The 72,089-nt window shown below is 40.2% G+C and overlaps 1 protein-coding gene across 1 annotated transcript; it reads left to right on the top strand.

The window, feature by feature from the left end:
* Positions 1–50,661: 50,661 nt before the first annotated feature.
* Positions 50,662–71,610, top strand: SERTAD2 (SERTA domain containing 2). Its single transcript, XM_012764926.3, has 2 exons — positions 50,662–50,979; positions 66,350–71,610. Exon 2 carries the CDS (start codon positions 66,354–66,356, stop codon positions 67,296–67,298), a length of 945 nt encoding a protein of 314 aa, XP_012620380.1. The 5' UTR covers positions 50,662–50,979; positions 66,350–66,353; the 3' UTR covers positions 67,299–71,610.
* Positions 71,611–72,089: the final 479 nt, after the last annotated feature.

Here is a 72,089-nt window from a genome sequence, read left to right as displayed (position 1 = left end):
CCCTCTCAGCCTGAACTGAATGAAGCACATGGGGTGGAGTGGGCAGACCTGGGTGCTTGCTGGCATGTGGTGGGGTTGGAAAGAGGAGGAGATGAGGATGCGGCCCTGCTTCAGACTTGGGAAACTGGTTGGATGGTGATGGGGTGATGGTGCCTTCCACTGGGAGAGAGGATGTGGACCAGGTTTGAGGACAGGCGTGGAGAAGAGGATGAGTTCCATTTTAGACATGTTGAATTTGAAACACTCGTAAGAGTTCTCAGAGGAGGGGTAGAGTTCGGCATTTGAGGTTACAAATCTGATAATCTCGTTAAGGATCTGGGTGGAGATATACTCATGAGGCATCAGCATATAGCCCACAGTCGACATCACAGGAGTGGATGAGAGTACAGGGAGAGCATATGACCAGGTGGGGACAGTATCCCGAGGAATCCCCGCGTGAGAGAAGCCTCCACAAGAGACCGAGAAGGGGAAAAAGTGAATGTAGACCACTCATTAAGACTTTTGGCTGCAAAAAAAGGAGAAATGGTGGTAAGAGAATATGCAGAGTTGAACAGTTTTCTAAGTTTCTTTTTTGAAGATGAGAAAGGCCTAAACATGCTTAGATATCGATGAGAAGGATCCGAAAGAGGGAAAGGAAATACTTGATAGGCCCTGGTCCTCAGGAAGGCTGAAAACAAGAGCCCCAGAGGGGTTGGGGTACAGAGAAAGTGCATGTGTAGGGGGTTTGTCAGGTTGGGATCTAGTTGAGAGTCTGATGGCTTCTATTTTCTCTGTGAAGTAAGAGCAAGGTTTTCTGCTGCAAACGAAGAGATGTGGTAGAATGAGGGGTTTGAGGAAAATACAGAAAGTTTGAAGTAGCTTCTGTGGAAAATGGAGAGCAGGGCAACTAGCACAGTATGATGATTTTGGGACAGATGGAATTTGTATTCCAGAGAGATGACATCCATGTGAGGTGAAGATCTGAAGCTGAGACTTGAGTTCAAGATTAGATATGAAGATTTGGATTGTTAAAAACCTTAAATTAATGGTTGAGTGGAAAATAAACAATAGACAGAGCAAAGGAATCAGGGAAAGAGACTCCAGACAAGGATGTTGAAGATGAGCAATAGGAGAAACAAAAATATCCAGCAAGTATGATATCATGGCAGCCCAGAATTCCAAATAGAAGGAGTGAGCTAATGAGCAGAGTCAAGGTTGTAGAGTAGCGTTCTGGACCTTGCTGCACGTCAGAATCACTCGGGGAGCTTTAGGCAAGTACCCATGCCTCTGCAAACCCAAGGCCAGTTAAATTAGAATCTGTGGATGGGGTCCTGGCATCAATGTTTTTCTTTGTTACAAAATTCTAATTTGTAGCCAAGGTTGAGAATCACTGTGTGTGTGTGTGTGTGTGTGTGTGTGTGTGTGTGTGTGTGTGTGTGTGTGTGTGTGAGAGAGAGAGACAGAGACAGAGACAGAGACAGACAGAGAGGGACAGAGAAAAAGAATGAAGTGATTGGATCTGGCATGCAGGACCTCAGTGGCTTTTGAGAGAGCAGTTTCAGTAAAGTGGTGACTGGATTCCGATTTATATCAAGAGGAGCTGAATGAAGATACAGGGTTTTGTGGTGAGAGTGAAGTAAATGGAGAGAATTCATACTGCATGCCCCCCATCTTCCTGTAAAGTTAAGTGTTATGTTCAATTGCTAACTATGAGTGGGGTGTTCGTCTATTTGAGACTTTGTGGAGAGTGGGGAAAAAATGAGGAGATGCTGTGAGGAACACGAGAGACTGCAAGGCCACAGTCATGGCCTGGAAGAGCGTCAGTTGCATTCTGTAATTATCTGGCCTCTATTATTCAGTTATTGAAGGAACACGTGTAGTGCTGATGTACGCAGTGGAGTTCCTTCTGAGGACTGAGGTAGGTTCTGAACTTAGCATGTAAGGCAAAAACTGCATTTGGTCAAAATTGCTCTTATAAATCTCTTAGGAACGTGCACAGTGGGGACTGACATTCCATCTCCAAAGAGAGCCAGTTTTCCCCAGCAGCAGTGCAATAATCTTCTTCAGTTGAGCACCAGATGAAATAGTTGACTTGTATACAACTAATGTTATATGAAAAATGTGGCTCTTAACACTAAAGCCACACTCAGCTTAATTAAATACTCTCATTAAGGAGAAGTACTCGGGTCATTAAAGAGGGGTACTTAAGTACTGAAATCGACTGAGGGTGCAAAAGAATTACTTTTCCATCTCTGTCCTTGTAGGCATACAATGAGTAAAACGAAGAATGGCGTATACTACCTAAATTGTTATCTTCCAGTATTCCTTTTTTAAAATTGAGCACATATAATTGAGTTTGAGTAAATTAAAGGCATGATGATCCAGCTCACACCACTGTATTTTTATTTCTTCTTGCCCAAAATTATCTTTGAGAGAGTATAATGCAGTTGTTAACAGTGTGGACTCTGGCTCAGACCACCCGGGTTTAGATCACATCAGCATCGCTCATGGTATGTGTGAGTCTGGTCATGTTACTTAAACTCTCTCTTTTCCTCCGCTCCCCATCTATAAAGTGAGCATGAAAATAGTATCTACCTCAGAGTTTTGTTGTAAGGATGAAGTAAGTTAATACGTGTGAAGCACTCCATACTGTTAGAAGTTATTGTTCGTTATAGTAATGGTGTGTGCTGAATCATAAGTGTGATAGGATGTAAGACTGCAGCCTGTAACACAAGATCAGACTTTTACTAGAGCTCAGGCTGTGGCCCAGTAGATGATCCTGACTTTCAAATCGTGGACCAGATGAAAGAGCTGCTGACAAAGTTTAGACATTTTACTGCAAAAAAAAGGAGGGGGAGGCTCATTTATGATTTTTTAAAAATTGAGCCTGCCTAATTTGAGCCTGCTCAAAGCTCAGATCAAAACAAATTCACCTATCAAGACACAAAATCATAGTCTTTGGACTAAGATAAATGGTAAATACATTGGATGTAGTAGATTCCTAGCAAATGTAAGTTATATGAATTGTCTCTACCAAAGTCAGTGGTGCTGGATGTGTTAAATCTTATGAAGTGATATGATGTGTTTGTCAGATTTTAGGCCTCATGATTTTTTGTAAAAAGAGACAGAGACATTTGTTTTAAAAGAGCATCCGTATTGAAAAGGGGCAATGAAATAAAGTCTGATGGTGTGCTGATGAAATTAAAGGATGGCTAAAAATGGAGTGATAAAATGGTGAAAAGAAAGAACCTTCATTTAGATGGGAGGGGGGAAACCCAATACATCTGAGAAGAGGTTAGTTTTTAGTACTAGGCTTTTTGTATTTGGATTTTGCAATGGTCCCTTTCAAATTTGTAGTAATTACTGGCATAAACTTCTCATTACCACTTCTTTGAAGTATATCTGTCATGTTTGCAAAGATTTTTTTTTTCAGAACAAAATCTGCAGCTGATAACATGTCCACATTTAGAAATTGTCTATTTGAGAAAAAAAAAAAAAACTTCACACTTTGGCTCAGAAAATAAATAATAGATTAAACCTCTGAGTTCTTTGAAACAATTGTACCATATAACCTTATGGATAATATTTAGCTAGCACTTAGTTTAATAGCACCTCAAAGAATTAAAATTCGTTATTTGCTATTTTTTAAAAAAAGTTAGAACAATAATGAGTGGAATAATAAATGCCTTAAAATTTAAGTTTAGTTTGGTCAGTTCCATGGCTATCACACAGCATTAGAGTACTAGAATCATCTATGCCCCATAGCCATAGCTAATATTTATTGAGCATTCTTTGTGCCAGGATCGAAGTGCTTTATGTATATTAGCTTATTTAATCATTATAACTCTGTGAAGTAGGTCTTATTGTTACCCCTGTTTTGTTGATGAAGAAACCGAGGCATGGCCTTGCCTAAGACTGCATAGCTGGTATGTGGCAGAGCCAAGATTTGTATTCATACCATCTGCCTCCCGGGCCTTAACCATTAGGCTAGACTGCTTATACTTGAATATGTAAATTCTGATTTGGAACTTAACGTGCTTGGATTCCCATATATCTTAATTGTTAAAGCAGTGGGGAGAATTTAACTTGGACTTATTGTACTAATTATGATACCCTGTAGAGAAGTTTCTGTTTCAAAGGAAGAATTCTTGAAAATTTAAATACCTCAGAATACTATGGGCCATTGAAACAAGACTTTTAGATGCACTGGTTGTATTGCTTACTGTACTAGACTGACAGCTTGTATTACATTACCTCTTCCTTGTATCAGTCATGCCTCTTCATAGCACATGCCAAGCATTTTGCTACTACTTTTAAAATTGATTATATGTCTGAGGATTTTGGGATAAGTAGTGAGTGAATATGTTTGAGTTTGTAACAAAATAAGAAATATTATAGTGGTTTTAGAAAAAGAATTTCATTGCATTTGGATGTTTTTCTTTTTTTTTTTTTTTTTTTTTTTTTTTTTTCTTTTTTGGTTCCTCGATCTTGGAATTTGGATGTTTTTCAAGTGTAGCTTTTCTGACTGTTCAGAATTGATGCAATAGCCATCTGAACAACTCTCGATGGCCTTGCTTCATTCCCTCATAGTTCCTCTTATACCTTTGCTTTTTGTGTCAAATTCTGAGGAGCATCTTTTGCAAGACAAAACAATTTATTTTCTCTGCATGTTTCATGTGGGTTGCTGATCTAGCTTAGGCCTTTCCCTTGGGTCTTACATCTCTGGAATAAAAAAGGGGGATTTTATTCCCTCTTAGGTCAATTTTGTATATTTTTAGGCTTACATTGACATAATGAAAAGATTAAAATTCTCTTATGTCTTAACTGACTCCACATTAAATTTAATTCCTTTGGAAATTGCACTAATTCTGTGTATATGCACATGTGTGTGGTTTTCATTATGATTTTGTCTGATTATAAAGATAATATATGTGTGCAAGAGATTTAGCCCTCCTCTCACAATCCACTGGCATCATTTTAATGAATAAGCTTCTAGACCTCACCCTCCCCTAGAGGATATATAGAAATAAATAACTTTACATAAACAAAATCATACTATAGATGCTGTTTTGCTTTCTGTTATTTTCAGTCGTGGAGATCTTTCCGTGTCAAAATAGACTGTCTTTGTAAACAGTAGATAGTATTCCAGTGTGAATGGGCGTATAATAATTTATTCAACAAACCATTATTTGTCTTGTTTTTTATTTGTACTCTTTTTAGCAGAGTGCTGCTGGGAATGTCATGTAAACTTACATATTTGCACATTTTCCCATTTTTCTCCATAGGATAAATTCATAGATATGGGCTTACTGAGTCTAGCAGAAGGTAACTTGATTACTTCTGTAAAGTTGAGCAAGAGGATAGCCATATCTGTAGGAGGTTAAGTACATTAAAATATTTTCTAATATTGCCACTTTGCTCCCCAATGTCTGTACCAGTGTGTGCTTCTATTAACAGTTCATGAGAAAGTCTGTTTTATTATACCCAATTTCTTTTTCCTAATCTGATTCACGCGTTTATTTAATAACTGAGTGCCTACTATATGCCAGGTAGTAGGGTTTTAATGATAAAGAATGATTTTTGCCTTCCCATGTTTTGGAAGGCTGTATCTTTCTATTTTGTTTTGTTTTTAATCTTATTTTTTATCTTATTAATTTCAATATTTTTATCTATATATTGACTATTATCTTCATTTGTAAATTATATTTTCATGTACTCATTCTTCTATAATTTATTTTTTCTTGTTACTATTTTTTAGATTGTTACTTAGTCAGATGTAGCTTTCTAGGCAGGCCTTCTTCACTCTAAGATCATAAAATTGTTTGCCCTTTGGACTAGCCAGGGTTCTTGGTTGCAAAATCAGGAAGCTGACTGTGGTCTACTTAAACCAAAAAATGGTATCAGATGCTCCCAGCATTGTCAGGAAGGCTGGAAACAAGGAGTCAAGAGAGCTGGGTAGCTTGCATCAAAGTAAGCCCGCATGACAGGGATAAGCTGGTGAGACCTTCCCTGTCTCTGAACCTGCTGCTGCTCAAATAATAGTATCAGGAATATATAGTTTCCCCACTTTTTCTTCATTGTTTTCCCCTGTGGTTTCTTTATTCTTAGATGCATTGTTCCCATGTGGTTGCAAAGACAGCTAGAATCTGACAGTTTCGCAGTTTTAGCATCCCCAGGCAGAAAAGGGGCACTTTCTCCCCCATAGTTTGTGCAAAATCTTGGCCTTGAATCCCATTGGCCTGTCCTGGGACATGTATGTATCTATGAACCAATCACTGTGGCAAGAAGGATGGATTGCTTTGATTGGCCAGGCCTAGGTCATGTGCCCATCCCTGGTGCTGAGAATGAAATCATTTGGACTGAGAAAAAAGGGAGGGGTGGTCCTCAAAGAAAAGTAGGATGCTATTATGGAAGAAGGGGAAATAGATGTAACAAAAGAAGTAAATAGGCTCTGTGATCATGGTATGTGACATTTTAAATATTAGACTGGATTCCACATTCTTTCAGTAAAGCAGAATGCCGCTTTGCAATTTATTATTTCAGAAAATTAAAATGCCTTTTTATAATCTGTTCCTATTTTATATCAGTTACTAGGTAGAAGAAACATTAAAATCCCAATAAGGAAAGTAAGTTTCATTTTTCATTTTTGAATCAATTATCCTGAATTCAAGCTGTATACAGAAATAAAGAGTTGCTTCTTTTTTATTATATACATGGAACATGGATTCTTTTCTTTTTTTTTAATTTTTAAATTTGTTTGCGTTGTTTTTGTTGGGACGGAGTCTCCCTCTGTTGCCCGGGGTAGAGTACAGTGGCATCATTGTAGCTCACTGCAACCTCCAACTCCATGGCTCAAGAGATCCTCCTGCCTCAGCCCCCTGGGTAGCTGGGACTACAGGCTCACGGTACCACACCCAGCTGTTTGTTTGGTTTTTTTTTTTCCTTTTTGGTAGAGATGTGTCTTAATCTTGCTCTGGCTGGTCTCAAACTCCTGAGCTCAAGCAATCCTTCCTTCTGCCTTGGCCTCCCAGAGTACTAGGATTATAGGTGTGAGTCACAGCACCCAGCCCATGGATTCTTAAATATGCAAAATTCATGCCTGGTGAAGATGTATATTTTACTAAAGGACTATATATTAGTGAATATGATATAGTGTTATAGACATGTTTAGAGGTCTAGATAGTAGCATACACTAGGAAAGCCAAAAATATAAAACTAAAAAAAGAACCACCAACCCCTCAGTCACATGAGATAAAAAGTCACTGCTATGTGTTACAAGACAGTCCTGTAGTCATTCAAAACTGTTTCCCCATTTGAGTCACTACTTGCTCAATATATTTTCTCCCACGAATGTTGGTAATATGTCCCTTAGACAACAGAAGAATATCAAAAAACAAGGTAGTGTAGTGAAACAAACGTGGGTTTTGAAGTTAGACAGACTTGAATTTCAATCTGATCTTAAAAAATGTGACCTTAGGGCTGGGTGGTGTGGTGGCTCACACCTGTAATCCTAGCACTCTGGGAGGTGGGAGGTTTGCTTGAGGGCAGGAGTTGAAATCAGCTTGAGCAAGAAGACCTCATCTCTACAAAAAAAAAGAAAAATTAGCCAAGCATAGTAGTGTTCTCCTGTAGTCTTAGCTATTGGGGAGCCTGAAGGGGGAGGATTGCTTGAGCCCAGGAGTTTGAACTTACAGTAAGCTATAATGGTGTCACTGTACTCTAGCCAGGATGACAGCGTGAGACCTTATCTCAAAAAAAAAAAAACAAAAAAGAATATGACCTTACATGTGTCTCCCCATCTGCCCATCTGAAACTTATCTCATGAGTTTAAGGATTAAATGATATTATTGATGTAACTACAGTGTAACTATTACCATTATTATATAATTTGGAATTACTATTTAGAGGAAAAGTAATATTCTTTTGGAAGATCAGTTGTGCCCGTTAGCATATTCTGAGACAGTTGCGTGTATAAGAGAAGTATGACACACTTCCAAATGGGTACTGAGAATTTTTTTCCGGTCCACAGTTTTGGTGTAGCTGTGATAAGTTATGGGGTGAAAAGGTTGATTTACCAAAGGTAGGCTGTGATGTGCCAGCTGGGACTGTTCCACAGCCTTCAAGGATCTGTGAGAAATGGTCCCTGCACAGCCATCTTACCCCTACGAATTGAATCAGTCTGTGGAGTGAGCCCAACCCAGTCAGCAGCGTTTGAACTCTGGGCCACACTTTAATTTGATTAACACTTTCACTTATTGATGGTCTTGTTTTGGCACTTTGCAACTGAACGACTTAAACAAAGGCTTTATCCATTGGGCAAAGCAGATATTTGTTGTCTAACTGCAGAGTTTAACATTGAATAATTTTATGACAGACCACATTTGGCATGCCTAGTTATTCAGGGAATTTTCAAAGAACCGTAGAGGGACTTTTTAGTCACACATCCTCTCTGTTCTTAGTCATCTACTCCTTTTATGGTAGTCATTAGCAAATATCTCTCAACCTCTTCTATAATGTTTAACAGGCAGCGTAAGCTCTCTGTGCTGTTGGTTGTATTGAGCTCTGTGTATTTAATTATGAGACAGTCAGATTTTACTTGTGAAAACATAAACTAAATGTTGGTATATTCTCCACATGGTTTCTTTTTACAAAACCACAGTTGTTAATACACACATTAAACTATTTCAAAATCACTAATTAAAAGATTTTTCTCATATATACTTTTTGGATATTATCTTTTCTTTCCTCCAATTGTACCACTCACTTAAAGTGTCATTGATTACATTCAGAATTAAGGAACAAGAGAAATGAAAGTCAGTGTGATTAGAAGTTTTGCTTTAATGCACAGGAAAACAGACATTTTTACATTCTAGGTAGGCATAAGCACCTTCTACGTTTATCTACTTGACCGAAATGGCCTGGTCAAATTCCAGTGTTGCACAACTGCATTCTACCTTCCCTCATACCTAGTAAATCCAATTGTTTGGTTACTACCTATTCCCCTTAACTTTTTTTTTTGAGACAGAGTCTTGCTCTGTTGCCCAGGCTAGAGTGCCGTGGCATCAGCCTAGCTCACAGTAGCCTCAAACTCTGGGGCTCAAGCGATCCCCCTGCCTCCAGCCCTCCTGAGTAGCTGGGACTATAGGCATGTGCCACCATGCCCCGCTAATTTTTTCTCTATATATTTTTAGTTGTCCGGCTAATTTCTTTCCATTTTTAGTGGAGACTGGGTCTCGCTCTTGCTCAGCCTGGTCTCGAACTCCTGACCTAGAGTGATCCTCCTGCCTCAGCCTCCCAGAGTGCTAGGATTATAGGCGTGAGCCACCACACCCAGCCTGTTCCCCTTAACTTTTAAAAACTGCTTGTAGGTTGTGCTCTTATAAAGGTAGACCAGAAGCACCACTTGTCACCTTTTCTAAAAATTTGGTAATTTTCACTCCACCTCTTTCTAATCCTTCTACTTTCTCCCCATATTCACAGACACATTTCCCCAAACATGTTCAGTAGTGTTTCTTTTTCATATATCCAAAAGACCTTGGGCACATGGCTCGAAAGCAACACCAGGTGTACTAATCAATTAAGGTAAGAAAAAAAGGATTTTGGAAAGTGTGGGTTGATGACTCAGGTCACGGGTAGGCCCTTCTTCCTTATCTCCAGTAAGGTATTACGAAGTGCTCTTCTAAATGTCTTGCAGGCCCCTGACTCAGCATATCCGGTGTTCAACTTGTTCTCTCTCCCCAGCCCCTAGCTTAAATTCTCTATCTCCTGTCACGGCATCTCTCTCCATCCTTCAGTCATCTAAACTAGAACCCCAGCTCTCTTCAGCACACGCCACAGCCAGTCCCCACAGCCCTTGAGGGAGGGGGCAGTAGATCCTCGGCTGCCTCTGTCCCTAGTGGGCTCCCCAGTCCCCAGTGGGCTCCAGCAACAAGCAGGTGCATCTGTTCATAGTAGTATGCTGTAGAAATATTTTCTTTGTGTGCTGTAATGTGAAAAAGTTTGGAAAGTATTGCTCTGCAGTATAAAATGCACACTCCCGTGAAGGCTGTGTGCATTAACCCTAACCCTAACCCTAACCCTAACCCTAACCCTTTTGCTCCAAACTAGACTGTGGACGGCCACTGACTTCTGGTTTTATTCCCCCTCAACCCCCCAGTGGATTTTTTGTTATAACCTCATCAAAAAATTCTCAGTACCCTAAACACACTTTGCCATTTCATTCCCCTGTCTTAATTAGGTCATTTTGTGGTTGCTTTTCCCTGTTTCTGCATGGTGAAATTTTATTCATCCTTTAAGTGCAACCCAAATGTTATCTCTTTCTTGGCCTCAGTAGGCAGAATTAATGGTGTTTCCTTTTGTGATTCCAGAGTTTATGCTTTTAACCACTATGCTATGTGAGCCAGTAAATCTCTATTGCTCTGGAATTATATTGCCTGGGTTTAGATCTCAGCTGTGTAACAGTTGAATGACTTTGGGTAATTGTATAAACCTTGAAGTACTCAGTTTCCTTATTTGTAAAATGGACATAATAACAGTCTCTAATTTGTGGGGTTGCTACAAGGATTAAGTAACAGATAAAGGTATTTAGTGTTCAGTAAATGTTATCTTACCATGATTATTTGAACTCCTGAATATTTGGAAAATAAACTTCTTGTGTGCCTTTTAGTGGGTTGTAAACTCCTTGGGAAAGGGAACTGTCTTACTCATTTTTGTCCGACATCTCTGATAGTGTTTGGCACTGTTTTTAGTCTCAGTATTAGTAGTAAGCACTCTATAGATCTTCCTATGCTCCAGGCACTGTTTTAGAACTTTATTAATAGTATCTCTCACAGATAGCCTCACAACAACCCTATGAGGGGGATACTGTTTTGTCTGTTTAACTGATGGGAAAACTGAAGCATAGAAAGGTTAAGTACTGGCCGGGCACGGTGGCTTACACTTGTAATCCTAGCATTCTGGGAGGCCAAGGCGGGAGGATAGTTTGAGCTCAGGAGTTTGAGACCAGCCTAAACAAGAGCAAGACTCGTCTCTATCAAAAATAGAAAGAAATTAATGAAACAACTAAAAATAGAAAAAATTAGCCAGGCATGGTGGCACATGCCTGTAGTCTTAGGGAAGGCTGAGGCAGGAAGATCACTTGAGCCCAGGAGTTTGAGGTTGCTGTGAGCTAGGCTGACACCACAGCACTCTAGCCCGGGTAGCAGAGCAAGACTCTGCCTCCAAAAAAAAAAAAAAAGAAACGTTAAGTACCTTGTCTAAGCCCTCAAAGCTAGTTAAAAAGAGGAACCAGAACTTGAACCCAAGAAGCCTAACAACAGATTCCATGCTATGAACTATGAACCACCACATTAAGCTATCTCATGCATAGTAGGTGCTTAATAAATATCTGTTGGAACAAATAAATGAATGAGATTCAGATAAACAGGCATGCGGGACAGAGTGCTGGGAGATGGTCTTAGTGAAAGAGATGTGGGTAAGAAGTAAAGAAATTATCAAGAGATAGACTAAATGAGTAAGAGAAAAGATTGATAGTAGTAGTAATACCAGGGGGTAATAGTGACCCTGGGTGGCTGGTCATTGGCAGAAGTATAAAAACCTATTTTCTGAGTTTGGAATGCTTCCAGATTGCAAAAAGTAGTTTTATACTTCTGATTAGCTCAGTTTATACCCAAATTGAAATATATTTTGATGAGGATTTCTTTTTCTATCACAATAGATTAACTGGTACTGGTCCTGTGCCCTCCTGCCTCAAATAACTAGAAAACTGGACAAAATATGTGAAAGAACTATTTCAAACACTGGACAACCGGCAGTGTGCACTGGGATCTCTGAGAGAGGGAATGGGCCAAGTCCTGGTATCACCATAGGCTTCTGCCCAGAGGCACTGCTCGTCCACCATGTAGTTGAGCTGAGGAAAGAGAGACTAGAGGCCAGTGCGGCTGAAGAGACTGGGATTTGTGAGGCTAAGTGCAAGAGAGGAGGGAGCTATGCAGAAAAAGAGCTTTAGACATCTGTGTGGGGGTCCCGTGAGTCAGTTCCTGAATACTAAGCTATGCATGCCCTCAGTTAAACTCCACATGGCTGGATATGTTGGTGGTCCCCAGATCACCCTCAGTTTGATGACCTACTAGGAGGACTCAGAGAACTCAGCATATAGTCATATCTCTGGCTAAGATTTATTACAGTGAAAGGTTACAAAGCAAAAAAAGCAGCAAAGGGAAAAGGTGCATGAAATGAAGTCTAGAGGAAACTAGGCACAAGCTTCCAAGAGTCCCCTCCTGGTAGAGCCATATAGGATGTGCTTAATTTCCTTAGCTATGGGTTGTGATAACACATGTGAAATGTTGCCCACCAGAGAAGCTCATTAAAGACTCAGTGCCAGGATTTTTATTAGAAGCCTGTCACATAGGCACATTCTGCCCGGCACACACCAAAATTCCATATTTTCACAAAGAAAGCAAATGTTTAGCATAAACCGTATTGTTTATAGGAACAGTTTAGGCACAGTGAGCCACTCTTATCAGTTAGGGTGTTGAGAACTCTCCTGAAATCCAAGTTCCCAGATGTCAGCCAGGAGCCAACCTTGTAAGCATGCCTTTCAAAAGATAACAATTGGGCCTGCTATGTTAACTCTTTTCTGAGCACTGGGCAAAGAATTTGGAGAGACCCCATAGGACATTTGGTAATTTATGGAGACATTTTAAATTGTCACAACTGAGAAGTGCTACTGATGTACTGAGCAGAATCCAGGAATGCTGCTATACTCTGCAATCCATAGAGTAGCCCCCCACTTTCAACCAAGGAGTGTATGGCCCCAAATGTCAGTAGTGTCAAGGTAGAGAAACTCTTGTGTAGACCCACCCTAACAGAAATTTAAAAAGAAGCCTGGAAAGGATCAAGTTGATTTGCAAGTTACTTAAATGCTAATTAAAACAAAATCAGCACTTTATACAGGAAGACAATAAAATCAAGACACTTAACAATGCAATATTTATAATGTCCAACATCTAATAAAAAATTATTAGACATGAAGAAGAAGGGATTGTGATCTATAGCCAGGAAAAAAAAATAGTCACTATAAGAAGGACTACAAACTACTAAGATGATTAATTAGGAGTTATTATCAATGTGATCAAGGAGTTAAAACAAAACATGAGCATAAATAAGGGTGGAAATGGAAGATATTTAAAAACTAGAATTTCTAGAGCTGAAAAATATAATGTCTGATATGAAAACTTCACTGGATGGGATTGCAGAAAAAAAGGATCAGTGAATTTGAAGATCTACCAATAGAAACTATCCAATATGAAGTAAGGAGAGAAATAACTGCAAAAAAAAAAAAATGAACAGAGCCTTAGTGACCTGTGAGACAGTATGAAATGGTCTAATATGCAAGCAATTAAAGTTATAAGTGGAGGGCAAAAAAAAAAAAAGAAAAAAATTAGACAAAATAAAGGGCCAAAATGCCCATTTTATGAAAACTATAAGCCCATAGACTCCAGAAGCTAAATAAACCTGAAGCAGAATAAACACAAAGAAAACCATACCAAAGCATATCATAACCAAATTCCTGAAAACCAATGATAATAACAAAAATAGCAAAAGAAACCAGAATAAAAGACCTTCACATATAGAGAATTGGAAATGAGAATACCATAGACTCCTCATCAGAAGCCATAAAGCAGAAGACAATGCAATAACATCTTTAAGATGCTGAAGGAGAAGACAGGCCATTTAAACTATATACCAGATGAAAATATCTTTCAAAAATGAAGATAGAACAAAGATCTTTTAAAACCGATAAAAGCTGAGAGAAATCATGGCCAACAGACCTGCACATCAAGAAATGTAATGGGAAAAATTTCAGGCCAAAGAAAAAAGATCCTATATGGAAACTTAGATATACACAAATGAATAAAGAGCACTGGAAATAGTCACTATGTGAGTAAATAGAAAAGATTTCTTTCTCCATTAACATTTTTTTAAAACTCTTTAAACATTTGACTGTTTAAAGTAAACATAAAAATATTATATTTAGGGTTTATAACTTATGTAGAAGGAAAATGTATGACACTAATAGTACCAAGAATGGTTCTTCTAATATATGTGAAGTAATCTAATATTATTTGAAGGTACAGGTTGACTATCCTTTATCCAAAATGCTTGGGACCAGAAGTGTTTGGGGTTGGGGATTTTTTTTTTTTTTTTTTTTTTTTTTGTATTTTGGAATATTTGCAGTGTGCTTGTCAATTGAGCGTCCCTAATCTGAAATCCAAATTCTGAAATGCTTCAATGAACCTTTCCTTTGAAAGTATCGTATTGCCACTCAAAAAGTTTTGGATTTTGGAGCATTTTGAATTTTGAATTTTTGGATTAGGGATGCTCAACCTGTATACTGTGTTAAATTAAAAATGCATATCATAAATACTAATAAGGAAATAAAGAGGTATATCTAATACACAAATGGAAAACTAAAATATTCAGCCACAAAGAAGGGAGGGAAAAAGGAAAAATGAGACAAAGAACAGATGAGATAAGTAAAAAGCAAATATCAATGTGATAGGCTTGAGCCTACCCATATCAATAATTACATTAAGTATAAATGGTTTAACCAATCTATTTAAAGGAGTCAAGAGTTGAAAAAATAAACTATATATGCTATCTGTAAGCAAGGCCCAACTATATCCCATCTACAATTGTATGTTATCTGTGCACTTAAAATATAAAGACATAGATTAAAACTAAAAGGATAAAGAAACATAACCCATGCAAACACTAATGAAAAGGAAGCCGTAATGACTATGTCAATATCAAAGTAGATTCAGAACAAGAAATATTACCAGTATTAAAGAAGACATTTCATAATGTTTGTGGTGATTGTGTAGTATGTGTTCAAATTGTTTGACTTTTCTTTAAGATATGGAGCCTAATTCTTCTCCCCTAGAATGTGGATTGGACGTTGTAACTCACAAATAGAATATGGTGGAAGAGATAAAAGATAGTGTGGCTTCCAACTTGGTTGTTCTTTATTCAGTCATTAGCTCTGGGAGAGGTCAGCTGCCATGTCATGAAGAGAGGTCCAGTAGTGAGAAAGTGAGATCTCTAAGCAAGAGCTGTGTGTGTTAGCCATCTTGGGAGCAGGTCCTACAGCCCCAGTCAAGCCTTCAGATAACTGCAGCCCTAGCTGACATGTTAATGGACAGCTCATGAGACTCCCTGAGCCAGACTATCCAGCTAATCTGTCCCTGAATTTCTGACCCTCAGAATCAATGTGAGATAATAAATCTTTGTTATTTTAAGCTGCTACATTATGGAGTAATTTGTTACACAGCAATAGCTACCTAATAGAGTGAAAAAGGGGTCAGTTCATCAAGAAGACATGCAAATCTTAAATCCATGTGGACATTAGCTTCAAAATATGTAATGCAAAACCTGACATAACTAAAAACAGAAATAGATAAATCCATAATTAAGTAGATTTAGTCACTCTTCACTCAGAGTTGATAGAATAGGCAAAAAATCAGAAGGGAATTGGAAGCCTTGAAAAACAGCATCAACAAACCTGACTGAATTGATGTTTACAGAATACTCTACCCAGTAGTGGCAGAATACCTATTCTTTTCAGGTGTATATGGAACATTCGCCAAAATGGGCCATATTCTGCCGTACAGAAAAAGTCTCAGCAAATTTAAAAAGATTGAAATCATGGAGAGTATGTGTTATGACCACAGTAGAATCACACTAGAAATCAGTGACAGAAATATATCTAAGAAATTCTTCAAATATTTGGAAATTAGGCTTCACGCTTTTACAATAAGACATGCTTTCAAGAAGATATCACAGGGGAAAATAGAAAAAATTTTGAACTCAATGAAAATGAAATTACAACATAGCAAAATCTGTGGGATGCAGTTAAAGCAGTGCTTGAGGGAAATTTATAATTTTAAATGCTTATACTAGAAAAGAAAAAAAGATCCAAAATCAGTGATTTAACTTTTACTTTTAGAAACTAGAAAAGGAAGAGCAAATTAAATCCAAAGTGAGTAGAAGGAAGAAAATAATAAAGAAAAATCTATACAATAGAAAAAGGGCAACTAATACCAAAAAAATCTATGAAACCAAAAATTGGTTCTTTGCAAAGAACAATACAATTGAATAAATGAGTTTTCCTTTTTGCACCCTTAAACACAATATACTGTTAAAACCAAAAACCCGAATCTTTAATTGTGCGTTGAAATATATACATGGCCTTGTTTTGAGATCTGGGTATTGCGCTGCAGTAAAAGTTTATTAAGCAAGTGTCGGTTACAAGTTTAGTTATGAATATTGTGTGTATTTTTGTCCAGATATTTTAGAAGGTTTCCTCTGAAAGATAGTTATACTCATGGACAAATAGTATTTGGGAAAAAAAAAAACAAAACCTGCAATTTCTGTATTCCCTAGTTTGTCTTCAGTTTTGAACAAAAGTATGAGCACACAATGAAAAGTCTGAGATCAAGAGCAATAATATAAGTTTTAGGAAAATCCAGTTAAAGATGTTGAAAAACATATTGGGTACTTGTAGATTCCTTTTTCAAGAAACATATTCTCATAGTACAACACAGCATTTACTTTGAGGTATTGTTCAGATACCATTGGTTATAAAAAATTACCTACTAAAAGAAATAAAACTGTACAGAGACCAAACCACAAAAATACCAAATGATCAAATGATTATGTGCAATTTTAATAATTGATCTTTTCAGTTGTCAAACCCATTGATAAATAATCTGTGCCACTATTAGTAATGTTATTCACAGTGACAGACTCTTGTAATAAAGATGAAGTGAAGTAAATGTGTATGTATAAGAGTAATTTTGTTCTTAATGAAAGTGATCTGAAATATTCAACTTGTAAGATAATAAATTACTTAATTGTATTGTTCAGTAAATACTGAATACAAGACTGAGGAAAAAGTAAAATTCATTAAACTTCTGTTAATCACTAGGATATTTGATCAATTTATATTCTTTCTTGCTGATTTACTATTTGATTATTTTAGTTCATAGAGTATACAGATTTCCTGTTTGCTTATGAAATCTTTGAATCAAATAACATAAGCCAGCCCCCTCATTCAGTTTCCTTTTGCTTGTCATCTTTTGAAACACTTCACTGACTGTGAGCCTCCCAGATACAGGAAGAAATACTTAAAACAAAACCAGTCAGTTCTGTTATATTCTAATAGTGCTTTTAAGAGATTCCTTCATGTAGAAGGTGAGAGTGGAGGTGAAGGAAGAGTATGCAATGATAAAACAACAACAATGATAAAACAGTGATTAGGATTTTAGGATTATAGGTGAATTCAATTTCAAATTCTAATCTGTAGCTTTGTTTAGTCACCTCATATTAATAATTTGTAAAATGCTTGTCCACCTGCTTTTCAAGAATAGTTTATTTCTGTTTTTGATTATTTTCCTTCTGAAGTATGAATTTTCACCCTAGGCAAAACATTTAGAGTTAATAGACTAATAGGATAGGACACAAAGAAAACTTTATAAGGATTCATGTTCTGAGGGAATTTTGCTGGTTTAATTAGACAGGGTGCAATGCTCAGAAAGAAGGAGACTTTTGTCTGGCCCAGAGAAGAACCAGTTTTAAGGATAGGAGTATCTTTCTTTCTGCCTGTTGTACAGTTTCAGCTACCAGGAATTCTGGCTATGAATCCCAGGGATTAAGTGTGACATAGTAATCGTTACACCCATTATTGTTGGGTATTGTTTGGACTCTTGTTTCCTATATGCATGTCCTCCTTCCACATTTCTGGAGTTTGCTGTATTTGACACTGTACCTCAGTTCTGTTTTTATAGATCAACATAAATTGAAGGTGCTATAGCAGTAACTCTGTTTTCTGTAATTTTCTCTTTTTACTCTCAAGTATGAGGGTTTGTTTTTGTTTGTTTGGAGCTATATTCATAAAGTAGCAGGAAATAAAACACCAGACACATTTGAATTCTAAGATTTATTGTTGCAGAAGGTAAGGTCTAAAGCCATCACAAATTATCAGAGAGATGTAAAATGAATTGTGACCATCAGCACTCACTCTGCGCTTTTTTAAAATTTGTTATAATGAGTGCTTCCCTTTTCTGAGTTGGACTTCTCAACTTACGATTTCCCTTTTCCTTATTATTATTCTAAGATGTCTCTTTCTAGTCTAGGCAGTTCTTAATTATTTCTTCTGAGAACTGGGTCTTTCCTTTTTTTTTTTTTTTTTTTTAAAGGCATGACCTATCTAGAATCTTAATTTTCTTTTTTTTTTTGAGACAGAGTCTTGCTTTGTTGCCTAGGCTAGAGTGAGTGCCGTGGCGTCAGCCTAGCTCACAGCAACCTCAATCTCCCGAGTAGCTGGGACTACAGGCATGCACCACCATGCCCGGCTAATTTTTTTCTATATATATTAGTTGGCCAATTAATTTCTTTCTATTTATAGTAGAGACGGGGTCTCACTCTTGCTCAGGCTGGTTTCGAACTCCTGACCTCGAGCAATCCGCCCGCCTCGGCCTCCCAGAGAGCTAGGATTACAGGCGTGAGCCACCGCGCCCGGCCTAGAATCTTAATTTTCTTACCAAAGTTTATTTGGTAGATAGCATTTTTAAATGAATATTATGAAATCTGGAGTAAATTTTCCAATAAAATAATAGTTTTCTATAATAGTGGGCACTGAATGTATGTTGATTAATTAAATGAATTCTTATCCTTAGATTTAATTCAGAATTGAGAAATGCCAGATTATCAAAGTCCCCAGAAAGGGATCAATTAATCCCAGCAGACTAAAGACAAAGGTTGCATGTTCCCAATGGTTTTGTAATTCTGCAGAGACTGACAAAAATGAGCTCTTGGTTACTGGGTCACATTGCATAAGAAGAGGAGTGGAAACTCTATTCATTCAACAAAATACATTTAATACCTGGAGTAAGCTAGGCACTGTCTGGTGTTGGGATATGGTGGTAAACAGGATAGAAGTTGTCCCTGTCTTCATGATGCTTGCCTTCCAGGTTCCAGAGAAAGCTGTTCCTTAGCTAGAGGCAGCCATTTCTCATCTGCTTCCCTTTTGCTTTTCCCTCTTATTTCTCAAACCAAGTCCAGGAGTTTTGTTTGTTACATTCTATCTCAATAAACCTGTTAAAAATTTTTCTCTGCTATATTTGAGTTTTAAAAACATAAATCTGAAGAAAACAAAAAACAGTTGTTCTCTGTGGAAGAGAGAGTCTACTTAGTTTTTGGAATTACCAAAGTATGAATATTTAAATTACTAATACTTAAACATTTCCAAATCTGAGTATTTAGAACTTTGCTTGTTTTTATTGATACTTCATGAATTTTATAACATTTCGTAAATCTTTGGGAAACACCAAGTTCTGGGTTTGAAAGAAACAAACAAACAAAAATTTTGTAAATCTCACAGATAGAATTCCATGCTGAGTTACATAATCAAAATACTATTTTTTGTCTTGATGGAAAAGAGTAAGAAATCTTTATGGCTATATAGAATACATTATTACTTTGATATGAATTCACTGGTCCCAAAAGATTTAAATAAAATTAGTTATTTGGGTACTTTCAAAAACTGATTTGCTGGTGTCCAAATTATAGCTATAAACAAAGCTATTTTCATAGTTTGGATAATGTATTCCTTTTGTTTTCATATAATCACTACCTACAAGAATGTATAAAAGCTACAAAATCATGAAGTGCATGTATGTATGACTTTAAGGATTATGATTTCTTACCATTGATATTTACATTTTGTAACATCTGTATTAGTTAGCTATTGCTGCATAACAAATTATCTCAAAATTTAGCAGCTTAAAACAATAAGCATTTACTATCTCAGTTTCTGGGAGTCAAGAATCCAAGTGCATCCTAGTTGGGTGATTCTGCCACTGGGTGTCTCAGTGTCAGGCAGGGCTGCAGTCTCATATGAAGGTTCAAGTAAGGGAGGATCTACTTCTAAGCTCACTCACATTGTTGGGGAGTGGTATTCGGTTCCTCACGGGCCATTGGAATGAAGGCCTTAGTTCCTCATGAATGTTGGATGGCATTCTTTGACATATGGATTTCTGTCTAGAGTAGCTCATGGCAGCTGCCTTTCATCAGAGCAAGCAAGCAAGAAAGGCTGAGCAGGATGGAAGCCACACAGTGTTTTTGTAAACCGAATCTTAATAGTGATATCCCATGACCCTAAATTCATTTGTTTACTGCTGTATCTCTTTGTTAGAAGTAAGTCACTAGAGCAGCCCCTACTAAAGGAGAAGGATTTCACAAGGGCATGTATACCAGGAGGCAGGTAATCACGGGGGGGGGGGGGGGGGGGGGGGCCATCTTAGAAGCTGCCTATCGCAACATTCCTCTCAGAAGTTCTATATAACGTAGATTTTAACTTGGAATTCATTTGTTTACTAAGAATTTTATGTTATCTCTTGAAAATATTACTGATACTCGAAGATATAATAGGTAAAGGATCGGGGAACAATAAGCCAGAACTATTATCATGTCTCGTTCTATCTTGTTGCTGCACTGTCCCTGGAGCATTGCCCTTGTCCAGGATGGTTCAGCACCTATTAAAACAAACACTGGGGCCGGGCGTGGTGGCTCACGCCTGTAATCCTAGCACTCTGGGAGGTTAAGGTGGGTGGATTGCTCGAGGTCAGGAGTTCGAAACCAGCCTGAGCAAGAGCGAGACCCCGTCTCTACTATAAATACAAAGAGATTAATTGGCCAACTAATATATAGAGAAAAAATTAGCCGGGCATGGTGGCACATGCCTGTAGTCCCAGCTACTTGAGAGGCTGAGGCAGGACGATTGCTTGAGCCCAGGAGTTTGAGGTTGCTGTGAGCTAGGCTGATGCCATGGCACTCACTCTAGCCTGGGCAACAAAGCAAGACTCTGTCTCAAAAAAAACACAAACAAACAAACACTGGAAGGGGGAAACTGAGGCTGGGGGTAGATGGGCACAACCCAGAAGTCACAGCTGTCACTTCAGCTCAGATCCCATTTGCCAGGATGTAGTCACATGGCCACATCCAGCTACAGAAGAGGCTAGGACATTTAGGCTTTGGTTGGGTGGTCATGGACTCAACTCAAAATTACATTATTATGGAAGAAAGGGAGTCTGTATATTGGGGGGAAAGCTAGAAGCCTCTGCCCAAGGCTGTCAGCAGCATTAAAATGGATGTCACATGGCCATGCACTAATGCATTTTATTCAGAGGTGAGTAAAATGTCCTCATTCAGAGCCTCTTACTCTTATTTAGACAGAATTCTTATTAGCTTGGTTATAGGGCTTCCTATACCACTGCAGATTAAGAGGCTATGTAGTGAGAGGCAGGCATCTTGACAGCTGCAAAAATTGAGAGTAGAATGTCCAATAAAAAATAAGGACATACAAAAGGCTGAGGCAAAAGCTAAGCTGGCAGGTCGGAAGAATTTGATATGAGGGGCAAACAGTTCTGTGAACTCTGGTAGCCCTGAGGCATTGCCCATTTAACATTACCACATAGTGAAATACTTAGATTTAGCAATGGTGATTGAGAATCTTCCCCTGGAATTAAAAGAGAAAACATTTTGGCACTCTAAAAGAGGTAAGCTTCATCAGTTGTCTGGAAAATGCATTTATATAAAACATTCTCTAAAAATGATTCTGTCAGTAAAAGGAGCAGCCCCCCTGCTCACAATACTTTTCGTCTTTATCTATTACCACCACATTATTTGTATAGGAAAATGCTTTCGGAAGTCCATTTCTGGAATCTAGGATGATATGTTGTCTCAGAGGGTTTGGCACTAGGTATTTCTTTGTTTTTAAAGAAAGTATTTATTATATTCACCAATCCCCAAATATTTCAAATTGTAAAAACAGAGCAATTACCCGTCATTCCCACCTCACCATCCTATAAAGAGTATAGAACTTTCTGGCTGCAGAGAAAGTATTGTTGTAGGTATAGGATTGCCAGTAAGTTTCCTAGTTGTCATATTTTTTAAGCTAACTGGCATCCCAGCTAGTATTGCAGTCCCAATACATTAGCCTTGAATGATCTTTCCCATTTCTTCATCTGGCAAACCTTTAGTCATTTAAGACACAGGGATATTACAAAATAAATTATATGTGTAAAGCACTATCAATAAAAGGAAAAATTGACAAAGTAGACCATCAAAGTTAAAAGGTTTGCTCAATGAAAGACCATGTTAATAGGATATGAAAATATAAGCTATAGACTTGGGGAAAATATTTTTAAACCATATATCCAAGAAAGGACTAGTATCTAGGATTTATAAAGAACTCTCAACACTCACTAGTAAAAGCAACCATACAATCCAGTTAAAAAATGGGTAAAGGATATGAAGAGACATTTCCCCAAAGAGGATATAGTTATACAAAAAGAGGTTCAACATCATTAGGGAAATGCAAATTAAAACTGCAAAATACATGCACAACCCAGCAATTATGCACCTGGGCATATATTCCAGAGAAATAAAAACTGAAGTTTAGACAAAAACCTGTACACTAGTGTTTGTAGCAGCTTTATTTATAATAGCCCCAAACTGGAAACAACCCGGGAGCCCTTCAATAAGTGAATGGCTAAAAAAACTAGGGTACATTCAGCATTACTCAGCAAGGAAAAGGAACCAGCTAATGATTCATATTACAACCTGGATGAATTTCTCTGAGTGAAAAAAGCCAGTCCCAAAAGGTTGCATACTATATGATTCCATGTACATAGCATTTTAAATGACAAACTAGAAATAGAGGACAGATTAGTGGTTTCCAGGAGTTAATGGGGAAGGGGAATGAGAGGGTGATTAGTGGGTATGGCTATAAAAAGGCAACACAAGGGATTTGTGTGGTAATGGCAAAGTTCTGTGTCTTGTCTATATTAATGTCAACATCCTGTACTTTTCAAGATGTTACCCTTGGAGGAAACTGAATAAAGGGTGCAAAGGATCTCTCTCAGGATTGTTTCTTGCAACTGCATATGAAAATACATTTATTTCAAAGTAAAAAGTTTACTCTAAAAAATTAAGAACTTCTTCAAACTCCATTGGGCTATGAGCTCCACGAGGGAAGGGATATCTGTTCTTCCCCAGCAGCTGGTACAGTACCTCACTCATACAAGATGATTGAAAAATGTTTGTGATTTGCCTTAAATGAGAGAGGCTGAACATTTGACTGTAACCATATTAAGCACCCATAACTGACTATACTTCCCCAAATGAAGGGCATCTCTTCATTGAGCCATTCATTTAAATCATTCATTTAAAAACTATCTATTGAGCACCTACCTTACGGTAGACATGGATCCAAGTGCTAGAGTCTTAGTCTGTTTGGGCTGCTATAACAAATTACCATGGACTGGGTAACAACAAACATTTATTTTTCATAGTTCTGGGGGCCACAAGTGTGAGATCAGGGTTCCAGTATGGTCAGGTTCTTGGTGAAGGCCCTCTTCACGGTTATGTCCTCACATAGCCTTCTCCTTGGTTTGAATAGTGTTGAGATCTTGGGTCTCTTTCTCTTTCTGTAAGTGCACTGATCCCATCATGGGTGGTCCACCCTTATGACCTTGTCTAAATCTAATTACCTCCCAAAGGCCCATCTCCAAATACCATCACCCTGGGAATTAGAGCTTCAACAAACGAATTTAGAGGGGACATAAACGTTCAGTCTACAGCAGCTAGAACAAGATTGGGGCCATCACCCTGGGAATTAGGGCTTCAAAGTACGAATTTAGAGAGGACACAAATGTTCAGTCTACAGCAGCCAGAACAAAATTGGGGTCAGGGGCAACTCCTGGCTTTCATAGAACTTGTAGTTGAACTGGGGCAGAAGACGATAAACATAATACATAAAGTATACAATATGTTAGGAGGTGGTAAGTGCTATGGAAACAAATTTTAAAGCAGTGTTTAGGGGTTGAGTATCTGGAAAGGACTGTAAGGGTGGGTGGGTTGCAATTTTAAACAGGGTTTGAAGACAGAGTGTCATTTGAACAAAATCTTGAAGGCAGTGAGGGCGAAAACCATGCAGACATGCAGATATATGTGGAGGGAGAAAGTTCCAGGCAGAAGGAACAGCTGGTGTAAAGGCTTTGAGGTAGAACATGTCTAGCGTGTTCAAGGACTAGTGAGGACGTGAAGCCAGTGTGGGTGGAACAAGAACGAGTGAGGGAGAGTAGTTTGGAGATGAGGTTAGAGGGGCAGTGAGGACATGGATTGTAGAAGTCTTTTAGCTTCTGTTCTGAGTGAAGTGGGGAGCACTGGAGGATTGGGTATGGAGCGGTGGCCTGACAGTTTACATTTTCAAAAGGATCACTCTGGCTGCTGTGTTAAGAATAGACAGTAGAGGAACACATGCAAAACCAGGAAGAGAACTTCAGAAGCTATTTCAGTACTCCATGTCTAAGAGGGTGAGGATGACTTGGACTGAGGTGGTAGCACTAGAATCCTGAGAAGTGACCACCCCTGTGTGTTTAGGTTTTGAGGCAGAGCCAGCAGGATTTCCTACCAGACTGAAGGTGAGGAATCGATGGTAACTCCAAGGCTTTGGAGCTGAGGACTTGGACAAATGGTGTTGCTATTAACCGATGTAGAGAAAACCCCAGAGGGACGGCTTTGGGGAAGTTGAGGAATGTGTGCTGAATTTGAGACATTTCCGTGGAGATATTGAGGACAGTTGGAGATTCAAGTCTGAAGTTCAGAGGAGAGGAATGCAGGCGGAAGATATAAATTTGGAAGTTATACGCATTTGTATGGTATTTAAAGCTGTGAACTAGATAAGATCTCTGAAGGAAGAGTATAGTAAAGATGCCCAGGGCCTGTGCCCCGGGTACCCTTTAGTATTTAGAGGCCAGAGAGAGGGAGAGGAATTAGCTGAGAGAGACAGAGAGCCATGCTAGTGAGAGAGGAAGAAACCTCTCAGCATCCTGGAAGCCATGGGAATGAGGTATTTTCTGAAGGAGGGAGTCATCAGGTAATCAACTATGTAGGTCAGGTCAGGTGAGGTCTGAGAATTGGACCATTGAATTTAGCAGTGTGGAGGCAATTGGTGACATTCACATATGAGAGAAAGAATTTTAGTTGTTAAACTAATGTGTGGCTCACTACAAGGACATAATTAAGTTTTAATTATGATTTAAAAACATTTTTTTAAAGATCTATTTTTTAATTCTTCAAAAAGTTAAACATAAGGCTGGGCATGGTGGTTCACACCTGTAATCCTAGCACTCTGGGATGCCAAGGCAGCAAGATTGCTTGAGGCCAAGAGTTCAAGACCAGCCCAAGTAAGAGCAAGACCCCATCTCTACAAAAGATTTAAAAAATTAGCTGGATGTGGTGGTACACTCCTGTAGTCCCAGCTACTTGGGAGGCTGAGGCAGGAGAATCTCTTGAGCCCAGGAGTTTGAGGTTGCTGTGAGCTATAATGACGCCACTGCTGTCTAGCCGAGGTGACAGAGTGAGACCCTGCCTCAAAAAAAAAATAAATAAATAAATAAAAACATAATTCTAAACATAGAATTACTGTTATGATCTAGCAGTTGTACTTCTAGGTGTATCCCCCAAAGAATTGAACACAAGAACTCAAGCAGATACAAACTTACGTGCCAGTGTTCATAGCAGCATTATTCACAATAGCCAAAAGATGGAAACAACCCAAATGTCCATCGACAGAGGAATGGATAAACAAAATGTGGCATATACATACAGTAGAATATTAGCCTTAGAAAAGAATGAAATTCTGATACATGGTACAACACGTGTGAACCTGGGAAATAGGTGAAATAAACCAGACACAAAGGCCGGGCGCGGTGGCTCACGCCTGTAATCCTAGCACTCTGGGAGGCTGAGGCGGGCGGATTGCTCGAGGTCAGGAGTTCGAAACCAGCCTGAGCAAGAGCGAGACCCCATCTCTACTATAAATACAAAGAAATTAATTGGCCAACTAATATATATAGAAAGAATTAGCCGGGCATGGTGGTGCATGCCTGGAGTCCCAGCTACTCAGGAGGCTGAGACAGGAGGATCGCTTGAGCCCAGGAGTTTGAGGTTGCTGTGAGCTAGGCTGATGCCATGGCACTCACTCTAGCCTGGGCAACAAAGTGAGACTGTCTCAGAAAAAGAAAAAAACAAAACCATACACAAAAGAACAAATATAGTATGATTCAATTTATATCAGCTACCTAGAAATAGTCAAATTTGTATATATAATAGCAGTTCGCAGAGGCTGGGCGCAGGAGAGAATGGAGAATTATTGTTTAATGGGTACAGAGTTTCTGTTTGTGGTGATGAAAAAGTTCTAGAAATGAATAATGGTGATGGTTGTGCAACATTGTGAAGGAACTCAATGCCACTGAATTGTACGCTTAGAAAAGGTTAAAAAGGGTAAGTGTAAATACCACAATAAAAAAAAAAAAAAAGTATAGTGGAGAATGTGTTCAATCTTTAAAAAAAAAAAAAAAAAAAAAAAAAAAAGTATAGGATGCAGGTAAAACACTGTCTAAAGGGAAATTGATAACATATATTAGAACTAAAGTCAATGAATATGCAAAAGAAAAGCTTTCGCTGATTGCTAATCTAGGAACCAAGTTTGCTTTAGGCATCATCTGTGACTTGGCTTTTCCTTGTAGATTCTTTCGTATGTATTTGTTAAACTCCTTTCTGAAAGGTTCAAGTGTTAGCCATTGCAGTTAAAGAAAACAGCATCCCCTTATAGAGGTCATATCAGAAAGGCAGGAGAAAAGTCAATTTCTATAGAGTGATCCAATTAATTAAAATTTTTGGAAAAGAGTACATCTTTTAAATTATACATTTAAAAAAATATATGCATGTGCATACACACACACCCCCATTCAAGAAAACCATTCTCCCTCTCATATAATGGTTCTTGAAAATAATGTTCCTTGAACACACATGTAAATAATTCTCCTGCTAAAACCAGTGTTACTGATAATTGTACAGAGCTGATACGGAGAAAACCTTGAGTACTGGAAGGTTTTGTGGTACAGCATATTTAATAACCGTGACAACTCAAGAATTTTAAGCAGACTCGCCTCCTTGTCTGGGATCTGTCAGCAGCATTGTGTCTCTACTGGCAAGCCCCTAAATGTACTGTTTCAGCCAAAACCATGCTAATGATGGCCTACCAGATTTTTACAGGATATTTTTAAGTCTCGATATTCTCAGGATTTAAAAAAATACTTTCCCCTATTTCTTTCAAAAGCTGCCACTCTAAAATATGTAGCAATTTTTTTTTTTTTTTTACAATCTAAAATTGCTTTACAGCCTTGATGAAACAAAGACTGGTGTGTTGGTGCGGCTGCTTTTGTATGATTTCCGAGGTGAATTTAGATGGCTGGAAGATAGATGGGTGCCAGATGCAGTTTGACATAGATTCAGGCAGCTGCTCCTGGGCTAGGTTTCATTAGCTGGTAAGTGCGCCAGCAGACGCAGCAGAGCGAGGCCCCAAATGCCAAAATGACAGTGAGAACAGTGGAACAATACAATATTCACCAAGTGATTTTAATCTCGGAGATTAAATGTCACCCAATCAGTTTCCAGGTTTTAAAAGACCAACTCTCTATGAAGCCATTAGAGGGCCCAAGTCTTTGTCCATTGGAGGAAAAAGTTTTGCTTCTTTTTTTTTTTTTTTATGGGGGAGGGAGGTTAGTTTTAAAACCAAAGAAATCTGTAATATACAATTAAAAATCTTGTCAACCTCCCCAACACCCATACCTCAGTGAAAGAAGCGTGTTCGTTATCGCAGCCAGGCAAATATTCCTCAATAAACGGAACAATGTTTGTTTGTTTATCTATCTTTCTTAAAATGAAGGACGTGAAAGAGCTGTCCGGCCTCTTCCAGCTTTACAGCCCTCCCTCCCCCGCCACAGCCACACCCATTCTTTCCCTAGGAAAGACAGAGGTCTCAACACACAGAGAGTAGACTTATTTGTTTTTGAGGCCTTAGGCTCTGCATAGCTAGTGGTGAGTAAATATGTACCCAACCACATAATTGTGAACTTTTTTTTAAAAAAAGTTCCTATAAAGGATTTTTGCTCCAGCTTCTTGTGGGGTCATAAGTAATTATGAAACTGTCTCCAGAACTCCCCATACTTGATTTCAACTCACGTGTTTTCTCAACTGGGAAAAGGAACCTTTATTTAGTTTATTATTTATACTTACTAAACTTATCTTTGCTTTTCTGAAAAGAGCATTATGATCTAATTCATCAGTGATGCAGCCATTTCATGTGAGGTAATTTTTTCATTAAAATTAACACAAAATAAATAATTATCGGACATGTACATATTTGAAAACTGTAAATCTAACCAGTCACTGCTTTTCTTGTTTAGTCTCAGGAGAAGCTAATGCATCACTTTCGATAGCTCTGAGGCATTACACGGTATTTTTCCCCCTCCAAATGTGCATGTGCTCAGCTCCCTTAATAACAATGGGAGTTGTATATGTGCTCAGAGAAGAATAGCTTCCTTTGTGTTTTAGTATTTTTAGTATTTTGCTTAGTAATAATGTTGTAATACTACTTTTTTTTAAAAAGTCTACAGAATGGTTAAAGATTTGGAAATAAGCTCTGATTGAATTAGAAACTCTCTACATTCAAGAGCAAATTATAATGATAATTAATGGCTATATGATACCCTCCTGAGTTTGACTATATTGTGGGCTTAAATATATTGCATACACGTTCTCTGAAATTTTAATTTCCTTAGGGCAGAGCTACCCAAATGTGAATTTATATTTGAATTAAAGGGGGTATCTTAAGGGACAGGGTTTGACTTCGTCTAAATCTTTGGGAGATGTGTCATAGTGATCAAACCTCCCTCTCACTTCTTTTGTCCCTCCCTTCCTCTTTTGGTCTGGCACTGACAGCTTGACCACCTTGACCTACATATTGAGTCCTCTCTTTTGTTTGACTGCACATACTACTCACAAAGGCTGTGCTTGCAAACCACTTGGTAAGAGATGAGGGTTGGCTTAGAGGAGAGTCTGCTAGGTTCAGTTTTGGTGAACCTGGCTAGGCTCAGATTGCATTTCTCTTGAACAGCCTTTAAAAGCCTATCTAACCCTTCTTAATTCCTGAATTTATATAATTCCTCGCGTCCATTTTACTTCTGTTTCTACCAGGGATCTGGCCCTTCTCTGTCTTAAAAGAGATGTGAAAAGAGCGTCATTGTGGGGCCCTTCACCCCCAAAGTTACCTACCTGCTCAGCCAGAGCCTGAGCGCTGTCTCACAGGGGGCGGGGAGGGGTGTGGTAGACAGCGTGGGTGACACAGCTAAGCGTAGTGCTTGGCACAAGAGTTCGTTCTGTGCTTCCATAGTGCATATTTCTTCCCTTGACCTTATGCAATATTCTCAGGAAAAAATTCTCATTTAGTCTTTATGAGAAAAGTTAATATGTGGAGAAAGCATACGAAAATCCTCGAAGAAAAGTGCTGTAAGTCCAGGATGCCATGGTGATTGTTATATTAATTACTAACCAATAGAAAGCCATTTCAATAGTTAATAATCATATGACATCTTTTTCATTATTTTCCACGGCAAAATCATAAATTTAAGGCACAGTCTTTTACCACTTACACCAACTTCTATTAACTATCTATGCTGTATCTATTCCCTCAATTCTCCCATTTTGTTTTAAGGCAACCCTGAGTTTATTTGGGGTAGCTTTGTGCTAAGCTAAAAAATGTGAGGTCCTGTCACCCTTATAGCTGAGGTGGTTATATTCTCACTCTGTTCTGGCCTGCTAGGGTAGATATATCCCTTTTTGAATAAAAAGACAAAGCCTCACAAAGACAATACTTTTGACTTTATTCTTACCTGGAACGTGGATGAAAAATCTGGTGGGTAGCATCCTTCTTATGACCCTGAGGATAATGAGGATTGTGGAACAGGTACCTTTGAGCCACTTGGGTCCTGGACTGCCTGACCCCAGATTTCTAATTTTGTGTGAAAAAATAAAAATTTAAGCTAATGTTAGTCTGTGTTTCTTTACCCACAGTCAAATGTAAATCCTGATATACCATTCAAGCCCTATAATCCATCTGCCTGGAGCCAAAGGAAATATTTGTGTCTGTGATTAGCACTAATATTTTTCAGAGCAACTCAAAGACTGAGATTTGAGTTTTAGCTACACCGTGGTACAATGGGCACTAATTAAAGAAAGATGAGTATGTCTACTCCAAATGAGGCTTAAAGCTCTCTACATTTTTTGTGTACAGTCTGTTTCTTTGGGTTTACTTGCCAAATATTATTGCCTTTTTGTGTGTGTGTGTGTGTGTGTGTATGTGTGTGACAGGGGCTCACTGTGTTGCCCCAGCTGGCCTCGAACTCCCGGGAGCAAGCGATCCTGCCACCTCAGCCTCCCAAGTAGCTGAGACTGCAGGCTCATTGCTGGCATTTTTTTTAAAGGTGGAAAATGAAACTATTGTAGCCCAACTATAAAAATGAAAGTAGAAAGAGGCATGCTGGTTGCTCCTGCTACTGGTATTATAAAGCTATTGAAGAAAGTAGCTGATCTTTCCTAGCCTTTATTATGTTTTACCATCAGAATATAATTAAAGCAAGTGGACAAGGAGGAGGGAATCACAGATAATTAACAATCTAAAAGTTTAATACTCTTAGTTATTTGTGAGAGAATCTTTTCTTAAGCTTAGCCTAGGGCCTGGCACAGTGGACATTCAATAAATGTTAGACAAAGGAAAAAAAGTGGTGTCGGTTTTATATTGAATTGCAGTGACAAAGGTGCATTTTGAATGCTAGTTAGATGATCAGATTCATTCAGTAAAAAATGTCTTTTTCCTGTACTCCAGTCTGGCCTAATGCCTTAAGTGAGTGGAGCTTCATCTACTCTTTGGTGCACTGTAATGTGTGCCACAAAGCCTTACTCGGGATCCGGCACGGTTGGCATCCCCCCGGTTTGGGATGAACAAGGGCGCTCTCCTTCCAACACCGGCGACCACCGCCACAGCGCTGCGCTCCGTGAGCATTATGTAAGTAATTATTAACGAAAACGGCTACCGCTCTTTGTCATTTTCAAAGGCTGCGCTAACGTCTTTACATGCATTATTTCATTTAATCTTCACAGTCACACCATGCTGCAGGTCTGGGTTCTATCCCCTTTTTACAGATGAGGAAATCGAGGCTTAAGCAAATTGCCTAAAGTCAGCCAACACGTGGTCAAGCTAGAACTTGAAACCCTGTCTATCCCAGCACTGTTTGACTCCAAAGTCAGTGTTTTTACACATGTCGGAAAGTGTTCACTGTAATTTGTTACGTTACACGTTAAATAGTCCCCAAATAGTCTATATTTTGTGCTTTGGTTTCTCTACAAAAAAACCACAAGGCAGTGGTATAAAAGAGGCTAAACTCATAGTCAAGACTTTTTTAACCGTTAATGTAGAAAAGCTGGTTTCTGACTAAGGGTGTCTTTATGTAATCCTTTTTTATTTACTTCAGTCTCGTGGCATGCCTGTGCTCCCTCAGGTGGGCAGGGGCGGGGCAGGGGTGGACGAGCTGCTGGCCGTGCGCGGTGGGGGCAGAAGAGCGTGAGTGCGCGTGGCGCAAGTGCAGCCCCACTTCCGACGGGCACGTTCCTGAGCCGCACGGCTGCGGCAGCCTTGGATGAACTATGGCATTTTTAGGCCCTGCCTGTGTCGTCAACGTATGTGGTTTGAAATAGCATGGAATCATTGTAGTCCTCTAGAAATACAAATAAAAGTAAAATAAACCGTTAGAATACCTGCAGTTCTTCATAGAGCAACAAATACTCGTGAAATCTGCTCATTTTGAGCTTTTTGTTTTTAGAGCTAATGCCTTTGTTTACTAGCTAAGACCATCTTAGCATTTTCTATTTAAGTGTTTAAGATTTAGTCATAAAAATTTCACTCTAAGCTAAAGCTATTTATAGAAACTTAGTGTATGGGCACATTAAAAAGAAAAAATTAGGGTATATTAAAATATATATATTAAAGTTTTTCTGATTTGTGCTGCTTCATAGATAAATACATAAATAGAACACCATGCTTAAAATGTTTTCCCATCTGAGTTTGTTTTTAGAAATGTGCTTTGGCAAAGAGTCTTCATTAGACAGTTAGGTGATATTTACAATAATGTAAATTCAGGAATGAAAACTGGATCTTGAATCAGAAGATCTGGGTTCCAGTCTGGACTTTGCTGCCTGATGGTTGTGGCATATTGAGAAAGTTTTCTCTGAGCCTCACTTAGTTCCTCAAGTGAGAATAGTAGAATACTACAGAATAGTAGCTGGCTCTTGGGGGTCTTGAGGAGGGGGTCAAATAAGATGATGGTGTCAACATGCTTTTTAATCTGTAAATGCTATACAATTTTTAAAAGTACTGTATTTATCCAAGTTTAATGGTATAGTATTGTATACTTCACAGCCAGCAGATAGGCCAATCTATCACTATCCTGTATCCATGAAGGTGACAATGTCAATTTTGGTCTCCCAAACAACACAGATTTTTAAATTTCTTTTTAGTAACACATTTATTGAGCTCTTATTAATGTGTGACCACTTCCTGCAGCAGAACTTACATGTAGATTACAACAGCCATTGTTTACTCAGTGACTTATCATTTATGTAGCATACCAACATTCTGTACATTTGAATTTTATAGACGCCTGACATTTATCTTTTTAAGAACCTAAAATTCTTTAACATAAGCTTGTTCAATAAAAATCTTTTTCTATGTCATTATTATTGGTGGTGTTACTAATATATTTTTTCCATGGACAGCATCGAGCATAACAATGCTACCTTTTCATCATGATTTGGGATCACTTGGATTGCTCAGGTATTCTCTTGAAATAGGGTCCTTTAGGGTGGGGCTGAGAGAGGCATGGTGCTATTGGCCCCTTACTTCAAATGGTCCCACATCAGTAAATTTTTTGAACTCTTGTTTCAACATTTTTTAATTGTCCCCTTCTATTCTAGTTGTTAGCTGTGGTTTTGTTTGCATTATTTTGTTGCTACTATCTTGTGCTCACCTCTTTTAATTCTTTCTCCCTTCTAAATTTTCATTTACAATCTGTGGTTTGGGGAAAATGCCAAATATATTTGATCTTTAAGTAGGCATTCACAGAATACATGCTAATGTATGAGGTTTGGTACATGAACTTTGTGATATCTTCTTTTTCTCTCAAGGATTTATTAATATTTTTGTTTACTTTGTAAGTTCTGAGTAACCACAGTCCGTCTGGATAAATTGTTGTCCAACACCACCAATTGCATCAGTTTCCTCTACTCATCACCAGTGATACTTGCATAGCTCTTTACCAGTTATAAAGTGCTTGTGTGTACATTGCCTGCCTTTATCTTCACATAATCGTGACAGATAGGCAGGACATACATTATTTTTATATTTTACAGATAAGAAAACTAAGGCATAGTTGGTGGTTATTCAGTGGCTCTTAGCCAGGGGTTCCAGCTAAATCTCCCAGGGAAGTTTGTTCACTTTTACATGCCTACTGCCTATACCTGGATATCCCAATTTCACACCTACCAGAGAAAAGATTCCTTCCCAGGGCTCCCAGCAGACTTCCCCCGATTAGCCAGACCTGCATCACCTGGCCACCTCCAGCTGCACAGGAGGCTGGACAGCAAGAAACCTAGAGTAATATCTTTTTTTTTTTTTTTTTTTTTTTTTTGAGACAGAGTCTCACTTTTGTTGCCCCGGCTAGAGTGAGTGCCGTGGCGTCAGCCTAGCTCACAGCAACCTCAAACTCCTGGGCTCAAGCGATCCTCCTGCCTCAGCCTCCCAAGTAGCTGGGACTACAGGCATGCACCACCATGCCCGGCTAATTTTTTTTTTTTTTGTATATATATTTTTAGTTGGTCAATTAATTTCTTTCTATTTTTAGTAGAGACGGGGTCTCGCTCAGGCTGGTTTCGAACTCCCGACCTCAAGCAATCCGCCCGCCTCAGCCTCCCAGAGTGCTAGGATTACAGGCGTGAGCCACCGCGCCCGGCTCTAGAGTAATATCTTAAAACATTATCCTGTCCTCCTAACTGGGACACTTGTGTGCACCCCAACCCCCAACACTTTCCTCTCATCTAGCTGTTGTTGCCCTCCTGCAAGGTGGCCATTTAGTGCCAGGTCCTTGTACCTTTTAAAATCATCTTGTGTATCACCAGTGACTCCCCTCATTTTGAAAAAAAAAAATGCATTATCTCATTAATCTTTATAACTCCATGGGATGGGTAATATTTTCCCTTCTTTTTTTTTTTTTTTTGAGACAGAGTCTCGCTTTGTTGCCCAGGCTAGAGTGAGTGCCCTGGCGTCAGCCTAGCTCACAGCAACCTCCAACTCCTGGCTCAAGCAATCCTCCTGCCTCAGCCTCCCAAGTAGCTGGGACTACAGGCATGCGCCACCATGCCGGCTAATTTTTTGTATATATATTAGTTGGCCAATTAATTTCTTTCTATTTATAGTAGAGACCGCGTCTCGTTCTTGCTCAGGCTGGTTTCGAACTCCTGACCTCGAGCAATCCGCCCGCCTCGGCCTCCCAGAGAGCTAGGATTACAGGTGTGAGCCACCGCGCCCGGCCTATTTTCCCTTCTTTTACAGTGAGAATTAGAGATTGAGAAATGTACCCAAGGTTCATAAGTGGAAAGCTCATAAGTGGCAGATCTACCTTAACTATAAAGCTCAAGCTCTTAACCATGACACCAACCCAGTGGTTCTCCATTACTTACTGTTAGTAGCACACTTTCAAATATCAGAATTTTTGGCACATTTGAGATTAAAAACTCAAAGCAACACTGAACAAATCATCAGTCATTACAATCTAGTCACCATCATTGTAGGGTTTTGAGAGAGTGACATGACCTGACTGTTGTTTTCATGAGATCACCAGACGCTGGATTGAGAATACAGGGTGAGGAGACAAGGGTATCACAGTAACCGCTTCCCATCAGATTCAGAGTAAAAGCCAAGGTCGTTGCACTGGCTTATGAGGCCCTCCCCAACCTGCCACCTCTCCTTGCTGTACCTCCCCGCCACACATACACTCCTCTCCTCCATATTGACATCCTGGAGCCCACAGGCGTGCTCCCCACTCAGGCCTGCTTGCACTTGCTGTTCCACTGCCATGAGGACTCTTCTGCCAGGCGGCTGCTTGGCTTGCATTCCTCACCTCCTTTAGGTCTTTACTTAAATGTCACCTTCTTGGCCATGTGCGTTGGCTCACTGCTGTAATGCTAGCACTCTGGGAGGCTGGGGCGGGAGGATCGTTTGAGCTCAAGTGTTTGACACCAGCCTGAGCAAGAGCGAGACCCCATCTCTACTAAAAATAGCAAAAAAATTAGCTGGGCAACTAAAAATAGAAAAAATTAGCCGGGCGTGGTGGTGCTCACCTGTAATCATAGCTATTTGGGAGGCTGAGGCAGGAGGATCACCTGATCCCAGGAGTTCGAGGTTGCTCTGAGCTAGGGTGAGGCCACGGCACTCTAGCCTGGGCAATGGAATGAGACTCTGTCTCCAAAAAAAAAAAAAAAGAGTCACCTTCTCAGCATGGATTCCCTTAACCACCTCTTTAAACCTGTAGCCCCTCACCCCACACATACACACCCAAGCATGCATTCCCTATTCTTTTTCCCTGCTATATTTTTCCTGTGCCACTTAATTTCTAATATACCATGCCATTTACTAATTTATACTGTTTTCCCTCTTTTTCCCCACTGGAATGTAAGATCCATAAAAACAGGAATTTGTGTGTTGTTTGCAGCTGTATTCCCAGCTCCTAAAACCTAGGATACAGTAGGCATTTAATAAATATTTGTTGAATGAATATGTTCTTTATGCATGTCTCTGATTAGTTCTGTGGGGTAACTTCCTAGAAATGAAATTAGCACATTACAGGATGTAGATATTTAAAAAATGATGCACATGACCTTAAACCCTGTCCTTCCAAGGTTAAATGAATTTATACTCCCATCAGTAGCTACAAGACAGCCCTATAGTGCAGTGACTCAATCATAGCTCACTGTAACCTCAAACTCCTGGCATCAAGCAATCCTCCCACTTCAACTCCTGAGCAGCTGGTACTGCAGGCACATGCCACCACAACCCAGAAAATTGTTTAAATTTTTTTTTTCCAAATATGGACTCTCACTGTGTTGCCCAGGCTGGTCTCAAACCCTTGGGCCCAAGTGATCCTTCCCAAGTGCTAGCATTACAGGTATGAGCCACCACTGCATCTGGCATGATTAATTGAATTTGTGTTTGTCATTTCATTTGTTTCTTCCTTTGGTAATGATTAGCTTGTATCCTTTGCTCACTTTTGAAATTTAGTTTTAGTGTTTTCTACTTTAGTGTTTATGTTTTACTAAGGTCTGTTTCAAAGTTTTCAATTCTGATTAAGTTATGTATATATTTTTGCCAGGATCCAATTCTTAATTATTGTAGCATTTTAATATATTTTAATATCTTCTTTTTATTTTTTTTCTCATTTGTTGGTTATTCTAAATAAATTTTAGTATCATTCTGTCAAGTTCTAGAATAGATGGGGAGTTAACTTCCTAAAATGGAAAGTCAGATCATGCCACTCTCTCATGGAAAATCTTTTAATGACTCTTCACAGCCTTCAGAATATAAAGGCCACACTCCTTAACATCGCCTCCAAAGCTTTCCTAGACCTACCTGAGCCAAGCTCTTTAGTCTTATGTATTCCTGCTCCCAGCTTAAAATGTATACTTCCAATCTGCATCCATGTCGTATGCTATTTCTCACCTCTCCATCTGCCTTTAATGACCTTGATTATAACCTTGATTAATTCCTGTTAACTCTAAAAATCTATTACCACCTCCTGGCCTATTTTCACACTGACCAGGATCTGTGGCCACTCATGTGTGTCCATTGTCACCTTGTGTATGTCTCTGCCACCACATAACCCATTGCATAACAGTGATGAGTTCATCTTTCCAGTGAATTCGGTGGGAGCATCTCTTGTTCATTTTGTATTTCTAGTACCTACTACACTACCTGTCACAGTAGGTGGTGTGGATGGATTAGAGGAGAATATTCAAGACTGGAAATAGGAAGATTGTTGCAATAATCAAAATGAAAGATAATTAGGGTCTTGATTAGGGCAGTGGTGGGAGAAATGGGATATATCTGGAAAATATTTAAGAGAGAAAATTGACATGGCTTTGTGTCTGGATGAATGTAAGGGTAAGAGAGAGAGAATATGTTTTAAATCTTAGATTTCCAACCTAGACATCAAGTGGATGTTAGTGCCTTAACCATATTTAGACATTTAGGAGGAGGTGCAGATTTAAGGAGAATGTGACAAGGACAATATTAGATGTGTTGTGAGATGGAGATGCCTTTATGATACCCAGTGGAGATGTCTAAGAGCCAGTGGGATGTAAATAGGTTAATTATATACTTTTATTATTCAAAGCAGGACCTTTCTGAGATTGAAACAGATACTGTTAATAATTGTGCCAGGACAACAAGCATAAGCCAGGAATGACACTGAGTAACTGGGCTGTATGGTCTTCCTATACGAAAAGATCAGATCTGAAGCTCTGATCTGGAGAGAAAGATCTGGAATGTAGTTAATGATTGGTGAATCATTAGCAATAGGTGGCCTGAAAGGGGGTAAAGTTGCCTTGGAAGAGTTTATAAGATAAGAAGGGAAGGGGGGAAGGCAAAACCATAGGGAACACTAATATTTACATAGTGATTATCAAATGGGAAAACTTTTTTCAAAGCACTCGTGTCCCCAAATTTTCCTGAAGATTCTGATATAAAGGCCACACTCCTTAACATCGCCTCCAAAGCTTTCCTAGACCTACCTGAGCCAAGCTCTCTAGTCTTATGTATTCTTGCTTAATTCCCAGCTTAAAATGTATACCATTCCCACATCCCCATCTCCCACCCCACCCCAGGTACCTTTTTGGCCCCAAACTGCAGCCAGAAGTGACTTTTTAAAAGACTAAAACTACAGGTTTATAGAGAGGGCAGAGGAAGAGCAGCCAACAAAGGAAACTACAAGTGGCCAGAGAGATAAGAACCAGGAGACTATAGTTCAAATTGAAAGAAGTAGTTGGAGGTGGTCAGGAATGTCAAATGCTACAGGGAGGCTGAGTAGTTTGAGGAACTGACAACTGTCCAATGACTCTGGCATTTAGGAGTCACTGTTGCCCTTTTCTGGAGTGGCCAGTACATTTGTCCTGCAGCAGGCAGAGGAAGTAGGAGAAAGAATAAAGTTGTGAAGGGTGGACAGGAGTAGCCACCAGCATTCCTGCAGCATTGAAGGGGGGAGGCTTGCATCTTGTTTTAAAAGTGAAGACAAAGCACATTGAGTCTGATTTACTGACTGCAGGAAGGAGCCAGTAGAGAGGACATGGCCAGAGAGGGAAGAAATACCAACCTGAAGCCATATTTAAGTGTTTTTGCTGAGTCCCTCTCTCCATCAGGGGAGTACCTGTGCTGTATTATAGTTGAATGCCACCAATCCATTTCAGTAGGAGTCACTTTGACTTTGAAAACAGCCATCTAGATGTCTTTATATTTGGTTGGCTTGGGATTAGATATTCCTCCCTTTCTTTGTAAAGACTCAAGATGGGAGCCTTTAAAGAGAATATAAATTTGTCTTGTATTTGCATTGATTTGCTGAAATGTCACTGGTAAAGTGTTGATAACCCATCAGTCTAGATTTATGAGTTAGTATGATGCATCCTTCTTGATAGATTTATAAACGTACTGTAGGCAAACATGTTTCTTTAGAACATATATATGTGCGTTTACATGGTGTCATATGTATTAGATGGAAAAGTGAGTTTTTAAACCAAAAATTGTTTTTTCTTGGAAGTTTCATTAAGAAAAAAGATGTTATGATAGAAACTGTTCTGTTTTCTGATGTGCTATCCCATAGTCAGAAGTTAGTTGTAAGGTTAACTTCCTCAGAGGGAAGACGGCAAGGATACCCACAAAAGGAAAAGAAATGTTTAATTGCTCTGCAAAGGCCCCAACATGCTCTGAAAAGTAAAGATTTCAGGCTTAATGTGCATGGAACAAAAGGCCGTTGTGAGCTGTGTACAAGAGTTGGTGAGAGTTTGTATTCTGCCCCTTTTTTCTGTGGGAGTTATTTCCTGTTGTTGACTAGAGTTCTTTATTTAGAACCACCTAGCTTCAAAATGCCTGCTAGCTTGCAGAAAAGTGTATGCTTGAAACATAGGCTTATTTCAAGACAATCTCTTTGAAAAAAAGTCACACTACGCATGCACTGAGACCACATCATGTTCTCAAAGGTCAGGATCCCCAATACCAAGAGACACAATAAGGAAGAGCCAAAATGCATTTCATGTAGCAGTTGGCGGTCGGTCACCTGAGTGCCTGGTGAAAGATATTTTGTGGGGAAAGTGTATTTCCATTTTTCATTATTTTAAAAAACAAGATTTCACGTTTTCGTGTTAAATGAGTTATTTGGTATATTAACGAATTAACTACAAGCCTTCCATATTTTGTGAGGAAACTTTTATCCTTTTATCCAGTTAGTCTGGCAGGTGAGAAAGAAATATACCCAAAACATAAGCTTTAAACCAATTATCCTCTCTTACTTACTCTATGAGCTGGGCTTCCTATTTAAGAACTTTAGGTTTTTTTAGCATTATCATTGGATTTTACAGTCTAATATTAAGAGAGAGCAGGAAGAAGGATAGTATAGCAAAATGAGTGAGAGGAATAAATTGTTTATTACTGAAATCACGAGGAACAAATGAATGCTTGAAATACAAATATTGTCCAATATTTATTAACAGATACTAACAGTTGTAGGAAAAAAAATCTTACAAAGTTTTATTTCATGGGAACCATAAGGAAGAAAGAAAAGCAAATGTTATTTCTTTAACCTAATAAATTCTGAAACAATAAATTAAAATTACTACAATATATTTATTTGCTTTTGATACTTTTAAAAAAGAAATCAAACATTCTAGATAAAAATAGAAGCCACCTGTGTATCTCTCTTTGATTCTTTTACCTCCTCCTTTATCAGAGGTAACTAATTTCCTGAATGGTCTTTATCTCTAATATATTAATATTCCCTATAACAACATACATATGTATTTATAAACTATAGACAACAATGTTTTATAAGTTTAAAATATTTTATATAAATGGTATTATGTTGTATATACTTTACAACTTGCTTTATTTTACTCAACATTATGTTTTTGAGATTTAACATTATGGTTTTTTTGTTCGTTTTTGTTTTTGATTTTTTTTTTTTTTGAGACAGAGTCTCATTCTGTTGCCCAGGCTAGAGTGCCATGGCATCAGCCTAGCTCACAGCAACCTCAAACTCCTGGGCTCAAGCAATCCTACTGTCTTAGCCTTCCGAGTAACTGGGAATACAGGCATGTGCCACCATGCCCAGCTAATTTTTTTCTATATTTTTAGTTGTCCAGCTAATTTCTTTCTATTTTTTAGTAGAGAGGGGTCTCACTCTTGCTCAGGCTGGTCTCAAACTTCTGAGCTCAAACAATCCTCCTGCCTAGGCCTCCCAGAGTGCTAGAATTACAGGCATGAGCCACCATGCCCAGCCTAGATTTAACATTATGTTTTGAAATCAACATTATGTTGATATATGGTACCTTTAGTTCTTTTTAACTACTGTAGCTTTTGAGTGTATCAATAAATTCTCATCTTGATGAACCTTAAGGTCACTTCCAATAGTTTGCTATTACAAGCAATGCTGCCACAAGGACTCTTCTGTGTTTCCATGGGGATGAAAACAAGAGTTTCTCTAGATTCTAGACTTAGCCCTTCTCATCCAGAATTCCTCAGGAGAATTAAGCCCCAATACCTTAAGATATCCATTGTGGTAATAAATCAACTTCTGCCCTGTAAGTCTAGTATGGTTCAGTATTGGGCTGGAACTAGAGATTGATACCAGCTCCTATGAACAAATGTGCTAACCTCTTCCTAACTCTTGAGTTCAGTTGGGAGGCTTGAAATACCCATGGTGTGGTATTTACACCAGACAAATCAGCAGATGCTACAAATAAGAGCTTCCTTCCCCACCCCTACAGCTGGTTGTTAAACATTCACCAGTGCAACACTGATTTCAACTTTATACCATCCTTGGAAGAACTGAGGAAATAGTCTCCTGAATCATTTTCTGTAGGGCTTATCTTTTCATAAAACCTCAGTTGAGAAAGATTACAGGTTCTGTGGGCATCTCCAACTTTGCTAGATAATGCCAAATCATCTCCAAAGTGGTCATACTAACTTACATACCCACCAATGGTTTATAAGACTCCTTTTTAAATCTACATTCTCATCAATATCTGTTATTGTCAGACTTTATTTTTTGTCAATTTGATAGCTATGAACTATCTCTCCTTATGCATTTTTCTGATTATTGAGGTTGTTTATTGAGCATTTGAGTTTCCTCTTACCCATTTCGGTTGGATTCATGTGTCTTTTTAAAAACTGACTCAGATGAGTTCTTTATTAATTCCAAATTCACTAATAATCTTTTGGTTGATTCTGTGAATCACATATATCATTCAATCGTCTTTAGCTTGCCTTTCACTTGTTTATAGTATATTTTGTTTAATGTTTAATTTTAATGTAATCAAAGTTATTGATCTTTTTCCTTACGGTTTGTGCATTGGGTGTCTTGTTTTTTAACAGTTTGGATCTCTACAGGAAATAGAGTTCCACTGAAATGATTCAGCTAAAGAGACCTTAATAAAAGGACCTTTTAAAGAGATGTGACAAAAGTTGAGGCATAGAAGACCAACAGTAGTTGGAAACTGTTATTATCCTATGCCTGAAGGGGGGAGGGGAGGAAATGGTGTTGCTGGAACCGGGAGGGCGTTGGCATCTAAGAGAAGGGGCTACTGCTGAGGCTGTGGTCATGGAGGGATGGGTACTACCAGGTAGGGGCCAAAAGCAGGAGGGAGCAGGGAAGAAATGCCCCAGCCTCTCCACCTTCTGACCCACTGATCTTCTTCTGGTGCCTTCTTTGTCTGAATCTAATTGGAGCTAGTTAGTAAAGGAGCTTGGATGAGGCAGTCTCTAGAGGTCAATATTTCAAGGCATGAAGCCAAACAGAGGCAAGTGCAGAATGCATCTCAGGAGATGAACAATAATCAGCACACATTCCCTTATCCTAAAGCCATAAACATATTTTCCTATATTCTCTCCTAAAAGTTTTAAAGTTTTGTTTTACATATTTAGATTTTAGTCCACCTGAAAGGTATGTTTTGGTAAATATTAGGCACCTAATTTTATTTTTCAGGCAGGTTAACCATGTGACTCTGAGCTTGTTTATTGAACAGTCCATTCTTTCCCCACTGATCTGTGATTTTACTTCTGTCATATATTACACTTCTGTATATGTGTGTGTATATTTCTGCATCCTCAATTCTGTTCTGTTGATCTATTTATCTATACCTATGCCAACACCACTGTGTTTTAATTACTAGAGCTTTATAGTAAGCTCTAATATCCGATAGGATACAGCCCCCATCTTGTTCTTTCAACTTATTACAGCTATCCTTGGCCCTTTTCTACTCCAAATAAATTTTAGGGTTAGTTTGCCAAGTTCCATGGGAAGGGGGGGATATTGGGATTTAAATTGCATTTAATTTGTTGATGAGTTTGGGGGAGAACTGTCATTTATATTGCATTAAGTATTGTCCATAAAATGGTGTGCCCCACCCCTTAATTCTGATCTTTTCATCTGATTAACTTTTAGAAAGGTGTTTATTTTCTCACTTTTCATTTTTGGCTTTAATGTGAAAATAGTAATTCTGGAAGCTTTATTATCACAGCTGTTAATTTTTATCATTAAAACTAAAAGCATGATGTCCAACAGTTTTAAAGTGCAATGTATCAGAATGGACTGAAAATGAATATCTGATTAATAAAAAATTTTTATACCTTTTTGTAAATTGTGTTGACATTACCAGTATTAGTCCCACAAAAGCTTTTTTTCTGCAACCCAGTACTGGATTTTGCTGCACTCAGTGTAATGAGGCCAAATGAATTGCTGCAGTCATAATCAGGGAATCCAGCACGTTTTGAGTGAGATTTTTGACTCAATGTGATTCTTTCAGATGTATGTTTTCTTTTAATGAATCATCTTTAGGGACGATTAAATACGTGCATTGTCTGAGCAGTTTCAAGATCGTAGAGTGTACGTTTATTTGTAAGAAGAACAGAGCAGCAGTGGGCGTCTATGCTACAGATGATATTCTTGGGGTATTTGCTGCCATCCACTTGCCTTTCTAAATTTGGTGTTACAGATTCAACTTCTGTTTTTAAAAAGGGAAGTTGCATATAGATCATTCACACTATTATTTTCTCCTTAAAACCAGTTTCCCTGATAATTGCCCATGTAAGGAGTTTCATATAACCTAAACGAGACTTCTTTAAGAAAACAGTTTTGAAACAAATATTACTTAGCAAGATTAAATCTTTGTTCAGTATTCAAAGTGTGTTTTAAAAAAACAATTGACTGGTTACACAAGTGTACCTAATGTGGTGGTGTTGTCTCTCTGAGCTGCCTGCTTTATTTTCTTCCTATTTGACTTTGCACATTTCTGAAATTTTAGAAATAAAAATTTATTAATTTACAAATAGAATTTTTTTCAATTTAAAGCAAAGGACTACTATTATTAGACAGTTGGATAATTTTGAAATCTTGCTTATTCTGGCAACAGGTCTCTAAAAGACAATTCTACATTGATGACTAAAAGAAAAGGTAAATTCTATACTGTCTTGGCAAGTTGTTACCTACCTCTCCTCCAGAAAACTAATAAAAATTCAAAGTGGCAAAGAGCTGATTCATTTTTAGTTGTATATTGTGTTTACGTGTAACTGTTTCCTCTGTTCACATGTTTATTTTCTAATGGTACCCATAGCCTGAACTTAAAAGCATTTCCTGGGCACCTATACACATTAAAGTCTTGAATTTTTTTAACTTCTCAAGGTAGAATTTTATAGCTGGGACTCCTAAACAGTGGTAAATACATTGTTTACATTACAAAAATCACCATACTTTTCTTAAAGGTCCTCTTTACCCAATCAAAGGTGGCTTAAAGGTACACAATCCTAGATAGTTTCTACAGTAGATAATAAGAATAAATAAAATTTAGTCTAGCCAGTCGTATAAATTTGCTTGATTTTGAAACATAAAGACATCTGGCATCAGAGTAATACTTTTGACAAAAAGATATTTTTCCTATCATCATTGTGCCAAGTTTTCTTCATAATTAATATTGGTTGATTATATTCATAATATGTTTATTATTTTTTATATTTTATGAATAATTGAGTGTGACAGTAGTAAATGGTTATTTGAACCATTCAGGCAGTCATTTGAATATGTGGATAGGCAAGTCTTTTTGTTTTTTTAAATTTATTCAAGGATAGCCGGGCATGGTGGCGCATGCCTGTAGTCCCAGCTACTCGGGAGGCTGAGGCAGTAGGATCGCTGAGCCCAGGAGATTGAGGTTGCTGTGAGCCAGGCTGATGCCACGGCACTCACTCTAGCCTGGGCAACAAAGTGAGACTCTGTCTCAAAAAGAATAAATAAATAAATAAATAAATAAATAAATAAATAAATAAATAAAATAACAAAAAAAAAAAATTTATTCAAGGTTGATGGCCTAAGCATATATTTTGGTTCTCTCTAGCCTCTACCTGTCTTTTTTATCCACAAATATAAATTGCTACTGTGTTTTAAAATATGATTTAACTGGGACTTTTAATTCTTAAATTAAGTAAGAAGAGAAAAATCTTCATTAAAAAGTACAAACTTGGCCGGGCGTGGTGGCTCACGCCTGTAATCCTAGCACTTTGGGAGGCCGAGGCGGGCGGATTGCTCAAGGTCAGGAGTTCGAAACCAGCCTGAGCGAGACCCTGTCTCTACCAAAAATAGAAATAAATTAATTGACCAACTAAAAATATATATACAAAAAATTAGCCGGGCATGGTGGTGCATGCCTGTAGTCCCAGCTACTCCGGAGGCTGAGGCAGTAGGATTGCTTGAGCCCCGGAGATTGAGGTTGCTGTGAGCCAGGCTGACGCCACGGCACTCACTCTAGCCTGGGCAACAAAGTGAGACTCTGTCTCAAAAAAAAAAAAAAAAAAAGTACAAAATGATGGAATTATGGCAATAATTTAGTGTTTACCTGCAAGGTTCTTCCGGACATAGTGAACCTGTATAGATTAATTCTTGACAGTATATACTTTCTGAGGAAATTTTTAGCAGGCACTATTAATCTCTTCTTGAGTTTATGAAGCTGGTGTAAGCTCTCTAGCATTTCTTAAGTTATTCATTCATTCATTCAGTGATACCTATTGAATGCCTAATGTGTCAGGTACCGTTCTAGAGGCTAGAGAAAGAGTGATAAACAAGAATGGCAGTTTTATGAACCATATTGGAAATGAGTGAGAGGCTAGAGAGTATGAGAAGTTTATTTCTTTTTTGTTGTGGTGGTTGTGGGTTGTTAATTCTGTGGGTTAAAATGTGGTGCTAACAAGGCATAGGGCAGGCAGGGTTGGAGTATTTTGTGTAAGAAATAGCACTGTTGTTATTCCATGGCCCTAATGGAGGGATGGAGGGATGGAGCTAAGTGGCATCCAGTTCCCTGCACAGCACTGCCCTCGTGTTGGTCTCTGCTCTGTGGCTCTGTAAGCCACCTGCCATTCTTGAGAAGTTCATACTCTTCTTAAGAAACCCAGCACTCCTGGATTCTACAAAAAATTTCAGTGAATGTTAGATCATGCAGCCTCCAGGCTTTCTTTGTCCTTGATAAACTGAAGAGTTCAATTGGTAGGTCCTTCTCAGAGCCTCTGCTTATTCCTCTGTGAGATGTGGGTGGTGGTTCTTGTTCCACACAGGGAAGATATCATGAAGAGCAAACAAGCATATCCATATGAAAGTACCTTGTCAATCATCCTGCTGCTGTACAAAGGGACTTTGGGGAGGAGGGGTATTCCTGACTTCACAGCTTGGTGAATTGAACCCTAATGTGTAACAAATTTAGGAGAATAGGGTTAGATCTGCTCAAATCCATCTTCTGGACATAAAAAGTAATTCAAAGAATATATCTTATTGAAGAGAGCACGTTATCACTATTTGTATTTCTAGTCCTTTCATTTAGCTGTGTAAATGTGAACTTGGTTTTTTATTCTTCCAGACAAGCTGAGCAAGTTACAAAACATTTTATCTCATTTGAGTCCTAAAACTCTGCTATGAGGATAGTCAGCGTTTCATAGACTCTAAGCTATAGGAAGGGCCTCTAGAAATCTTTGAGTCCAAGCTTCTTTTTTTTTTTTTTTTGCCAGGTGCAGAAGGAGATTCAGTGATACTGGGATTCTCCCTGTTGGCTATGGCCAAGGAGCTAGACTCAAAATCACCTGGCTCAACAACCCAATGCTCTTTTTACCAGAACTAGTGCTGAGCCTAAATCTGCAATGTAGTAGATTAAGAAACTGAAAAGTCATAGATTAATTGTAGTTAAGTAATTAATTTATACAAGATCTTCAAACTCCTAATCCAGGACTTCTCATCACACCAAGCTGGTTCCCAGGGACAAAAGAGAGGTCTGGAGGCTGTGCAGTTTCTAACGTTCACTGAAATTTTCCATCAAAGCCAAAGTGCTGAGTGCCTTGAGAAGAGTATGAACTCCTCAATAATGACAGGTGGTTTATGGACAGGAGGAAACGCAGAGTCAGTGTGCAGAGACCAACAGGTAGTGCTATATATATCAGGAACTGGGGACGAGGGCTTAGGGGACCTGGCTTAGTGGAGTAGCATCCCAGCAGGAAGGGTACACTGCAGTTTTCGGAGTCACCAAGAAAGGCCTTTGCATGTCAGTGGACTTCACAAGTTTTCAAAGATTTCAATTGAAAATAGTAGCAAATGCAATAGGAAGGAAGCTCATATCCAACAGGAGCCATCTTCTCTAGTAATGGTAACAGGGGACTGATCAAAAAAGCTAGGAAAAAACCCAAAATGGTTTTAAAAGCATTTTCTTTAAATATCACCACATTAAGATTGTATTTCAAGTTAAGATTTAAATATTGTCAGATTTTTAAAAGATAAAAAGGTGTACCTCTAACAGACAAATGAAACCTCCCTCAGAACATAAGGGGTGGTGACTGCAAAGCAGTCCATAACAATATGGAAAGCTTCGTGACAGCCGTCCTTTGCTGGAGTTGTAGTTCTACTTGTATAAACTGTGACTTCAGAGAGGAGCAAAAGCCTGAGAAAAGTAGGTGGAAGAAGAGATGGAGAAAAGTTTGCAGAAGTCGATGAGTTCACTTGCTCCTTTGGTAGAATGAAGTTTAAATTGCTAGTGGCTAAAAAGGACTAACCTATCTGTGCCATCTTTGTGAGGGAAGTTTTCCAAATCACTGTATCCTATATCAATTCCTTGATAGGTGATATGGCTTCCAGAACTTTATTTTGAAGATTTACTCCAAGTTTTCAGTTATCCGAATGGCAAGTCCATAGTTAGGAGCTCCCTTTTATCCATGAAAGGATTATTTAGCCCAGCTGGCCGTCTACAACTTGTTTAATAACTGAAGCGTTTATCTTTTTTTTTTTTTTTTTTGCCATAAAACCAAGACCAATACTTGCAAAGTATATAGATGGATGATTGTCACTAGTATTTCAGGTGGAACCTGAAAGATGAAATATGATATAGGCGAAAGAAAAATTAAGTAAAGTTCAAAACCTGTTTTAAAATCTTTGTTTCTCAGTTTTATATATCCTGCTCGTCCCTTGTTTCTTTGGTGCATGCTAATTAAGTGCTAAAAGTAGCCTTCAGTTCATGCAGTAGTGTACTATCTGCAAGATGAGGGCACAGAGGCTTTCAAAAGAGAAGCAGTGAAGTGTAAACTAGTACCCAGAACTACAAAGAGATGCTGAGAAATACCTTTCTAAAATTAAACTCATGAGCATTTTTTAAATTTTACTATCACAGTCCTAGACTTACAAAAGGACTATTTCTTTCTCCCCAAACAGATATGTTCCTGATAGTTAAATGTGGATGACTAGCCTAATTTCTTAAAACCGTTCTAAAGTTATGTTATATGAAATTGAGAGGGAGAAACTCTAAATTCTGGTTGAGGCCCTGAGAGTAAGATTGTTTACATGGGCTTTTAAATGTCCCAAAGGGTGAAGAAAAAACCAAATTTACATGTTCACTAAGCATTTCTTGTTTATTTGCTAGAATAAATAATTAAAAAAAAAAATCATTCCATTATGTACTGAAAGGAGTTGACTTCAAAAGTGTAGGAAGGTACTTTTCTGGGGAGCATTTTTTTTTTTTAAAGTGCAAGTCCTCATGGATTTGAATTTCCAGGGTTGGGTAGGGTTGCTGCCCTGGCCTGTGTGTGACTCAGCCTGGGTTGGGGGTGAAGGAGGGAGGGAAGGGTTAACCACCTGGTGTTGGACCACATCAGCAGCTGTTGAAGCTGCCACTTCACGCTTTGACTTCTGGGTGGAAGATGCCAGATTCTATAAGTGGGGGAAGTGGGAGTTGTGTGTAATATGTGCATTGATAACATGTTACTGCCTTCAAAAGTATAAAGAAGAGGTGGAAACCATTTTACCCCCAAACTCAGGTTGCTCTCCTAAGAACTCAAACCTTTACTGAGCATGCAAAGAATATGCACTTTATGGAGTTTAGCAGAATCATGTGTCCACCCTGGAGACACAGAAATTGTCACGTTGATTTTAATCCTTATCTTTTGTACGGGAACACTGCATTTGGTAATCCATTTGCTAGAAAATATCCAGGTGTCACAAAAATTCTGCAATTCTAACTTTCTGCTTACTTCAATTCATGAATAGCAGTTTAAATTCATTTTAAATTCAACAGAGCTAATGCCTCTGGCCTTCGCTACAAAGATATCACAGGAAGAGATTATTGCAGCATCTATTTCAATGGCTTTTCCTTACTTAAAGTGAGCACTGAAAGTATAAGTGAGTGGGTGGTTAGGAAACTGTTAGTAGTTAATGTCGTCTCTAAAATGCAGAACTCTGGAAATGAAAACTATCTTGGCTTCATAGCAAAATGTTTGAATGCTATGCCACTCCGGTACAAACTGAACAAGACCTGCAGAGGGCTGTTGAGCACTGCTTCCATGATACCTAATTTTGAAAGCCACTGTAATGAAACTTTCCAAAGATATCCACAAATAATGAGGATTTGTTATAATTTTGGCTTTGGTTATACTTAAACATCTGCATAAGATTTTAATTTTACTGAGGGTCCCTGTAAAATCCTTTTCCTTTCCTCTTAAAGATAAAACAAGAAACATTGTCTCCTCTACCAACATTTTAGCCCAAGTTTAATTTCGATAAGATCGTCAATTTGATTGATAACAAGGCATTACAGAACAGTTTGAAGAGGTCTAAATTTGTCTGATGTTAACGACTTATAATCACCTTTATGTTGGGTCTTAAAGCTTTATTATCCTTAAATACAACTAGTATAGTGGGCCATTAAACGCCAAAGTGATCTGAGATAATATTGACTGGGGTGGCAGCCAAAATTTTAAGGTGCCTGAATTGCGCGTGTAACATCTTTACACTGAATGTGCCTGTAATTTTTAAAATAATCATTAATTTTCCCCCGGAGCTGTCTGTCTGGCCTCTTTTCCTAGTGCTCTTAAATTCTCACCATTCGGCCATACACACGTCCTCTTCCAACTGGTATGAATTCTCCTGCTAAATGTAAGCAGTTCAAAGCATACGCTTTCTTACGGGGAGGGGAAAGGCCAGGAACAGGAAAACGTGCGGGCAGAGGACGGCGCCTCCGACCCCTGCCTCTCCAGGCCTGGCTTCTCGCCCGCCGGCTTCCGGGTCTGCGCCGCGGCTCGGTCCCGCGCGGCTCCGAAAGTGCTGTTGACTCAGTGTCCCACCCGAGCGTCGGGCCGACGCCACCACGCGCAGGGGACTTTCCCGCCCCGGCTCGCAGCCCTCACCCTGTCACTCGGGCATCCCTGCGGGCCGCCGGCCGTCCCGAGACCGCGCGTCAGGAGTGTCCCGCGGCGGACTCCCGCGCCGGGACCCCGCAGGCGGCGCGGGTGCAGCAGCGCCGGGGGCCGGGTCTTCGCCCCGCGCCCCCCGCGGGGACCCTGCGCGCCGGGCCGCCCGGCCCCGCGTCGCCGAATAGCTCAGATGCTTGTCATATTTGCGGTCGCGCGACTCAGCGGGCTGTGCGCGCGCTGCACCCGCCGCCGCCTTTGTCACTGGCCGCCTAGTCATTCGCTGAGTATTTTCTAGAGTGTGTGTGTGTGTGTGTGTGTGTTGGGGGTGCCTGCTGGTAGTTGTGGTCCTCTCGCCGGAGTGTCTCCTTTTCTCTCTCCTCCTCTGTAAGCCATTCCCTACGAGGAAATAAAGGGCGCGCCGGCCGGAGAGGGAGCTGTGGGCGGCGCTGCCACCCGGCGTCTCCCGTGCTCCGCCAGCCCCTTCCTGCTCCTCCGCGGCCGCGGCACGGCTCCGCGTTTATCGCCTCCCGGGGCCGGCGGGGCGGGGGCGGGGCGGGGCGGGCCGGCGGGGCGGGGCTGCGGGAGGGGCGGGGCTGGCGGGGCGGGGCCGCGGGAGGGGCGGGGCCTCCGGAGCCGGGCCGGGCGCTCGCGGGAGGCTCGCTGGCCGCACGTCACTACTGCTCGGCGAGCGCTGGAGCACGAGCTGCCGCTCGCTCGGTCAGGGCGCCCCCTCCGCCCGCCTCCCGCTTCCTCCTCCGCCGCCTGCCGCCGCCTCCACCATTGTATAATGCTCCGGGCGCGCAGGCAGGGGACGGCCGAGTCTTAGAGTCGGTCTCGCCTCCCGCCCGCTCCCCGGCGCCACCCTCGGGCCCCCGGAGCGGGGCACTCCGCATGGAGCGGGAATAGCGTGAGGAGTGGGCGGAAACCCCTCCTGATGCGCTAGTTCCCAGGTGGAGCTGCATGTGGTAAGTTCGCCGGGCGCCGGGCTGCAGGGGTCCGCGGGCGCGGGGCTCCCGGTGGGCGGGGGCCGGTGCTGGGACGCGGCCAGGGTCGGGAGAGCCCGCGGGCCGGAGGAGGGGCCGGCGCCTCCGCCAGGGGCACTCGGGCCGGAGCAGGTACGGGAGCCGCGTCTCGCCGCCGCCCCCGGCCCTGCCCCTCAGACCCCGCGGCGAGGCCGGGACCCCCGGCGCCCGCGGGCAGACCTGCGGGGGGAAGGGCGGGCGGGCGGGCGGTCTCGGCCCGGGGTCAGGAGGGGGTCGGAGCTGGAGAGAGCCGAGCCGTGGGGCGGAGGGAGCTCCGAGCTGTCGCCTTTTACAGCTGGGACGTGTGTGCCTGTTGTGTCGGTTGTGTTGTTGTGAACGTGCGAGACTTTTTCTTTAAAGGTTCGGATTGCTGGCGCGAAGGCTGCTTCGCTTTTGAGTTCCGTGGCCGGGTTTGCATCCAACTTGCTATGCTGTGTTTTTGTAAGTTTTTCGGTGGTTTTGTTTAAAAAAAAATCCCTCTCCACCCTCTTTTCGTCTATGCCCGAGTGAATTGATTTTGGATCGATATGTATGTTAGGCTCAACGCCTCTCGTTGGTTTTTAAGTTAAGAATCTACAAGTCATCTTCGTGGTAACCTCCTGTGACGGAGAGGGACGGGGCTGAGGGGAGCCAGCTGTCCCAAGCCCTAGACTTTGTACTGGTAAGACGGGGGTGTCGTCAGAGGGCCATTGCATCGAGAACAAATAAGTTCTTGTTTATTTCTTGGCCATAAATTATCTTACTTTCAGCGTAAGTGGTAGTAATAGATTGAGATGGAGCAGAGTTGTAGGTTTTAGTTTTAAGTTTCACAAAAAGATCAGATATAGTTTGTCTTAGAATAACTTTTTGCTTGTAAGCTGGGCAGTTTCAGGAGGTAGAAACTAGTAAGTTTTCGCAGGCACTGAATGGGCCTGGGCCATCAGCAGGGTGAGACATCCAGCCTCACACTACAGCAGTTTTTATTTGAATCGAATTGGGCAGCCCCATTTGGTCTTCAGGAGGAGAGTAAATGTTTTCAGGCTTTGTTCATGAAATACGCTTTTTGATTTCCCAATATATGTTAAGAAACATCCATAAGAGCCTAGAAGTTGTAGTCGCCAGGAGGATTACTGAGGCCCTAAGTGTTCAAAGTAGCTTTTTAAAATTAGGGACTAGTCCCTGACAAGAGTGAAGTTGGCTTTGGGCTCTACTCAACCCCTGGAGGACTGTCCACCTGCGAGCCTCGGTTGTTTTGCTGGGTGGGTGGGGGGGGGCCTTAGTTGCTTGGCTCAGCAGAAGGCATGTTTCACCCTGGCCCCTCTCATCCCTCCCCCTTTTTATAGCAGTCTATTCTGATAGGAGAGTGTGCTAGAGTGTTCTGTGAGCATGAAAATACCCATCCTAAGATCCCAACTTCTGGCAAGAGCAAGAGTAGTTTGTTGGTGGATCTCTGCTTTCTTGTTCATTTTATCAATTTCTTCAAAAAGGCACAAATGTTTGAACATTTTCCTTTAGCTTCATTGACTTACTTAGAGGTATTACATGTTAATATAAAATTGTTTGTGTTGTTCACCAAGTTTGGAACCCTTTAAAATAATTTTTGCTAATTTTCCAATCTCCTAACTAGAATGTGCACAACTGTGCTGCTCTCAGGTGAGAAATCTTTTGAAATGGATTTGACAGCGTTTTTCCTTCTCCCTTTTTTTTTTTAAAATACACCGGGCTGTGTTCCTTATTTCATTAAGACAGGTAGGGGAGAAGACTCAACATGTTATGCTGCCAACCAAGTAAGTGTACAACAGGAGGTGTCCTAGGGAACAGTTTTATTGTCAGGCGAATGTCACAGCTTCTTAGGTAACAGCCACTCAGGCTTGTTTTCCTTAAAGAACTAAGAGAAGGATGTTAACTCAGATTTAGAAAATCTTTACACTCCTAATCACTGAATTGTCCCATTTTAAAGCTTTTTTATTTAATTGAAAAGCTAAATTATAACTTTTAGCCAGTTGCTACACACTGAGTGAGTTATTACTAATAAAGAGCATAATAAAATGGCATACATTTTGATATTTTGATACTCATTCAAATTTGTGTGGCGACTGATAGCTTATGACATCTGCTATTTTAAACAGTGCTCAAATAGCAGAATAAAAGTTACAACACTACTTTTAGAAATGTGCACACACAAAACAGGTGAAATAAGAAAGGTACAAGGGAGAGTTGAAGATGTCGGAATGCAAATGTATCAAACAATTTTCTATCAGTCAGCAAAGTAGCGTTCTATAAATTATCAGTATCCAGCTATACTACAAGTTTACCCTCAGTCAGAATATTTTACACTTTAGTAATTAAGAAAGGTAAAAGCTACAACAGAAACCTTGAGGGGGTTCTTTTGCTATGGTTTCTTGTTAAAGAGCACTAGTAAAAGTATGAAGCTTTATTTTATATTTCACTTATATCAGAATCAAAACCACTTTGTCAATATTATACATAGATAAAAATACGCATACATAACAGTATTTATTAAATTAAAGTGTGAACTTTAGTTCACTTGTAGAATTTTTAAAACTTTATGGTGAAAGATATTTTGTATTTACTGTCATGACGTATCCTATAGGAGATAGCTCTAGTTGCAGTAGGTTCTTGAAGGCAGGGAGAGAGAAGAGAAGAGAAGAGAAAGGGAGGGAATGGGCGGGGAGGAAAAGGGGGGGCGAGTGAGCAAACTGTCTCTGATTACTGAGTCCAAAGATCAGATGTATACTAAAGGCACCAGAGGGCAAGCTCCAGTTTAAGTGAGAATACCCTCACAATTAGAGCAGCACCATCTCTCATAGGTCTTTCCATTAATTAATACTGACTAGCAGAACATGAAAATATAAAAATGCTGTGGCCACTAGTATGCACAAATCATGTATTTTCTACCTACCATTAATCATTATTCCTTAAACAATTGATAGAAACCCACAAGCTATGACTCCTGCTTAATTTAGTTTTAATATTTTTGAAGGAAACATCTACTAAAATTGGTGTATCTTTTAAAATAAGTATTGTCTCAAATGGCCAGTGCATTTGGTATTAAAGGCAAACTTCTGCCCTGTGTGCAGATGCTGGGAAACCCTTATGAACAGAAGTGTCCCCTGGAGCGTCCATCACTTATTGTGTGGAGCAGTGTCTTTCTCCATTAGCACTGTGTGGCAGTTCATTCTTTGTATGAATCTGTGAATGGCATATGTCAGCCCAATAAGACGACATTCCTATTCGGGGTAATAAATAGAAGCCTTGTGTTGTTATTTTTTTATTGAAGATCACGGGACAAACAAACCATGGTTGGCTGCCTAAAAATTTTCTTTGAAATACAAATAAAAATTTCAAAATAAAACATCACAATATCTTTTAAAAGATATGATTCGTAATAGGACAAAACAGATGCTTAGAATTTCAACAAGCATTGCATACAGACACTGCAAACACTCTTTCTAAAATTTTGCCCTCTTTGTGGTCTGAGGGATCCTAAGGCTGGGAAGACCCATTTGTCTTTTCTTAGGATCCCCTGTCCCTCATCTGAACTTAATTGGAAATACCTGCCAGGATTCACTTGAGGCACACCCCACAATTTGATTGATCTATTTGAGAAATACAGCTTAGGATCACCTAAGCTATATTCTGCACCCATTGCAGTTTTCAGCCCAGAATGGAGTCAGCATCTGTGCTCTGGTCTGGCCTCTTCTTACACTTGCACGCTGCCTGGCCAGAGCTGGCCCTGCCTTCCAGCAGAGGCTGGGCAGGACGAGGGGTGAGTGTGCCTGGCCCCCAAAGCCCCGCATGGAGAGTGGACTGAGCTGTGTGGATGCGTGGGGGGGGGGCGGCTGGAGGGAGGAGAGTGGAGACAGATCGGGAGCAGCTGTGCAACTGCTACAGCAGGTCTGACTAGTTTGAGGTGCCCAAAGGCAGCTTTGTTTCTCTCCTAACTCCAGGTAGCAGCAAACTTAAGTTCTTCAACCTCATTCACGTCTGCATTACTGTCTTTTTGTCACTTTGCAAAACCCTGTATCTTTGCAGAGTTACTAGTTAATTCTAAGTCTTTCCTTTAAAAGCCTTCATAGGCAGTTAACTGAAAAGAAGCTAATCCAAGCATATTTATGCTTCTAAGGAGTTTCACATAGAACAGTGAAGGGGGAGGGTGAAGGCTTTTATGGCCGTGATGTATGTATATATTATATATATCCATGCGTACACATGCACACTCATGTTTACCATGGGCTCAGTGAACCTGTTGAACAAAAGTAAAACGTACACTCAAATATACCATGGTCAAAATACTTAAATAAGCAGAAATTCCTTGCTGCAGATCAGCCTTTAGCCCTTTGCCCTCCTCTGCTCTGGCCTGCTGCTTATCTTGCCACACCATGCACGGCAGCTCCTGGCTTGGAGCAGGCCTGCTGGAGTACACCACCCCTGTGTTTAGAAGCATTACTGGGGTTAAATGCAGGGAATCTGAAAGTCCCAAGGTCATCTCTACCCCAGAATAAGTTTGCATAAAATCCTAGTCATGCTAATGAGATAATGAGGGGGGCAACTGTTTTAAACAGGTCTGCCCTGAGTGGTTATCACATTTTATTATAGGTGATACACATTTGCTTTTCAGATTTCCTTCCTTTTCTAAGGGGGTCCTCTCCCCCTGCATGTGTACTTCTTCCATGTCTTCCATGCTGTCAGAGAAAACCAATTTGGCTGAGGAATTTGGGCGCTCTGATCCGCAGCAGAAGAGTTTTTGCTCTGCCTCTCTGCTTACTTATCAGGAAACTGGTGATGGCCTTTTCTGAACAGTTTTAAGACAGAGTAAATTTTTTTTTTTTTTTTTAAGATAGAGCCTCGCTCTGTCACCCTGGCTAGAGTGCAGTGGCATCATTGCTCACAGCAACCTCAGACTGGGCTCAAGTGATCCTGCTGCCTCAGCCTCCATAGTAGCTGGGACTACAGGCATATGACACCACGCATGGCTAAATTTTCTATTTTTTGTAGAGATGGGGTCTTGCTCTTATTGAGGCTGGTCTCAAGGCATCAAGCAATCTTCCTGCCTCTTGCCTCTGCCTCCCAGATTGCTAGGATTACAGGTATGAGCCACTGTGCCTCGCCAAGACAGACTATTTTTTAAAAAAATAGTTTTACCATGTCCCTGAAATTTTCTCCATGTCCAGAAATGTAAAATAGGTTTCACCTGGTAGTGATTCTTGGAGTCTGACAGTAGTTGGTCTAAAAATTCAAAATACAGTTCTTCAGGTGACCCCTGCCTCCTTCAAAAGCTCCCAAAGATATGTAGGATGAGTAGAATGTTAGGGGGTGGCAAGCTGGGTAGGTTGAAGGAAGGCTTTTTTTCCATAAAAAGCATTGAAGGTAATTGAAGTATTAATAAGTATTTTCCCTAGAAAATAAATATTTGTTACATTTAGTGTGGTACTGTGATTATTTTTATTGTATTTAACTAAATGAATTTGCCTAAAGTTCAATGAGTCATTCATTATCAACACACAGCAGTCCTTGGGAAGAAATACATTTTATCTCAGAATAATCCCAAAGCAGTTATTTAAAAAACAAAAATAAAAATGGCTGCCCTGTTTACAAAGTATCATTCACTACCCTCAAATTCAGTTTGTATCCTCATTGCCTTTTTCTGTTGTGTGGATTATTTAAGTATATGTTATAAGTTTAAACCATCTTTGTAAAACCTTATGAGCCTACCTAATTCTTAGACATCTAAAATAAACATTCCAAATATGTAGGTTACTTCCCAGGGACAGGTATTTACACATTAGAATAGTTATTTCCTCCATTTTACATATCTCATTGGTATATTTCTGTTATACCTCAAATTTTTGAGCTCATGTCATGTTGTAGAAATGTGATGTTTTTCTCTTAAGGAATTCAAGTGTAGACTATACAATGTTCAGTTTTACTTAGTAAATTAAAAAAAAATTTCCTCTGTGATTTTTTCATAGTAATAAAGCATCCACATTTTGAAAACATGACTAGTTTTAAATTTTTAACTTTTAAGAAACACTTCCATAAACACACTTCCTGAGGTAGCATACTTTTTATTCATTCCTTAGTTTTATTCAGTGGCAAGCAGATGGCTAATTAATAAAACCTAGTTTTAACTAAGATGTAATTTTATTTTTTATAAATTATTCTAAAAAATTGCATTTACCTGTTTTAGTGTGACTTTTATATATCTCTTTTTAAAACAAAAACATTCATGTATTTTTGGCAAAGCCTTTGGTTTCTACCTTCCCTAGACCTTTTTCCCCCCCTGACAGTGTTCATTAAGGGTCTCTAGTGTGAGGGGAAAAACAACGTATCTTTGGGGAAAAGATGCTACAGGAGGGTTGAAACCAGAATCTCGTCCAAGCAATTATAAATACAGCAGAAAAAAATATTTTCATTATGCAAGGGAATGGGGGGTTGGGCAAGGCTGGCTAGCTTTTACCAGCATGCAGTCTTATGGGAAAGAGAGTCAAATCTGAAAATTCCTTCCCTTAATGTGATTTTAGATTCAAAATGCTAAAATGTACTGACTCTAAATTATTATGAAACAATATAATAATTTAAATGATTATTATATATATAAAAATAATGTTTACAGTTTCCAATTTTCAAATGGGAAGATTGATGATAATAGTTCATCTGTGGTGAATGTTGTTTTTGAACATACAACATCACATAACCTGAACTTGTAACTTGAATAGAGGGAATTCCAGCAAGTAGTTATTATACAATGAACTTGCTTCATTCCTAAGGTTATCTGAGTTACATTTTACAATCAAATGGCTCCTCCTCAGTGTCCTTTATGAAGGGTTTTCCTAAATAACTGCCTGAAGCAGTATGTGCTCAGTATGGAGGTAATTTATGGTTATTAAGAAGCAGTAGTAGGATTACTAAAGGCTTCTATAGTAGTAAAATTCTTAGTGCTAAACTTACTGAGACTCACTGTGTTATTGGGAGTCCATGTTAGAACCTCCACTGGAGATTCTGAAATGTTGGCTTCTCCAAGTTCACATCTCATGATTTGGGTTTGTGTTTGTTGTTGTATGTTCTTACTTCAGGAATCCTCCAGGGATTTTAACCATGGTTTTGAAACATTAGTGTTACTCACATACAGGCAACAACCTCTTCTATAAAGTATATCCAGAGTTTGAACGATAGTGTAATATAATTAAGTTTGGGCTTGGCAAAGCTCCCAGCTTGCTTTGCATTGTCCTGTGGATACCTACATTTGGGGACAGTCTTGGGAATATGTATACTCTGAGAGATCTGTAGGTAGAAATTGCCCTGAAGAATCAGGCTTCAGGGGTGCCTTGTTACTCTGCGCTGCCCCCTTGTGGCTGGATGTGAAATGCTCTATTTCAAAGTTTAAAATTAAGAGTTCCAACTTGCATTGGGCATGCTTGTTTACATAGAGCATTAATAATTTTCTTCTGTGTAAAAAAAAAAACTATTAAGTTAATATAATAGTTCTCACTCAGGGTGTGAATAATTTATTGTGCTTATTTGGTATTTTTTAATTTGCAGAATTTAAAAAATATGTATTGGTGTGTTAATGGTTTTTAACTTTTTATTATGGAAAATTCCAAATACACTCCAAAGTAAAAGGAAGAGTACAATGCACCACCTTGTACTTATCACTTAGCTTGTTGATCTTGTTTCATCTACATGGGCTGTTTTTTTTCAGGAGTATTTTAAAGCAAATTCCAGGCATCATATCATCCTGAATATGTTTTTGTCAAACTTAAGAAACTGTGTATTTCTACTAAGTCATTTACTTTAAGTGTGCCATTCCCAAATAAACCTTTTTTCTTTATATATTTTTAAAGAATAAACTTTTTCTTTACAAATAAAAAAAACTTTTTAAAAATAAAAATTTTTAAAAATTCAGTGTGCCATGCATTTAGCCAGAATCCTTCAGTAAAATAAAAGAATTGTCAGCATTTCCATTGTCCTTGGAAGGAGGTGACTGGTGTCCTTAGCTTCATAAGAGTCGGGATTAAAACCTAAAATTCCCAGCTGGGGGAGGAACCAATAAGAAAGGCTATTAGAAACATTTTATATTGCTTGCCCTTTACATTCTAAAAAGTCTATTTTTCTTTCCAGATGTTTATTAACAAGGCAATAATGTATTCTAAAGAAATGTTTGGTTGAAACATTTCCTCCCAGAATTTGACTGTATTTTACTTACTAAATGCAGTTGGGAGCATTTTAAATTTTTCTTTCCTTTCTCTAGAAAAGATTATAGTTGTCATACCATCAGGATTAGAAACTCTCTTTAATTTAATAGAAGCATGTAAAATTCTGAGAGGGAAAGCTAGAACTTTTTAAAATGTGGACTTTAGAAAACAACCCCAAACCTTAAAAGTTGTTGTTAGAGGTTGACCTCCTGGCAGAATTTCGGTTTATCTGGAGGCTTCAAGACGCTGTCAAGAAAGCCAGGAGGATTGTTCCTGTGGGTCTTCGTGCAGTGCAGGGTCTGATCTGGAACAAACAGCAGCAGCGACAGCCCAGTGCACAGCAGGGGAGAGCCCGGAGGAGGCACCGAGAACAGTGGTATCGGGTTACAGGTTCAGAATATCGCAGGGGCGCTGGTAACTGGCTTGATCTAGTGACTGGCTTTATAATTACATTGCTGATTTGTTAGGGGAGGCTTTGTCTTACTTACCAATTAGCATGGATGTTACTGCTGGGACCTCAGAAATCCTGGATGAGCTTTGGTTTAAAAAAAAAAAAAAAGCTTCCCAATCCAAGCAGCTTTAGGGGTTCTGTTAGGAACGTTCTTCCTTGTCTTCTGGGAGTCCTTTCCCTGTCTGTAAATAAACCATGGGGAGGCTCTCTGCCCGATGGAATTTTGCCCCTGTTCCTGCCACTCCCCTGGGCTAGAGGCAGTTGCTTTGGGGTCTGAGGTCTACCTCTGCTGTGCAGATACCCGCCACCTCCCTCCCCGCACCCCGCTGGAGGGGGATGGTCACTCCTCCCGTGCCAGCTGCAGGCCAGGACACACGGCTGGCTGAGGGCTCCCTGTTTCTTTGAGCTTCTCTTTCTGACCCTGTCAGCACCCCCAACTACCTGTCCTTCTCGGGGCAGCCTTTTTGTTTTCGCTGTTGTTGTTGCTTAGGGGAGAAGGGTGTTAAAAGCAGAGGCATTGTCAGATTTCCTTAGTCCAGTGTGTTTTTAAGGTGTAGTATTAAGCATAGAAAGTTGTCTAAGCAGAGGTGGCCCCTTTGTGGCAGTAGGATGGGGCTTCCCCTCCCTGCTCAGGAGTTGCCCTGTCTGCGCGTGACAGCAGCCTGGAGGGACGGCTCCGGAAGGTCTCTGCTGCTGGGCCCCCGGCTGGTGGGTGGTGTCCTTTTGTCTTGAACACAGGCTCTCCATTTGGACCACCTCAAAAAGCAGGATCCAAAACACATCTTAAGGCAAGTGTATGGAGTGAAGCGAGGAGAAAGGAGAATATTCTGTGTTTCAGAATTTGTCTCAGAACAATTTCTGGCCCAACTTTGAGCCAGACTCTTTTCAGCTCAGAAGTCTGTCACACACACAGTTAGTTTTGCCAGGGGCACTCCTTTCTTCTTCCACTGCCCCCAAAAGAAACTGAAAGGAGGGTGTGTTTCCACTTACAGGCTGTGGGTTTTAGCAGCCCAAGATGTCAAAGGGAGGGAATAGCCTCTGCTGGCTTTCTCCTGAGACGCTCACCGCATGCCTTCTCTTTGCTTCTTTTTTCTTCTAAAGAGGACGGACACATCGCTGCTCTGAACTGTTGGCATTAATGCAAAGGCCTCGTTTTTGTGTGGGTTTTAGAGTGAGCACTGGACTCTTTAGCAACCAGTGTTCACACCGGTAGTCGTGCAGGGGTGAGAAATCTGCAGCCTCAAGGCCACATGTGGCCGTCCAGATCCCCAAGTGCAGCCCCTCAACCAGATCGAAACTTAACAGGACAAATCCCTTTATTGAAAGGATTCATTAGGTAAAATTTGTATTTAATCAAAAGGCTGCACTCAAGGATCCAGAAGGCTACAGGTTCCCCATCCCTGCCAGGGATACAGCTTCTTAAAGCTCCTTTTTGAATTAGGAGCATTTTTCTTGGGAGCTTTTAACTAATGTTTTAATAATGTTTTTCTTGAAGTATAGCATGCATATGGAGATGTGCAAGATCCTAAGTGCACAGGCCAGTGACTTACCACAAAGCAAACTCCTGGGTGTATTCTCTACCCGGGTGAGGAAATATTAATAGAACATGACCAGCTCTCCAAAAGCCTCTTGCTCCACTAGCAACTACCCTAACTCAACTGCAGACACCATAGTTTAGCTTTGCCTTGTTAACTGAGTTTTAAAACAACATGTCCCTTAATTGTAAAGCCTGTTACACTCCTGAAAAGGGAAATCACAGAATTTCTAGTTATTTACTAGTTCAAAAGGAAGTTGGATCAAGCTCTTGAAAATGGGCCTTGAGGTGTTTGTCTTTTGAAAAAACTCCTGGTGACATTTGTTATCTTTATATATATATATATATATATATATATTTTTTTTTTTTTTTCTTTTTTCTTTCTTTCTTTGAGACAAGAGTCTCTCTCTGTTGCCCGGACTAGAGTGCCATGGCGTCAGCCTAGCTCACAGCAACCTCAAACTCCTGGGCTCAAGCAGTCTTCCTGCCTCAGCCTCCCAAGTAGCTGGGACTACAGGCATGATCCACCATGCCTGGCTAATTTTTTCTATATATTTTTAGTTGGCCAATTAATTTCTTTTTAGTAGAGACGGAGTCTTGGTCTTGCTCAGGCTGGTTTCGAACTCCTGACCTTGAGCAATCCTCCTGCTTTGGCCTCCCAGAGTGCTAGGATTACAGGCGTGAATAAAATTTCTATTTTTTAAATGAGACAGGGTCTCCAATTCTGGGCCTCAAGGGGTCATGCCTCCCAAGGAGCTGGTATTGCAGGCACACAACAAGCACCCAGCCAGCATTTGTTACTTTTGAGCATCTGCCCTAACAGATTATATTAAATAGCTTTTGAGGTTAGGGTCCTTCCTAATGAAAAGCTGTACAATTGGAAGCTGGGTTTGGGGTATAGAGTTTTATTCAGTATTAAACTCCCTGAAAAACTCCAGAAGAGAAGTTTTCATTTATATAGCTACCAATGAGTTTCGTTCTTTATTTTTGAAACTTAGTTTGCTGCAGTTAATAGTTGCTGAAATTTATTTTAAGAAAACCAGAATGCTAGGAATTTGTTTCTCAGAAGTTTATTAGGGACGCAGGGTGTCTTATTTCAAACCTTCTATTAGGAGCCAGTGAATTTGAATAGAAAAGTGGCCTTGATTAGTTTGAGGCCCCTTAGGGTGGGCAGAAGAGGGAGGGAGCAGCCTCTCCATTCCTCATGTGGGGGTCTCCCACCCCTGAAGCTCAGGGTCCCTTTGGGTCTTTGTCTGAAAAATTGGGTAGAAGGCATAGGCTTGGATCTTCACAAGTCTAGGAAGGCGATACAGTGGGGTGTCAGAGCCCAGGGGTGCCTACAGGTGGCCTCAGAATTAAGGGAGTCACAAGGACCACCTTTCAGTGAGCTCCAGGCCACCCCTGGGCAGGGACCTTGGAACCCCCCTTTCCTGGAGTTACCTAGAAGCGTTTAATGAGCTCCTGCAACTGCTTCATCTTCTAGTTGCTGCTTGGTGAGGCCTTTTGAAAGGTCACGTGCCTCCCCTATGGCTGCTTAAAGAGCTATTGTTACTCTCTTAGAGTGCCTGAGGAAATAGAGGCTTCTGAGGAGCTGGGCTGACCCTGGCCTTGGGCAGCCTGCGCCAAGCCCTGAAAGGCAGGGAGGGGCCAAGGCATCTGGCTTCTTGCCCTCAGGTTCTTGAGGGCATGTTCTTGTGGGCATGTCTCCTCTTTTCTTCTTTAAACCCTGCCCTGCTTAAGGAGGTAGAGGTTACACAAAGCCCTGAGAGTGAGAGTTCTCACAGCTAGGAGCTGGAGGCCTCTTCTGATCATGCTCGTATTGTTACTGCCACTGCCGTGTGTTAAGCAAACTGGGAAAACTTTTAAGTGAAAATGCGAAATCAATTTTATTATGTTTCACTTTATTCCTTTCTATAACAATTTAGATAGAATGAGGGTTAAAAATCAGGATTGTGTACGTTTTTCAATCTTACTGGGTGTGTGGATTCGGTTTTGCTTCATAATATGAAATAGTGAAACCAAGGCAAACCTGCTTTAAGCCATACTCCATCGGGGGTCCTTATTCACACATTTGAAGTACATCCAAGATTTGATTTGTGTGTCTTTTCCTGTTCATGGAGTTTGCTTACACTAGCCCTCCACCCTCCCCTTCCAGGCAGCATTACTGATGTCTTATCACACTTTCCCTAAATCGTTAGGATTAGCACACAACTACCACCAGCTGGATCTTTCTAATTGGAAATTAGGTGCTTCTCACATCGATACCTGTCTCAAAGTATCTCCACCGATCTCTTTCAGCCATGGGAATTCTGCTAAATGCCTATAGTATTGCATGGCCTGTGTGCTTTTTAAATGTGTGAGTTCTGTAGATTCAGTGATTATTTCTAGAAAAATGTGTTATTGAAAAAGTGTTGTTTTATTCTGGTAACAAGTCTTAAAAAGACAGTTCTACATTGATAACTAAAAGAAAAGTCTACATCGTCTTGCCTAAATGTTACCTCTCTTCCAGAAAACCAATAAAAATTCAAAGTGGCAATGAGCTTACTAATTTGTTTTTAGTTGGATTTTCGTTGACATTTTGGGACAAGCTTCTGAAGCTTTCTGTGATGAGGGGCCATCTTGTTTTTGCTCCCTCCCCCAGACCTTCCTGGGCTTTAGAGAAACACAATAAAAATAATTACTGAAAAAGTAAAATTAAAATACAAAGATATAGAAAATAGAAGGTTCATTTTAAAAATTAAACTTACAGTTACTTTGTAAATTTGCAAAAGTTTCTAAATAATACAATATATCTACTTAGCTCATCTTGGACCAGTAACAGTTCACATACTGGCACCATCTGTGGGGCACACTTTTAGAAACACTGTTGTAGAGTGTGCATATGTGTAGTTGTGTACTCACATGCTTGTGTAAATGTGCTGTAATCACATAACATAGATCATATAACAACTTTATATGAAAATTAAATGCACTTAGTAAGCTCTTTAGCAAAAGTGAAGTTTTTCTGTAAGTATCTAAATGCTCAAATTTGTAAACAAATATAAATAGTATAATTGTGACTATAATTATGTGTTTCAAAATCCAGTTGTCGGTAACCCTTCTGATGCATGAACTAGTAAGTGTTTTGCAATGTGAAATGAAACCACCTCCCCCACTGATTCACTCCAAAGTTTAAATGGGCACAAATACTTTAGAAAGGAAATATTCGATGCAAAGTAGATACATAAATGAGACTTTTAGCACTAAACAGTAGGAAATATGCTTGTCACCTGAAGTATTAGGTAAGTCACTTGTTACTATCATGCTTTCCTTGCCTGGGAGAACAGTTAATTACAGGCATGGTCTTTGGACCTAGTGATTGACAGCCATTCTCGTAATGTTTACAAAATGAGAGGAAATGTTTCATGCAAGTAACTCCACATTCTTTGTGAGTATTAACAAATCTCAAGCTGATTCTGATGTTGATAGGTTGCAGCCTTCTTTATCCATCTCTTCTGAGACTGAGGCAGTGAAGTCAGTCACCCTAAGTAGGACTGTGTGCCAGGCTCTGTGGCCACCTGTCCATCTGTCTTGAGGGGCAGCATGGACTCCTTTATAACAAAGTATTGGAAGAACGTTGTGTGAAGTTTATATTCCGTTTAGCCTTGTTCCTTTGATGGGAATTGAAATTCAAAGTGGTGATGAGGTGTAGGAAGAGATGTTTAGCCTGTGAAGACCAGACTGCACTCACGCGTGACTCCCCACTGTGAGTGGAAGCGTGCCTGAGGAGCGTAGATGTGGAGTATGTTAAAGGGTTGCATGAGGCGTGATCAGTCAGCTGAAGCAATTTAGTAAAAGGTAAGTAGCATTTAGAAGGAAACTTGGGTAACTACATAGCAATTGCCCATATATGAAGATTTCAGAAAGAGTGAGCCACACTGAGAGTAGGATTAACGTGCGTGTGAGTGTCATAGAGCAAGCATGGGCCTGGCTTAATTAGAACCATGTATCCTGATCTGAACAACACAGGACAATTTCTTGATTAAATGGTTAGAAAGCGAGGTCTGTGAGGCAAAGGCTAATGGACTTGAGATTGTTTTGTTTAGACAGTAGAAGTTCTGAAAGTGAGTGATGACAATGTAACATGACCTTGGAGAGTTGGAAGGACCACGCTCCAGAAGGTGACAACCAGCTGAAGATCAGTTCACTAAGGCCAGAGCAAGAGAGGACACAGCCTGGGCGGTGAACAGCAGCAAGATGGGGCAGTTCTTCACTGCAGTTTTAAAATTCAACCTGTTACCAAGTTCCCAAGGTCTGAGACCTGAGGTCCTTGTTTCTTTAGAATACAGATGTAACTCTGGAATCACAGTAGATATTTTGTTATGAAATCTCAAGTATCCAAACAGCAATGCTTATATTCAGAGCAAATTACTTTAAAACTAATCCAGTTGCATTCAGACATAACTGTGTGATGAATTGAACCAAGGAAAAACTTAGGCTGGGAAATACACATTCTTCCACTGGATTCTAGAATGAAAAGCAGTGGCAGCTCAGTCACTGTGGTCATTTAACACAGGCCAAGTGCTTCGCCACATGTCACCAAACAGGCAGAAAGACTCCATGCATAATGAGGAAGGAAAAAGCGTTTTGAAAGCACACCCAGTTCTACCAAAATTATACATGTTCCCCCTTCTTTAACTTGGTTGTTTTAATCCTTCAAGATGTGTTCAAGCTATAATTCATGACACCTGTGTCTGTTTAGGTCATAGCGTTGTAAGTGTTTTCTTGGGTTTTAAAAATAAATCCATTTGGGGGAGAGAAATTGAACCTGCATGTGAACGCAAGCACATGAGCTGAGAAGTCAAAATCACGGTTTCCATGGCAACTCTTAACTTGTCTGTGCCGTACACATTTCTCAAGAAATACATTCACCAGACTACCTAGTGATAAAAATTGTTCCACAGGCATATAAAGGTAGATTTGCTAATTCTTCTTCTAAAATGTGTCCCCCACCCCCCAGTTAATCTGTCTGCTCTTCTCTGTAACCCTGGGCAAGAAACTGAAGTCCAAGTCCTGAACAATTTTTTGTGTGTGTGTTTCGTAGAAATCAGTTTTCGTGTGATTAATGCTGTTTCCTCCCTCTCTCCTTTGCAGATATATGTTGGGTAAAGGAGGAAAACGGAAGTTTGATGAGCATGAAGATGGGCTGGAAGGCAAAATCGTGTCTGCCTCTGACGGTCCATCCAAGGTGTCTTACACCTTACAGCGCCAGACTATCTTCAACATTTCCCTTATGAAGCTCTATAACCACAGGCCCCTGACAGAGCCCAGCTTGCAAAAGACCGTTTTAATTAACAACATGTTGAGGCGGATCCAGGAGGAACTCAAACAGGAAGGCAGCCTGAGGCCTGCGTTCACTCCCTCCTCCCAGCCCACCGAGGAGCTGAGTGACAGCTACCAAGAGGCCCCACCTGCCTTCAGCCACCTCGGGTCCCCTCCTGCGCACCCCTGCGACCTCGGCAGCACTACACCCCTGGAGGCCTGCCTCACCCCAGCCTCACTCCTCGAGGATGACGATGACACTTTTTGCACTTCCCAGGCCGTGCAGCCCACGGCTCCCACCAAACTCTCACCTCCAGCCCTCCCGCCAGAAAAGGACAGTTTCTCCTCTGCCTTGGACGAGATTGAGGAGCTCTGTCCCACATCTACCTCCACAGAGGCCACAGCAGCAGTGACTGACAGCTCCAAAGGGACCCCCATCGAGTCCAGCATCCAGAAACCCGAGGGACCCCAAGAGAGCCGCACGGACGATTCGAAACTGATAGACTCTCTGCCTGGGAATTTCGAAATAACAACGTCCACGGGTTTCCTGACAGACTTGACCCTGGACGACATCCTGTTTGCAGACATCGATACGTCCATGTATGATTTTGACCCCTGCACGTCCTCGTCAGGGACAGCCTCAAAGATGGCCCCTGTGTCAGCCGACGACCTCCTCAAAACTCTGGCTCCTTACAGCAGCCAGCCCGTCACCCCGAGTCAGCCTTTCAAAATGGACCTCACAGAGCTGGACCACATCATGGAGGTGCTCGTCGGGTCCTAAGACCCAGGGCGGCTGTGCCCGCCCGGACCCTGGGGCGTTCCCACAACCCTGACAGTTCTCCGCACTGTGCATGCACCCTTGCTTGCCTTTTTCAGAGAAAAAAAGAAAATTTTACAAAAGGATCACACTAGTTTTTGCTTTGAGCAGAGTTGGAGTGCCTTCATACAAGTATGACCACTTTTAATATGCTTTTTTGGAGTGGTTCCTCAGAGACCTACTACCCTGGTATAGGAAAGAATAGTAGAGGACAATGTTGCTCTATGTTGAATGACAAAAATAAACAGTTCAAGTGAAGCACAAGGATTAAGTTGGAAACGCTGTAAATTGCATGTGCATATTTGTCTATTTTTTCTATAAGTTTTATTGCAAGAGGTAAAGAAGAAAAAAATATATATATATAATTTAGATAATCTCAGTACCTTTTTTGGCATTTTCGCCCTGTATAGGTTGACTTGGCAATTCAGCCTTTTTAGAGGCATTAACTACTCCTCGTAAGTGTTGCATTTACATGGCTGTTTAGAAAACTGCTGCCCAAATTTATTTTATATTTTTGTACAGATTCTGCAGTTTATGATATTGTTTTTCTAAAAACAAATGCTGTTTATACATATGAAATAGCTATTTTGATAGGATTTGCTCACATAGTTCCTGCAAACTTCAGATGTACAAGTTGCACTTGTACTTTTATAGAGTTGTAATGTTTTATATGTGTATGGTGCAAGAGAAAATTGGATCAAATCAATCTGCAGTTGATGTCCCCAAATGCAAACACACACGGGCACATACATACACACACATAACACACACAGCGCTTTAAGAAAGGGCCAGGTGATATCACACCCAAATTTCACACGCACTGACCCCCTGGCACAAACACCCGCCAGTACTGTGACTTCCAAAGCCAGAGCCACGTCTGCTCATCAAACTTGCATTAAGCAGTTGATGGAGATGGCCACAGAGCTTGGGGTTTAAGTGATGGTTCTCTTTAGCTCCCTTTTTTGAAGGGAAGGCTACCAGTCTTACTTTAGAGTGTATTTATGCCAAGTTTGCTCTTTTAATTGTTTTTATTTTTTTAAGTGAAAACCTAGATCTTTCCTTTTTGGCATAATTTTTATGATGACCTAATATTTTACATCTGAATACAATTTTGTGATAAGCAACCAACCTCTTCATGGAACTAAGCCCTATTGCAATGCTTAGGGCTCTTAAAGAAGAAAATCTCCCCAGAAGGCATCCATCATGTTGCTAAATTGTCTTTTGCAGCTTCCCTTCCCTAGAGCTTTTGTTCTCTCTGTTGCTAAGAGCTAAAAATGGCATCTTTGTGATCACCACAGTGAGCTCTGCTCACCTCGGCTGGCCCGGGATGTACTCTTACAACATCTGTGACCTTGAACCTGGAGTTCCTCACCTTATGTGACGGCTGCCCATCTGGTTGCTTTCTTAAATCAACTGCTTTAACTACACTTTACAAGGCTGTTTTACCCAAAAACACAGACAGAATTTTCTATGCATGTTCCCCCCCCCCCGCCCGTCTCCCACCCCCAGAACACACTTGAGAAGTAGCTTTTTATTCCTAGTGGTGTACATTTAATTTTAAAACGTTTGCAATGTATCATGCTTGTTGCCGAAATTGTTTATGGCCTTTTCGTTTCAGTTTTTTCTTTCTTCCAATGGTACTTTAGCTGTTGAGTGCAGGTTACAACCTATATTGTTATGCAGATGGCTTCTTTAGGAATAACTTTTATATTTATTTAAAAATTTTAAATTATGGGATTTTGTTTTTTGTTGTTGTTGTTGTTGTCTTTGTTGTTGGTCATTTGTCAATATTCAGTCACCAATTCTGCTCACTTCTTGCCATGGATAAAATTGGGTCTTTCTGGCTAATTAAAAAAGACAACTTTATAAAATGGCACTTTAAACAAGCCATAGATAGTTTTATTTTTATAATGCACATGGCAAAGCAAATACGTTTGTGATGAAGGAACTGCTCATCGAAGCAAAAGATTCATATATGATATGATAAAATCTTTCTACATTCTAATGTACTTTTTTACCCCACTTGAATGTGTTTTAACGGCTAATTATCAACTCAGTAGAGCAGTGAGAAACTGATCAAATTGCACTTGTTCTCCTACAAGCAACCTCCACACAGACACTTCTGTCTGCTGCAGATGTGTCGTTTCCTTTGATAGGACCAGGGACCATATAATTAAGGTGAGGGTTGTTGTAGATGCTTCCAGTGTCACTGTGCCTGTCCATTTTAAGAGCTTCCCTTTCTTGTAGAGAACAAGTCTGCCCAAACTCCATGCTTTTTATAACTGGAGGACCCGGCGAATTGCCACATGCTGCACACGTCTACATACGTACACATATACAATGGTGTTGATTATTCCGAACAATAACCGCGTGAAGCAGTTGATCTGCCATTGTTAAAACTGATTTACAGTAACTTAGAACAACTGTACTTTCGTTGGATTAGCAAATCCTGTGTTTAAACAAATCCCATATGTTGGGCAACAGTTCAAATAAGCACAGAGAAGTGTTGCCCAAACTTGGTTCTCTGACTCTCATGTATTTGTAAGGCTGGGCTTCAAAATCAAAACAAAAACCCCCAACAACAGCAGGCAAATGCTTTTTAACTCTGACATCCTTGCTGTAAATTCCTGATTCAAAGTCTAACACGAGAAAGACACGGAAAATTAGCAGCCCATTTTCAGAAAGAGCAAAAGCGTCAAGGGTTCGCGTTGTCTTCGTGTCCTATTCTTACAAAGTGGTGTCCCGACAAGGAAGGGTAGGAGCCAGAGGAGGGAATCTCCGAGTCCCAGTTTGAGTATGGGATGTGCTTCCAGATGCCACCTGGCAGCAGTGCCTTCCCCTCCGTAAATGGTGTTGCGTGGCATCCAGAGCCAGGCGGGCAGCTTGAGGTGCCTTCATGAGAAAGACGCGCTGGGGGCTGGGGCTGGGAGAGGACAATTATTGACAGTGATGTGCAATGAAGTGACAAGATGAGAGCAGAATCATAAGAGCTTTGAATTTGAAGTGATTTTTTTTCCCATAAGTTATTTATTCCTTTTTCTGTGTAAATATATTTATTTTACTGTGGAGCTCTAACAACATCTGGATCGTAACATGTGCAGAATGTATGGTAGGAATGTATTCTCTTGTAGGAATGTAAATCTGTATTAAAAGGGGGTCCGTGCCAGGACCCCTGGGTCTTCTCATCGTATGCACAGTCCACATTCATTTTTACTCTCTTCTCTAATATGGGTCTATTTGAAATATGCAAAAGGTATGGATGAGGAATGTTTTAATACCTCCAAATTTTTGAGAAAATCAAGCATCAAAGGGTTGATATTTTTAAAAGTTTTTTTAGTAGCACTTTCTCTGGATGACAGAAGGGGCAACCCCACAGGCACCCTCGTTCATACCAAAGGGTGAGAAATGGCCTGAGCCTCCTCTGCACCTCTCCAGTGTCTTCACCAATTGAGCTTTTTGTCGCCATAGCCCCTTGGAGTGCCCTGAGGTCAATCAAGGAAAATTTATTAACTAAATAAGCTCCAAAGAGCCAAAGTATCAACTTACGGATCGTTTTAAAGCTTAAATGTATTAACCACCTATGCGGTAAACAATGAATTATGAATACCGCAGGGCAGCCTTCTTAAATGACAGATGTTAAAAAAAAAAGACTCTACTTTGTGCAGCGATTGTTATTCCACTCTATATGAATTGTCTTACTTTGAAAACCTTGCTGTTACAAATTGGACCTTTATACATTTCTGAAAATATTGAAAAGAGCATATTTAACTTGTTCTGGCTGTAAATGGTTAACTTCCTATAACTGCCCTGCACCTGGAAGCATAGAGTTGTGTGCGCCCTGCTTATGTACAATTGTTTTCAGCGTTTCTAAGAATGAGTCCGAATGGTTCTTTAAAATTAGCCCAGGATCAAATGCTGTTGCAGACAAAGCCAATAAAAACGTTGGACTTCTTTTGGGGATAACAAGTTTGGAAGAGAAGTGCAGGCCATATGTGCGAATGACCGCGATTTTGAAAAAGGTGTACATGGTGCCATGTTTGGTGCATGGTTTTTGAGGAGGGCTTTTTGTCCAAAAGGAGGTATAACCTTTCCCCCACAGACCTGAGAGCTGTGCCTTTTCTATGCAATATTACAGATGTTACATCGGAACCCAGATGGCTGTATTCACATGTAGGTTTGGGCTGTAATCGAAACAATTGGACAGATTAAATGTACATGGAAATGAGCAGTCTTACTTTTGTAGTTTTATATTATACAATAAACAGTTAAAAGATGAGAGAGGCATGCTCGCAGTTTTCTTTTGACCAGAGCACGGCACAGCAGTTTGCTCGTGTTAAGCAGCAGTCCCGCAGCAGCTACAGGGGCCTCTGCTGGAGTCCGTGCTGTCCGACTCGAACCTTCTTGCTCACAGGGACCACCTTTCTCTCCTGGTCCTCCCCCTACCTCTTGGACCCTTCTTGACCTCCTTTTTCTCACATCTGTGGCCCAGCTCTCTCTAAAACATTGTTTTTTCCAGGGTTTGGCCCGTGACCAGCTCTTCAGCAAGCCTCCACTCCTACGGCTTGCTGCCCCAAGACGATCTAACCCCTTGGGGTTCTCAAAACGGATTTCCAGCCCCTGCCTCTCTCCTGAGCTCCTGATACTCCTATCTGCCAGGATTTGCCATCTCACACATGGCGTGTCTCACACCGTCTTGTTTCCCCTGGGGGCTGGATCCAGCAGGCTCGTGGGCCTCAGCTGTCCTTTCCCATACCT

This window comes from Microcebus murinus, chromosome 3, assembly GCF_040939455.1.
Source record: "Microcebus murinus isolate Inina chromosome 3, M.murinus_Inina_mat1.0, whole genome shotgun sequence".
Classification (NCBI taxonomy): Eukaryota; Metazoa; Chordata; class Mammalia; order Primates; family Cheirogaleidae; genus Microcebus; species Microcebus murinus.
This window is presented reverse-complemented; position numbering and strand designations above follow the sequence as displayed.

What these genes read in the sequence shown, in the direction of transcription:
- SERTAD2 (XM_012764926.3), top strand. Translation starts at nt 66,354, where the DNA reads ATGTTGGGTAAAGGAGGAAAACGGAAGTTTGATGAGCATGAAGATGGG.